The sequence below is a fragment of the Lolium perenne genome, chromosome 6, assembly GCF_019359855.2.
Source record: "Lolium perenne isolate Kyuss_39 chromosome 6, Kyuss_2.0, whole genome shotgun sequence".
In the NCBI taxonomy this organism is placed as follows: domain Eukaryota; kingdom Viridiplantae; phylum Streptophyta; class Magnoliopsida; order Poales; family Poaceae; genus Lolium; species Lolium perenne.
The window spans coordinates 95,212,741-95,284,829 of record NC_067249.2 but is presented as its reverse complement, the minus strand read 5'-3'; the positions used below and the strand labels follow the sequence as shown (position 1 = coordinate 95,284,829).

Genomic DNA, 72,089 nt, shown 5'->3' with positions numbered 1-72,089 from the left:
TATGTTATGTTGATTATCAATCTATGTGTTGTTTATGATCTTGCATGCTCTCCGTTACTAGTAGAGGCTTTGGCCAAGTTGATGCTTGTAACTCCAAGAGGGAGTATTTATGCTCGATAGTGTGTTCATGTCTCCATTGAATCTGGGGGAGTGACAGAAACCCCTAAGGTTGTGGATGTGCTGTTGCCACTAGGGATAAAACATTGATGCTATGTCCGAGGATGTAGTTATTGATTACATTACGCACCATACTTAATGCAATTGTCTGTTGTTTTCAACTTAATACTGGAAGGGGTTCGGATGATAACCTGAAGGTGGACTTTTTAGGCATAGATGCATGCTGGATAGCGGTCTATGTACTTTGTCGTAATGCCCAATTAAATCTCACTATACTCATCATATCATGTATGTGCATTGTCATGCCCTCTCTATTTGTCAATTGCCCAACTGTAGTTTGTTCACCCAACATGCTATTTATCTTATGGGAGAGACACCTCTAGTGAACTGTGGACCCCGGTCCATTCTTTTACATCGAATACAAATCTGCTGCAATACTCGTTCTACTGTTTTCTGCAAACAATCATCATCCACACTATACATCTAATCCTTTGTTACAGCAAGCCGGTGAGATTGACAACCTCACTGTTTCGTTGGGGCAAAGTACTTTGGTTGTGTTGTGCAGGTTCCACGTTGGCGCCGGAATCCCTGGTGTTGCGCCGCCCTACATCTCGCTGCCATCAACCTTCAACGTGCTTCTTGACTCCTACTGGTTCGATAAACCTTGGTTTCTAACTGAGGGAAACTTACTGCTGTACGCATCACACCTTCCACTTGGGGTTCCCAACGGTCGCGTGCTGTACGCGTGTCAGTGCTCGAATCATGGTGGAAATTGCGATATAATTTTTTAAATGCGTAATATATAGGAAAATAGCTAGATCTCTAAATCGATGCATATGAAGCTACATATATATTCTTGGTCATAATCCCCTTATCTAAAGGGGATGGATGCATGGCTTCACGTCGTCGTCGCTTTCATCGTCAGTATCTTCGTCGTCCGAGTAGTAGTACTTCCTGCACATTGTTCCGTCGAACACCTTCACTGTGAGCACATCATCGCCTTCATATTTGAAGTGTACGAAGCAGCCGAAATCCACACCGTGCGCGATGGCGAAATTCTCCCAACCCTTGTCGAGGTACATCCGGCCTTGACCGTCAAATAGGACCTCCACGGTCCAGAGACGGGACCACAGTCAGCTGCTCGCAGATACACCTTAGCTGGCTCCTGGCCGTCAAGATAGTCCGCAAACTTTTTGGGAGTGCCTGCAAAGAGATCGAGCGATGATCCGTTTGAAATTAAAGGTTTTTTAGAACATGCCCATAATTAATCACATGCATCATATATGTGGGAACGCGGACGTACCTTCTTGACCAAAGGGTCTTCATAGACGACGATGAAGAACTCCTCTATGATCAATGGCAGTGTTGATGGTGGTGGTGGCAATGATGATGATCCACCACCCCGGCCGCCCCTTCCCCTTCCCCTTCCGGTCCGCGTCTGAGACGTGGAAGCCATGGCAATGGATCAAGTGTTTGTGAACGAAGAAGAGAGAGGCAGAACCTATTGACACAAGGGATGGCCGTTATGGGTGTTTATAAGGGAGAGATGACCGTTGTAGGGGTTTACACAATAAATTAAGGAGGAGGTGACCGTTGTGAGGGTTTACAATAAATTAAGGAGGACATGATCGTTGTGGGGGTAGTCATCTAGGTTTTGTGTTTAGTCAAACTTCCCTTTAAACTTTGACCACATATATAGGAAAAAGTAGTAGCATTTATGACACTAATTTAGTATCCCGAGATTCGTTTTGAAATGTAGTTTCAAATTATACCAAAATCTCATCATATATTTGACTTAGTACAAAAGCTAAAAGTACACTTATTTGTGGACGGAGGGAGTATATCTCAACAAAAAAGTAATGCGGACTATCTTGACGGAAATGGAACATCGTGATATAGTTTATCATTTTACCGTGAAAAGTAATGCCTAAAAGAAATGGTAATTCATGATAGTTTATCATTTTACCGTAATGGCTACAAGAAATCGGTGATTGTTCATCATTTTTTGTGTGGAAAGTAATGGCTACAAGAAATGGGTGATGGTGTATCATTTTTTGCGTGGAAAGTAATGGCTACAACAAATTGGTGATGGTGTATCATTTTTTGCGTGAAAAGTAATGGCTACAACAAATGGGTGATGGTGTATCATTTTTTGCGTGAAAAGTACAAATCGGTGATGGTTTATCATTTTTTGCGTGAAAAATAATACCTAAAAGAGTTTATAATTTAGCTCGTGAAAAATAATACAGAAAACCAAACTTTAGCGTACTGGGTAACCGCCCTTTAGCATACATAGAGGGTGGAAGCTAACCGCCGACAGAGAGAGAGAGGGTGGTGGCCCCGACCAGAGAGAGATAGGGGTTATCCTGCCCGTTAAATCATACGATCAACGGTCGGCGGGCACGATCCGCGTGACATGGGCTAGACCAATTAGGGCAATGTTGGGCGTCTGTGAGAATTTGTGAAGGGAGAGGGCAAAACTGAGTAGTATCAAGAAACCAAGGGCAAGTGAGTAGTAAACAGACTAAGGGATTCAAATATGAGATTTAAAAAATGAAAAATGCGTGTTTTGTACAATGAAACCCATCTTGGCCTACCTCAAACTATTTGCACTACAAATATACATGAGTGTGAAAATTATGGCCTCATTCAGACAAAGTATGTTTTGGGGAAAGCTGTTTTGGGTAGGGCTTATTGTGGAAAACCATGCACCTTCATAGCTACTAGGTGATTTGAGAAGTGGAAATTTGTGTTAAAACTTGATTTATCTATGATTTATCTATGATTTGAGAAGTGGCAACTTGTGGTAAACACTCCATGAGTAAGTGCCACTCTTTTTCGGAATTTTTTGCACATTAAATAACTCATTTAACTGGTTAATCCCATTTGTTGACTCTCTGTTGACCAGCCACTTGAGGGTAAAACTGAGTATATTGCACTAGCAGTATTAGCACCCAAGGGGAAAACTGAGCACACAAAAAATGCTAGTATATGACTCGAGGGTATACCTGAGTATATCTAAATTTCCAAGGTTAGACTCGAGGACGCGTGTTGCGGTGCAGAAGTGGAAGACGTGCCATTGTTGACGCGTGTCGCGGTGCAAACGTGCACTAGTGGACGCGTAGGACGCGGGTCGCATTTAGGACGCGTAAGCCCCTCTCTCCCTCCCTCTGCACACAGTACGTCTCATTCTCGCTCACGCACGAAACCACGCCTCTCACGTCCCATCAACTTCTCCAAATCGAAGGAAAAACCCCAACCGCCGTACGAGCCCTGCCGGCGATGGAGAAGAAGAATGCGCCGGTGGCCATCGCCCCCGAGCCCGTCGCCTCCGAGCCCGTCGCATCCAAGCCCGTCGCATCCGAGCCCGTCGCCGCCGAGCCCGTCGTCTCTGAGCCCGTCGCCTCCGAGCCCATCGCCTCCAAGCCCATCGCCGCCGAGCCCGGTGCCTGAGAGCCCGTCGCCGCCGAGCCCGTCGCCTCCGAGGGCGGCGCATCCAAGCGCGGCGCCTTGATACGTCTCTAACGTATCTATAATTTCTGATGTTCCATGCTTATTTTATGACAATACCTACATGTTTTGTTCACACTTTATATCGTTTTGATGCGTTTTCCGGAACTAACCTATTGACGAGATGCCGAAGTGCCAGTTCATGTTTTCTGCTGTTTTTGGTTTCAGAAATCCTAGTAAGTAAATATTCTCGGAATTGGATGAAATCAATGTCCAGCATCTTATAATTTCACGAAGCTTCAAGAACACCCGAGAGGGACCAGAGGAGAGCCACAGGCCCACCACACATGTGGCCGGCGCGGCCCAAGGAGGGGCGCGCCCCCCTATTGTGTGGCGCCCCCGTAACCCTTCCGACTCCGCCTCTCCGCCTATAAGAAGCCCCCTGACCTAAATCTTCGATACGAAAAAAGCCACGGTACGAGAAACCTTCCAGAGCCGCCGCCATCGCGAAGCCAAGATCTGGGGGATAGGAGTCTCTGTTCCGGCACGCCACCGGGACGGGGAAGTGCCCCCGGAAGGCATCTCCATCGACACCACCGCCATCTTCATCACCGCTGCTGCTCTCCATGATGAGGAGGGAGTAGTTCTCCCTCGAGGCTAAGGGCTGTACTGGTAGCTATGTGGTTTATCTCTCTCCCATGTACTTCAATACAATGATCTCATGAGCTGCCTTACATGATTGAGATTCATATGATGAGCTTTGTATCACTATTAATCTATGTGCTACTCTAGTGATGTTATTAAAGTACTCTATTCCTCCTCCATGATCGATGTAATGGTGACAGTGTGTGCATCATGTAGTACTTGGCGTAGTTTATGATTGTGATCTCTTGTAGATTATGAAGTTAACTATTACTATGATGGTATTGATGTGATCTATTCCTCCTTTCATAGTCTGTCGGTGACAGTGTGCATGCTATGTTAGTACTTGGTATAATTGCGTTGGTCTATCATGCACTCTAAGGTTATTTAAATATGAACATCGAATATTGTGGAGCTTGTTAACTCCGGCATTGAGGTGCTCTTGTAGCCCTACACAATTAGTGGTGTTCATCATCCACCAAGAGAGTGTAGAGTGGTTTTATTATGTGATCAATGTTGAGAGTGTCCACTAGTGAAAGTATGATCCCTAGGCCTTGTCTCCGAATAGAAAAGCTACACCACAAAGATTCCTATCTCCCACGTCAACTGCACGCCAGCAAGCATTTTCTGGCGCCGTTGTCACTGTTTGTTTACTGTTCCACTGCATGTTTATTCGCTGCCATATTTTATTCAGATTGCTATTACCACTCATATACATCCATATTACTTGCATTTTACTATCTCTTCGTGGAACTAGTGCACATATACATCTGACAAGTGTATTAGGTGTGTTGGGGACACAAGAGACTTCTTGTATCGTGATTGCAGGGTTGCTTGAGAGGGATATATGTGACCTCTTCCTCCCTGAGTTCGACAAACCTTGGGTGATCCACTTAAGGGAAAACTTGCTGCTGTTCTACAAACCTCTGCTCTTGGAGGCCCAACATTGTCTACAGGAAAAGAAGCGTGAGTGACATCAAGCTATTTTCTGGCGCCGTTGCTGGGGAGGAAAGGTAAAAGGCACTCACACTCCGGTCCCAGGTAACTAAGTTATTTTCTGGCGTCGTTGTAAGTTCTCGAAGCTATTTCCTTTAGATCCTGCAATTGCATCTTTTTGTTTCTTGTTTTTATTTCACTAGTTAGGCATAATGGAAAGTAACAGTGAGCTTTTTAAGCTATTTCCTGAGTTAAGACATGGATTGTTTAATGCGAAAATTAAAAAAACCTATGGAACCTTATTTGCATGCTAGTAGTAATGATATTAGTATGAACGCTTTGAACACCATTGTTGCTAATGATATGGAAAATTCTAAGCTTGGGGAAGTGGGTTTTGATGAGCATGATATTTTTAGTCCCCCAAGCATGGAGGAGAAAATTTTCTTTGATGATACTTTGCCTCCTATTTATGATGATTATAATGATAGTGGTCTTTTGGTGCCACCTACTATGGAGAGTAAATCTAATTATGATTACAATATGCCTCCTATATTTGATGATGAGAATAATAATGATAGCTACTTTGTTGAATTTGCTCCCACTACAATTAATAAGAATGACTATGCTTATGTTGGGAGTAGTAATATTTTATGCATGAGACTCATGATAAGAATGTTTCATTTGATAGTTATATTGTTGAGTTTGTTCATGATGCTACTGAAAATCTTTATGAGAGAGGAAAATATGGTTGTAGAAATTTTCATGTTACTAAAACACCTCTCTATATGCTGAAATTTTTGAAGTTACACTTGTTTTATCTTCCTATGCTTGTCACTCTGCTCTTCATGAACTTGTTTATTTACAAGATTCCTTTTCATAGGAAGTGGGTTAGGCTTAAATGTGTTTTGAATTTGCTTTTTGATGCTCTCTTTTGCTTCAACTCTTATTTCTTGCGAGTGCATCATTGAAATTACTGAGCCCATCTTAATGGCTATAAAGAAAGCACTTCTTGGGAGATAACCCATGTGTTTATTTTACTTATGCACTTTTGATTTATATTTGAGTCTAGGAAGTTGTTACTACTGTAGAAACCTCTCCTTATCTTTATTTTATTGCATTGTTGTGCCAAGTGAAGTCTCTAATAGAAGGTTGATACTAGATTTGGATTTCTGCGCAGAAACAGATTTCTTGCTGTCACGAATTTGGGCAGTGTTCTCTGTAGGTAACTCAGAAAAATCTGCCAGTTTTTGTGAGTGATCCTCAGATATGTACGCAACTTTCATTCAAATTGAGCATTTTCATCTGAGCAAGTCTGGTGCCTCTAAAAAATTCGTCTTTACGGACTGTTCTGTTTTGACAGATTCTGCCTTTTATTTCGCATTGCTTCTTTTGCTATGTTGGATGGATTTCTTTGTTCCATTGACTTCCAGTAGCTTTGTGCAATGTCCAGAAGTGTTAAGAATGATTATGTCACCTCTGAACATGTGAATTTTTGATTATGCACTAACCCTCTAATGAGTTTGTTTTGAGTTTGGTGTGGAGGAAGTTTTCAAGGATCAAGAGAGGAGGATGATACAATATGATCGAGGAGAGTGAAAACTCTAAGCTTGGGGATGCCCCCGTGGTTCATCCCTGCATATTTCAAGAAGACTCAAGCATCTAAGCTTGGGGATGCCCAAGGCATCCCCTTCTTCATCGACAACTTATCAGGTCACCTCTAGTGAAACTATATTTTTATTCTGTCACATCTTATGTACTTTACTTGGAGCGTCTGTGTGCTTTTATTTTCGTTATGTTATTTTCATTCTCTGAATAAATGCTTGTGTGGGAGAGAGACACGCTCCACTGGTTCATATGAACACATGTGTTCTTAGCTTTTAATGTTCATGGCGAAGGTTGAAACTGCTTCGTTAATTGTTATATGGTTGGAAACAGAAAATGCTACATGTGGTAATTGGTATAATGTCTTGAATAATTTGATACTTGGCAATTGTTGTGCTCATATGGATCATGTTTAAGCTCTTGCATCATATACTTTGCACCTATTAGTGAAGAAATACATAGAGCTTGCTGAAATTTGGTTTGCATGATTGGTCTCTCTAAGGTCTAGATATTTTCTAGTAAGAGTTTGAGCAACAAGGAAGACAGTGTAGAGTCTTACAATGCTTGCAATATGTTCTTATGTAAGTTTTGCTGTACTGGTTCATACTTGTGTTTGCTTCAAATAACCTTGCTAGCCTAAGCCTTGTATTGAGAGGGATTACTTCTCATGCATCCAAAATCCTTGAGCCAAAAACTATGCCATTTGTGTCCACCATACCTACCTACTACATGGTATTTCTCTGCCATTCCAAAGTAAATTACTTGAGTGCTACCTTTAAAATTCCATTCCTTTGTCTTTGCAATATATAGCTCATGGGAAAAATAGCTTAAAAACTATTGTGGTATTGAATATGTACTTATGTATCTTATTTCTTATTAAGTTGCTTGTTGTGCGATAACCATGTTCCTGGGGACGCCATCAACTATCCTTTGTTGAATATCATGTGAGTTGCTATGCATGTTCGTCTTGTCTGAAGTAAGGGTGATTTATCATGAGTTGAATGGTTTGAGTATGCATATTGTTAGAGAAGAACATTGGGCCGCTAACTAAAGCCATGATCCATGGTGGAAGTTTCAGTTTTGGACAACAATCCTCAATCTCTTATGAGAATATTTTTGTTGTTGAATGCTTATGAATTGAAGAGGAGTCCATTATCTATTGTCTATGTTGTCCCGGTATGGATGTCTAAGTTGAGAATAATCAAAAGCGAGAAATCCAATGCGAGCTTTCTCCTTAGACCTTTGTACAGGCAACATAGAGGTACCCCTTTGTGATACTTGGTTAAAACATATGTATTGCGATGATAATCCATGTAAATCCGAGCTAATTAGGACAAGGTGCGGGCACTATTGGTAATCTATGCATGAGGTTTGCAACTTGTAGGATATCTTATACATAACACATATGCTTTATTACTACCGTTGACAAAATTGTTTCTTGTTTTCAAAATAAAAGCTCTAGCACAAATATAGCAATCCATGCTTCCCTCTTCGAAGGGCCATTCTTCTACTTTTATGTTGAGTCAGTTTACCCACTTCTTTCTATCTTAGAAGCAAACACTTGTGTTAACTGTGCATTGATTCTTACATACTTGCATATTTGCATTCATCATATTACTTTGCATTGACAATTATCCATGATATATACATGTTACAAGTTGAAAGCAACCGCTGAAACTTAATCTTCCTTTGTGTTGCTTCAATGCCTTTATTTAGAATCTATTGCTTTATGAGTTAACTCTTATGCAAGACTTATTGATGCTTGTCTTGAAAGTACTATTCATGAAAAGTCTTTTCTATATGATTCAGTTATTTAATCATTATCTTTATCATTGCTTTGAATCACTTCATTCATCTCATATGCTTTACAATAGTATGATTAAGATCATGTTGGTAGCATGTCACTTCAGAAATTATCTTTGTTATCGTTTACCTACTCGAGGACGAGTAGGAACTAAGCTTGGGGATGCTGATACGTCTCCAACGTATCTATAATTTCTGATGTTCCATGCTTGTTTTATGACAATATCTACATGTTTTGTTCACACTTTATATCGTTTTGATGCGTTTTCCGGAACTAACCTATTGACGAGATGCCGAAGTGCCAGTTCCTGTTTTCTGCTGTTTTTGGTTTCAGAAATCCTAGTAAGGAAATATTCTCGGAATTGGATGAAATCAACGTCCAGCATCTTATAATTCCACGAAGCTTCCAGAACACCCGAGAGGGACCAGAGGAGAGCCACAGGCCCACCACACATGTGGCCGGCGCGGCCCAAGGGGGGGCGCGCCCCCTATTGTGTGGCGCCCCCGTAACCCTTCCGACTCCGCCTCTCCGCCTATAAGAAGCCCCCTGACCTAAATCTTCGATACGAAAAAAGCCACGGTAGGAGAAACCTTCCAGAGCCGCCGCCATCGCGAAGCCAAGATCTGGGGGACAGGAGTCTCTGTTCCGGCACGCCACCGGGACGGGGAAGTGCCCCCGGAAGGCATCTCCATCGACACCACCGCCATCTTCATCACCGCTGCTGCTCTCCATGATGAGGAGGGAGTAGTTCTCCCTCGAGGATAAGGGCTGTACCGGTAGCTATGTGGTTCATCTCTCTCCCATGTACTTCAATACAATGATCTCATGAGCTGCCTTACATGATTGAGATTCATATGATGAGCTTTGTATCACTATTAATCTATGTGCTACTCTAGTGATGTTATTAAAGTACTCTATTCCTCCTCCATGATGTAATGGTGACAGTGTGTGCATCATGTAGTACTTGGCGTAGTTTATGATTGTGATCTCTTGTAGATTATGAAGTTAACTATTACTATGATGGTATTGATGTGATCTATTCCTCCTTTCATAGTCTGTCGGTGACAGTGTGCATGCTATGTTAGTACTTGGTATAATTGCGTTGGTCTATCATGCACTCTAAGGTTATTTAAATATGAACATCGAATGTTGTGGAGCTTGTTAACTCCGGCATTGAGGTGCTCTTGTAGCCCTACACAATTAGTGGTGTTCATCATCCAACAAGAGAGTGTAGAGTGGTTTTATTATGTGATCAATGTTGAGAGTGTCCACTAGTGAAAGTATGATCCCTAGGCCTTGTCTCCGAATAGAAAAGCTACACCACAAAGATTCCTATCTCCCACGTCAACTGCACGCCAGCAAGCATTTTCTGGCTCCGTTGTCACTGTTTGTTTACTGTTCCACTTCATGTTTACTCGCTGCCATATTTTATTCAGATTGCTATTACCACTCATATACATCCATATTACTTGGATTTTACTATCTCTTCGCCGAACTAGTGCACCTATACATCTGACAAGTGTATTAGGTGTGTTGGGGACACAAGAGACTTCTTGTATCGTGATTGCAGGGTTGCTTGAGAGGGATATCTGTGACCTCTTCCTCCCTGAGTTCGATAAACCTTGGGTGATCCACTTAAGGGAAAACTTGCTGCTGTTCTACAAACCTCTGCTCTTGGAGGCCCAACACTGTCTACAGGAAAAGAAGCGTGAGTAGACATCACGCCTCCGTGAGCTGGGCCTCTCTCATGGGTGATGGACCACTTCACAAGATCGGCGAATGCTTACTGGCGAATGAGGAGTACGTGGACGCCTACTCTGCTATAAGGCAAGTCTGTAGAAATTAGCGCTCAGGTTTACCTGAGCCCGACGTGCACCTGCACGAATGGATCATGGTAGACCACGCCCTTCCACGCGCCGCTGAGTTCACCTTCCTCCAACTCGGCACATCCCGCTACGTCACCATAGATCTATCGGAAGTTCGTGCAAGGTTCAAATTCCTTCAAATTCCTCCATATCTATAGGGTTAATCTATTCTTATTTTCAATCTTAGTGCTGAATGTTATCTTCATCAATATATTTTAGATACTACTTCATCGGCTTTTGCCGTGGTGTCATCGTGCTTGCCCAGAAGAACCCGCCGCACAAGATACGGCTTCTGAACCCACTCACAAAAGCATCGAACACTATGTTTGAGGCGCAGATGCCATCTGTTTTTCTGAATTCAGTCGCTGTAATCAAATCCCCGACTATGGTCTTCGTTTGCTCACATTACCCGAACGAAATTAGTTGGGTCGATGAGAGCACTCCAACTAAGGATATATATGAAGATTGGGGAGATGGTAGTTTTTCGATGGAGAACCATGGTTTACGTTGCATTACCCCGTTCAATGGTGAACTGTATGCAATAGCTGTGGATAATTTTGAGTCCGGAAGAATAGTGTGCACCAATGTACAGTTGCAGCAGCGTGCGAGCACTATCAAGATGGAGACACTAATTTCATTTCCACAACTTGGAAATGACAAGTTCTATCTTGTGAAGTCGGATGGTGATCTGCTGCTTGTGTTGTTGGACAACATGCTTTTGGAGGACCAACCATTGGTGTATCGTGTGGACACTCAGAGCCGCTCTCTCCATCCGGTCAGTAACATTGGCAGTCATGCCTTCTTCGTGCATTATATCCGGTGTATCTCCATCGACACCAGAGTGCACCCGACACTTCTACCTGGCTGCATCTACTACGCCGATTTGGGTTATATCAGAGAGTACATTCATGATACAAAGGCCTGGGATGAGTGGCCACGATATGTGGATAGAATGGGAAACTACGGTCTGAGAAATGAACACAGGCCATACCGTCTGGAGGATGTATTGGCCGCACACTGCAGATGGAAGGATTTCAATGAATATTTCCTTGGGATAATGCACGAATGGGGCGACGAAGAAATATATGAGCAATGAGGAATCTTCTAGCTGGCCATACATTGCGTGCGTCTTGTATTTTTTTCATCTTAGTTTGTCGTGACCATTAACAATGTTATTGGCTGCTTTTGGCTGCTGTATGCAGTTTATGTATTATACTTAGTTTTCTGATTATGCTGCTGTGAATTTATCATATACTAGCTTCTAGATTTGCTGCCATATTGGGCAAAAAATGAGGGTCAAAAGGCAGAAATAGAAGCTTCTCTAGATTTGATACTAATTTGGTGAAAAAGACAGAGAGAGAAAGAGGGGAAAAGGTGCTCTTAAAAGGGAAAATGCCAATTTGGGCCGAGAGAGACAAAACTCAGCTCCTGCTCACGTGCAACCAAACGCTATCCCGTCCTGTCCCACGCGGTCCCTTTCTACCAGCTCCACGCGACGAGGACCCACACGACACGGCCCCACACGTCAGCATGGAACGGTCAACTGAACGGGAATCCTGCCGTCTGAGCTGCTTCTGCGGGTTTCAAACAAGGACTTGGGGAAAACTGAGGAAAAACTAAGGAGCTGGGGAAAACTGAGCACAACTAAGGAACCGAGGGTACGAAAATAGAAATCCCAATATTAAATATCAATTTCCTCTCAAGAAAGGTATGGAACACTTCACTAGAAAGAGAATTAAGTTACCTTTTGATTCTATTATTAGAACAAATTATGATGTCGATGCTTCATCTCTTGATAACACTTAATTCACACTTTCTGCGCCTAGCTGAAAGGCGTTCAAGAAAAGCGCTTATGGGAGACAACCCATGATTTTACTTCTGCACTTTTGTTTTATATTTGAGTCTTGGAAGTTGTTACTACTGTAGCAACCTCTCCTTATCTTTATTTTATTGCATTGTTGTGCCAAGTAAAGTCTTTGATAGTAAGGTTCATACTAGATTTGGATTACTGCGCAGAAACAGATTTCTTTCTGTCATGAATTTGAGCAGTAGACTCTGTAGGTAACTCAGAAAAATCTGCCAATTTACGTGAGTGATTCTCAGATATGTACGCAACTTTCATTCAATTTGAGCATTTTCATTTGAGCAAGTATGGTGCACCTAAAAAATTCGTCTTTATGGACTGTTCTGTTTTGACAGATTCTACCTTTTATTTCGCATTGCCTGTTTTGCTATGCTTGATGGATTTCTTTATTCCATTAACTTTCAGTAGCTTTGTGCAATGTCCAGAAGTGTTAAGAATGATTATGTCACCTCTGAACATGTGAATTTTGATTATGCACTAACCCTCTAATGAGTTGTTTTGAGTTTGGTGTGGAGGAAGTTTTCAAGGATCAAGAGAGGAGGATGATACAATATGATCAAGGAGAGTGAAAGCTCTAAGCTTGGGGATGCCCCGGTGGTTCATCCCTGCATATTTCAAGAATACTCAAGCATCTAAGCTTGGGGATGCCTTCTTCATCTACAACATTATCAGGTTCCTCTAGTGAAACTATATTTTTATTCCGTCACATCTTATGTGCTTTACTTGAAGCGTCTGTATGTTTTTGTTTTGTTTTGTTTGAATAAAGCTGGATCCTAGCATTCATTGTGTTGGAGAGAGACACGCTCTGCTGTTGCATATGGACAAATATGTCCTTAGCTTTACTCATAATGTTCATGGCGAAGGTTGAAACTGCTTCGTTAATTGTTATATGGTTGGAAACGGGAAATGCTACATGTAGTAATTGGTAGAATGTCTTGCATAATTTGATACTTGGCAATTGTTGTGCTCATATAGATCATGTTTAAGCTCTTGCATCATATACTTTGCACCTATTAGAGAAGAAATACATAGAGCTTGCTAAAATTTGGTTTGCATGATTGGTCTCTCTAAGGTGTAGATATTTTCTAGTAAGGGTTTGAATAACAAGGAAGATAGTGTAGAGTCTTATAATGCTTGCAATATGTTCTTATGTGAGTTTTGCTGTACCGGTTCATACTTGTATTTGCTTCAAATAACCTTGCTAGCCTAAGCCTTGTATTGAGAGGGAATACTTCTCGTGCATCCAAATCCTTGAGCCAATAACTATGCCACTTGTGTCCACCATACCTACCTACTACATGGTATTTCTCTGCCATTCCAAAGTAAATTGCTTGAGTGCTACCTTTAAAATTCTATTATTTATCTTTGCAATATATAGCTCATGGGACAAATAGTCTAAAAACTATTGTGGTATTGAATATGTACTTATGTATCTTATTTCTTATTAAGTTGCTTGTTGTGCGATAACCATGTTCCTGGGGACGCCATCAACTATCCTTTGTTGAATATCATGTGAGTTGCTATGCATGTTCGTCTTGTCTGAAGTAAGGGTGATTTATCATGAGTTGAATGGTTTGAGCATGCATATTGTTAGAGAAGAACATTGGGCCGCTAACTAAAGCCATGATCCATGGTGGAAGTTTCAGTTTTGGACAACAATCCTCAATCTCTTATGAGAATATTATCTGTTGTTGAATGCTTATGCATTAAAGAGGAGTCCATTATCTGTTGTCTATGTTGTCCCGGTATGGATGTCTAAGTTGAGAATAATCAAAAGCGAGAAATCCAATGCGAGCTTTCTCCTTAGACCTTTGTACAGGCGGCATAGAGGTACCCTTTGTGATACTTGGTTAAGACATATGTATTGCGATGATAATCCATGTAAATCCGAGCTAATTAGGACAAGGTGCGGGCACTATTGGTATACTATGCATGAGGCTTGCAACTTGTAGGATATCTTATACATAATACATATGCTTTATTACTACCGTTGACAAAATTGTTTCTTGTTTTCAAAATAAAAGCTCTAGCACAAATATAGCAATCAATGCTCCCCTCTTCGAAGGGCCATTCTTCTACTTTTATGTTGAGTCAGTTTACCTACTTCCTTCTATCTTAGAGGCAAACACTTGTGTTAACTGTGCATTGATTCTTACATACTTGCATATTTGCATTCATCATATTACTTTGCATTGACAACTATCCTTGAGATATACATGTTACAAGTTGAAAGCAACCGCTGAAACTTAATCTTCCTTTGTGTTGCTTCAATGCCTTTACTATGAATTTATTGCTTTATGAGTTAACTCTTATGCAAGACTTATTGATGCTTGTCTTGAAAGTACTATTCATAAAAAGTCTTTGCTATATGATTCAATTGTTTAACCATTGTCTTTACCATTGCTTCGAATCGCTGCATTCATTACATGTGCTTACAATAGTATTGATCAAGATTATGATGGCATGTCACTTCAGAAATTATCTTTGTTATCGTTTACCTACTCGGGACGAGTAGGAACTAAGCTTGGGGATGCTGATACGTCTCCAACGTATCGATAATTTCTTATGTTCCATGCTACTTTATTGATGATACTCACATGTTTTATACACACTTTATGTCATATTTATGCATTTTCCGGCACTAACCTATTAACAAGATGCCGAAGAGCCAGTTGTTGTTTTCTGCTGTTTTTGGTTTCAGAAATCCTAGTAAGGAAATATTCTCGGAATTGGACGAAATCAACGCCGAGAGGCTTATTTTTCCACGAAGCTTCCAGAACACCGAAAGGGAAACGAAGTGGGGCGACGAGGCACCGCCACACTAGGGCGGCGCGGCCCAAGGGGGGGCCCGCGCGGCCCTAGCGTGTGGGCCCCTCGTCAGCCCTCCGACTCCACCCTTCCGCCTACTTAAAGTCTTCGTCGCGAATACCCCAGTACCGAGAGCCACGATACGGAAAACCTTCCAGAGACGCCGCCACCGCTAATCCCATCTTGGGGGATTCAGGAGATTGCCTCCGGCACCCTGCCGGAGAGGGGAATCATCTCCCGGAGGACTCTTCACCGCCATGGTCGCCTCCGGAGTGATGTGTGAGTAGTTCACCCCTGGACTATGGGTCCATAGCAGTAGCTAAATGGTCGTCTTCTCCTAATTGTGCTATCATTGTCGGATCTTGTGAGCTGCCTAACATGATCAAGATCATCTATTTGTAATGCTACATGTTGCGTTTGTTGGGATCCGATGAATATTGAATGCTATGTTATGTTGATTATCAATCTATCATCCATGTGTTGTTTATGATCTTGCATGCTCTCCGTTATTAGTAGAGGCTCTGGCCAAGTCATTACTTGTAACTCCAAGAGGGAGTATTTATGCTCGATAGTGGGTTCATGCCTCCATTAAATCTGGGACAGTGACAGAAAGTTCTAAGGTTGTGGATGTGTTGTTGCCACTAGGGATAAAACATCAATGCTATGTCTATGGATGTATTTGTTGATTACATTACGCACCATACTTAATGCAATTGTCTGTTGTTTGCAACTTAATACTGTAAGGGGTTCGGATGATAACCTGAAGGTGGACTTTTTAGGCATAGATGCATGCTGGATAGCGGTCTATGCACTTTGTCGTAATGCCCAATTGAATTTCACACTACTCATCATAACATGTATGTGCATTGTCATGCCATCTTTATTTGTCAATTGCCCAACTGTAATTTGTTCACCCAACATGCTATTTCTTATGGGAGAGACACCACTAGTGAACTGTGGACCCCGATCCATTCTTTTACATCAAATACAATCTACTGCAATACTCGTTCTACTGTTTTCTGCAAACATCATCATCCACACTATACATCTAATCCTTTGTTACAGCAAGCCGGTGAGATTGACAACCTCACTGTTAAGTTGGGGCAAAGTATTTTGGTTGTGTTGTGCAGGTTCCACGTTGGCGCCGGAATCCCTGGTGTTGCGCCGCACTACACTCCGCCGCCATCAACCTTCAACGTGCTTCTTGGCTCCTACTGGTTCGATAACCTTGGTTTCTTACTGAGGGAAAAACTTGCCGCTATACGCATCACACCTTCCTCTTGGGGTTCCCAACGGGCGTGTGATTGACGCGTCATCACGTAGCGCTGTTGGTAAGTGGTTTGGTACGGAAGCTTTTACTGTTTTTTCTATTTACTATTTATCTCATCATGGGTATTTCAAGCCGTGATGAGATGCGCTTATCTTTATATGAATATGTTCGATCTGTTAAAGAGAATATTGAGAAACCCCCTGAACCTAAGGCGGCATATCAAATTCCTATTGGTATTGCCAAGACAGCTATGAAACTAACTTTTGTAGGGGATAAAAGTCAAACTGCTATACATTTACATGCTATTTAAGATCTATGCCCTTTATTTGAATTAGCTGGTATTCATCATGATGAAGTGAAGAGGAAATTACTATATCTATCTCTTTCTAGTGGTGCTCGCATATGGTTTAGATCTCTGAATGAAAATTGTCATCTTGATTGGGAATGTTTGAGGAAAGCCTTCTATCTTAAATACTATACTCCTAAAGAAGCTTATGATGATCGTTGTCATATTTATAATTTTTTGCCTCATGTTGGAGAAAGTATTGCTCAAGCTTGGGGGAGGCTTAATGATCTCATCCGTAATAATCCTTGTCATGGTATTCCTGATAGTCTTATTGAAAGAGCAAAGTCTATACTCCGTGTTTTGTCTGTTTGATAACAACACTTGAATGAATTTCACCGTGTGCAAAGATTGTCTTTGATAGATTTGCAAGTGCACGGTGACCTCGCTGAACACGTCATGATCAGAGGACTGAAGCGTAGCTTATAGGTTTTCTGGTTTTGTTTGTGTATCGCGAGGTAACATGGCTGGAGAGGAAAAGAGGAGAAAGCGGTCACTGCACGACCGGTACTACCGGTACCAGGAGCGGTAGTACCGCTACCCATACTGGCACCGCCCTACAGTACCGCTCTGGAAGAACTGCACTGAAAAGTCCCACAGAGAGGGTTACGGTACCTCTACGGTACCATGGGCAGTAGTACTGCTTGTAAGCGGTAGTACCGCTTTGGTACCGCTTAGGTACCGTAACTCAAGCCAGAAACTTACAGAGGTCGTTACGGTACCTCTACGGTACCATGGGCGGTAGTACCGCTTGTAAGCAGTAGTACCGCTTTGGTGCCGCTTAGGTACCGTAACTCAAGCCAGAAACTTACAGAGGCCGTTGCGGTACCAAAGTGGTACCGCAAGCGGTACTACCGCTGTGAGTCCACGTGGCTAAGTCTGTGGGGGGTTTCGAATCCAGAGCGGTACTACTGCTTGCCAAAGCGGTAGTACCGGTCGTGCAGAGATAGCACATAATGGTTGGATTTGAGTGGGGCCTATATAAAGGCCCCTTCTTCCCTAGCTCGTTTTTATCTCTTCTCTCTCTCTTCTCCATTGTTGTTGAGCTTAAACCTTGAGGATCTCCCCACCCACCAAACCAATCTTGCTCAAACTTTGAGGAGTGGCGGAGGAGGCCCCGATCAATAGTTCTACCAAGAGAGATTTCGCCAATACTTGTTAGTCCTTAGTGGATCTTGGAGTTAGGGTTCCTATGGTGGGATCTTGGAGGATGTGCTCCTATGAAGGCTAGCTTGGAGTTCTGCCAGCCCCATAGGGTGTTGGGAGCCAACGGTGTTGTGGAGCTCGCCCCAACCTTGTGAAGGAACCACCGCCTCGACCGGTGCCTTAGTGGAGAAGGGGAGCCCCTTTGTGGAGCTCTATCGAGGAAGAAGGTGAGGCCTTCCTTCGTGGTGTGGCTGCCTAGCCTCTTGTGTGAGGCTAGCACCTCCTCAACGCAGACGTACTCCCTTTTGTGGGAGGAACTGCGGGAAACAAACCTCGCCTCGTCTCCGCGCCCCCTGGTTGTCTCGCTCCCTAACCTTATTATCATGATTGGTTCCTTTTCTTGTTGCACTAGCCTAGGATCATACTAGGAACACCTCTACCACTAAAGCTATATATCACCTTTACCTTCCACATCACATAAAAAACTGAAAAATACATAAAATTTGTGTAGCGTCCATTCACCCCCCCTCTTGTTCACTACGATCCGTTCACTTATATCGATAAACTTGTATGTGAGGCTACCCCAACATCATAGGGACTTTCTGAATAATTCATCTGAAGGGATTTTTACTAATAGAAATCAACAAGAAGCAAGGGATTCGTTGGATACTATTGCTAATAATAATGTTGCATGGGATCTTGATAAAGGTAACCAACCTCGTTTTGAATATGAATATGCATGTGTATAGAATTTCTCTACTACTTTATTGTTTGAAGAATTAAAGAATATGTTTTGCCTTGATCCTCATATATTAGTAGAAGTTATTAAATCTTTTGCTGACCATTTGAATGTTCCTAAGAAGGGATTTAAAGTTTATGTTGAACCTCTTAAGAATTTTCCATACATTGCTAAAGTTGAGAAACAAGTTAAGTAAGTATCATCTGTCATTATAGAAGAATATGTGGAATCTCCTCCATATCCAAATAGAGTGAAGAAAAATTTACTCACTACTGTTGCAAATAAGAGTGCTAGAAGATGCCATGAACCATATGAACAAATTAACATGAAGCATCAAATTTCAGACATCAAAGAATTAAATGAAGAAACTCCTTGTGATGTTTATTTATGTGAAGATTCCACTAAGATAATTCAAGGTAATACAACTAAAGTTGGTAAACCTATTATATCTTGTGCTATTGGAACTTCGTGCTATCATGGTCTATGTGATATTAGAGCAAGTATAAGTGTGATACCATATATTATCTATATCTTGAAATCAAGCCTGACATTAATCCCATACACATGGAAGAAACATGTATAACTATTCAACTTGCTAACAAAGAGTATATTGTCCTCTTGGTATGGTAAAGATGTTGAGGTATTAGTAGGAAATATTAAGTACCCTGCTGATTTTATTGTACTTGGTTGCTCCCAAGATGTATTTTGTCCTATTACATTTGGTAGACATTTCTTACATATTGTGGGTGCTGAAATTAGTTTACCAAAAGAGAAAGTGTTCATTAAATGTGCTGGTGAAAGGTTAGAATTTAGTTTTTCAAAATTTACTAATAAGCATTTAGGAAGTTTACTGATAAGTATGGACATGCACGCGGAAACAAATCACGGTTGTGGTGCTATTTGTTGTCTCCAGTGTTGGAAACATGCACTAGAGAAAATAACAAAGTATTATTCAATATTTTTAGTTTCATGATTAATTTTATATTTTTATGCTATAATTGTGTTGGTTTTGAATATCATGATTTGATTTTAAAAAGTAATTACACATGTGGAATAATAAACACCAATAGAGTTTCCTAATCTCGCCTCTAAGACTAGTTAGACCGGCCTTCAGGGTCATACTCTGCTAGGACTAGATCCAAAATTGTGGTGATGTGGTGGAATTCATTTTCCTTAGATTTGTTCGCTAATAAGTCTTCATTTTTTTTTTGAAAGATGTATACGCATTTCATTAGATCAAAGACAAGTACATAACACGTACACACCGAACGGAACGGTCCAGAAGGACACGCAGACCCGTACACTTTGCAGAAAGAACCCCAAAAAACTGAGAAATTACAAATAAGTGCTTGGGGCATCCTGCACCAGATCCCATCCGCCGCTCAACACCGGCGACGCCATGGCGAACACCGAGAAGAAGAGGGACAGAGGCCATCACACCTGAGGTCGACGCAGCTCCATTGCCGCTCAACGGCTTTGTGAACCTCAATTGCGGAGCACAGAACGTGCTCACCTTGTCGCTGGGGCTCGTCGGTCGGGGCCTCGCCCCGAGCTCATCGTCGATCTCCAGATACGGCGCACCCTGTCGACCACGCCGAGGGTCAACGCCGGATCTGCCTGCCGCGGGCCACAAACTCCGCACGGATCTCGGCACCTTCAAGACCAGCACCAGCCACACCTGGCCGGCGGCCAAATCTCCTGTACAACTCCAGTCTTCCCGACGGCGCTGGAGGAAACGCCGTCGCGACGCGGACGAAGACGGAGACCAAAATCCGCCAACGAGATCCCCGCCGCCGCCACGGTGATCTCGCTCAGGAACTCTAACTCCACCATCCGAACCGAACAGCGGAGAAACTAATCCGCGGCTCCTCGATTCAGCACAACTGCGCCATCGAGGCGGTGGCCCGGAAGACTTTATTCGCGGCGGCGGCGACGGCACCGACCATACACCGCCCGCAAACCCTAACCTACACCTATCTACACGCCGGCCGAAGATCAGCGAGTCTTTTCCCCCATCCCCCGGTCGCCGTAGCGACGCGAGGAGGGGGAGGAAGACCCCGCCTTCAGCGGCGGCGGATGGAAGGAAACGAGTCGCCCTCCTTTTCGCCTCTCTCAGTACTGTAGAGGAAAGGATAAGGGAGGGGAAGACACATGGGCAGTTAGGCACGGAGTAATAAGTCTTCATTTGTGTTCTATTAGGGCATGCCAAAGTGATTCCATGCCGGAATGAGTCCATGCCTTTTTTTTGAAGGGCGAGTCCATATCTTGAAGATAGGGCCACACTGGATTTGACCTCTCTACGGGTTTTTCAAGTTTACTCAACGAGGTTGTGTCATGTTATCCAATAGGAAGAGATTCAATTTGTGGTGCTCTGCCCCATGTCGTTGCCTTCTTTTCTTTCGAGTGAATTGCCTCCCTCTTTTTGTGTGAGTTGCTAGTGTCTCACCTTTTCGATGGAGAAGATAGTTCGTGTGATGATCTCTAGGTGCGATAGGTGCATACCCAAACACTAAGGAGGGTCCCACTCAATGTTTAAATTTTAGCGTGATTCATTCATACTTTAAGGAAAAATCTCAGAGTCTTTGAATTAGATGCCACCAGATTATAGGAGGGAAATGCAATGTGAATTGAGAGCTGGTTTGTTGGTGGTCTTGCATGTTGCACCTTGTTAAATTTGTGTCCGCTCTAGCACGTCAATGGATTTGGCTTGAATGGACCGACGATTCAAAAGCCCTCTTTGTCACGACAACCATTGTCAAACTTGGAGTTGGCGAAAAGGCTAAATTTGAGATATCTCTTAGGTCGGTTCCGACATGAGGATATAGCTCCAAAATCTTTGAGCTCGCAAAGAAAAAGAATAGTTGGGTTAGGAAAGTTATTGAGAACAACTGTTTTTTTTTTTACAGAAATCGGCACTTCATTGATCACATAATATCAATACAAAGAGTTTTCTGGATAGAAACCGGAGCAGAAGTTGAAATAAAACCTAGGCCAGTTACATCGCATGATCTAGCCAATATATGTGCCGCTTCATTTAAAGAATGTTTAACATGACAAAAAGAGACTGAAGAAAAACTCCTTCTCTTCAGCCTTATATAAGATACCACCACTCCCACCAGTGAGCGATTAGGTTTGGGCGATATGATCCATTGGATGAGAGACAAACAGTCAGAGACGAAAATCACCTTGTCGTAATCCCACTCACCAGCGACGATCACCGCTCGCTGCAACGCCAGAGCCTTAGCAATCTCCGGACAAGTAAAGCCTCGGAGAGGTTCACTAACAGCCAAAACACACTCTCCCGCATGATCTCTGAACACCACACCCATGGCCATCCGCTGCAGCCCTGGAAACAGAGCCGCATCAACATTAACCAGAACCTCACCAGCCGGTAGCGGTGTCCATCTCTGCAACCTACTGGACTCACACCTGAAACCTGGGTTGGTATTGAAGCAATATTCAACAATCATGTCAACATAAGAAGTAATCCTCAGACTCGAGCGCTTCAGGTCGAGGATCTGCTTGTCATTTCGAGTGTCATTCCTTGCCTCCCATATGTACTAGCAAGTGACCGCCAAAACCGTAGCCTCCAGCTCAGATGCTCGTTCCAGAAAACTAAATAACCAAAACTTTGGTGACATAAAATCACGACGAGTGAGCTGAACACTGAAAGCATTTTTAACGAGACGACACACTTCCTTCACGAACTGGCATTGCAGAAAAGAATGCTCAACATCCTCCACTCTTCCGCAGAAGACACAAACGTCATTCGTAGGAATATGGCGCCGAACCATTTGAACACCACTAGGCAAGCAGTCATGTGCAAATCTCCACAAGTGGATTTTCATTTTGCCCGGTGCCTTAATTTTCCAAACCATCTTCCACTGTTTCTCTTCGTTTGCAGCCAAGGATGAGGAGCCTCCACCCCGTCTGCTGCGTGAAACAAAGAAGTTATCTGACCTGGCAAAGTTGACAGCTGACTTAACTGAATATATACCATTCTTCGTATGAGGTTCAGCGTACAAAATCTTCTCCTTCCTTACTAATCTGTAATTGCATGATCTGGTCAGCTGTCTCTTGGTCAAAGAAAGCGTAGACAGTCTCGGCGATCCAAGACTTTGGTTGATCATCGATCATGCAATGAATAGTAGCAACATCAGGAATCTCTTTAACTAGACATAGCATGTATGTTGGCCGGCCCGGGATCCAGTAGTTCGAGGTGATCTTCACCGACTTGTCGTCTCCAATACCCCACTGAATACCTTGTTGAAGGAGCTCACGTCTGAACAAGATACTCGCCAAGTATAGGAGGCCGACCGAGATTTAGGAGCATGCCAGAAGGTCCATATGTGGATTGTACCGCCCCATCAAAACTCTTGCGCACAACGATGAAGGATCAGTGAGCAGCCTCCAGCCTTATTTACCAAGCATGGCCTGGTTGAAGAGGACCATGTCTCGAAATCCCAAACCTCCAAGGGGTTTAGAGGCAGAGAGCCACTCCCAGGATCTTCAATGAAGTTTCTGCTTTCCATCCTCAATGCCCCACCACTGAGTGGCGACTGTAGAACTCATCTTATCACATGTTGAAATCGGAATTTGGAAACAGCTCATAACGTATGTAGGGATAGACTGGATCACGGCTTTGAGAAATGTTTCTTTTCCAGCTCTTGACAAAGGCCGATCCGTCACCCCATTAATACGCTTCCATATCATCTCATAGAGGAAATTAAAAGTAGCCGTGGGGGAGCGTCCAGAAGTGGGCATGCCCAAATATTTATCGTTAAGAATCTCACTCTGAACACCCAAGCTATTCTTCACTCTATTCTTGATAGCATCATCACAGTGGTTACCAAAGAAGACAGATGATTTGTCCAGATTAACCTTTTGACATGTCTTCAAAGTATCCTTAAGGGTCTCCACACTCCTATTATCACTCCTGGCAAAGAATATGATGTCGTCTGCAAATAGTAAATGTGAGATAGGGGGACCAAGTCGACCATTTTTTATTCCATAGAGCTCACCACGGTCCTCCTTTTTTTTGCAGTAAACACGACAAACCTTCAGTGCATAAGAGAAATAAATAGGGGCTAATGGGGTTCCCTTGTCGAATGCCCCTGAAGGGCACCACAGGTTCGGTAAGCTCACCATTCACCCGAACCGCATAGCGAACACAGGTTACGCATCTCGACTGACTGAATCCAAGATGGGTCAAAATCCAGCTTATTGAGACAACCATGTAAATAGTTCCACTCAACTTGGTCATATGCTTTCCTCATATCAATCTTGAGAGCGAAAAAAGGGCGCTTACTGTCTTGTTGCCGGATAGTATGCAAGCATTTAAAAGCAATAAGCCCATTGTCCGTAATCAGTCTTCCTGGGACAAAAGGACTTTGATGTTCCGAAATAATAAAAGGAATGTTGGGCAATCAAATCAACAAGCATGAAGGCTTCAATATTGAGCACATCCAACAATATGCCATCCTTCGTGAATTGATCTCAATGCACATGTCTCTATTTGGATGGCCCATACTATTTCTCTGCACTTCGTTGGACGCCTCGGTTTGGAAGATTTGGGCCTCACCGAAATGTAAGATGTTCGCATGGTTGGTCTTGCAAAATATAACTTTGATGGCGGACTGCTTACAAAATAGAAGATGGCCAAATTGTCGGAATTGCCCCTTCTGCAACCAAATTTAAGAATCTGTTTGCATCTTCTCCATAAGTGCCGCTTCATCATCTAAACTTGAACTCACTATTCTCCCTTTGGATGGGACAACATCAAACAAACATGATACTTTGGGCAAATGAAACTTCAGTAAAAAAGAAAGTGGCGTTGAAAAATGGAAATGCTAGGAAAACTATGGCCTCAATGCTTGATTGGTTCTCTGGAAGTCTGGAAAGAGCACAATGTTATGTTATTCTGCATCTTCCCCTTTATCATCGTGAAGATCAAGGATGAGGCTAGGACTTATGTGTCTGTCGTTGGCGGCAGGCCTGCAGAGGCTTTGATGCCGCTTGTTGTACCATTTGTTCTTATATTCAAGGATAGCTTCGGTCGACAGCGGTGCCGGCCCTTGTGGCTGACTTCCCGGTCTAGTTAAGCCTTTTGTTGGCTGGTGTAATATATGCTGTAAGCTTCACTTCTTCTGATAAAAGAATTTAGCAGCGCTTCTGTTTAAATTTAAAAATCACCTAACTCCTTGGTTCCTTGGAGCACCGGAGGTAGTACTATGGCTGCGTATTTGGAAGATGAACTTGACGTTCGTCTGAATCATATAACCTAGCTGGGGCAAAGAGAACCATGTTACTGTACCTGAAACGCTTGCTGTGATGCTAACGAGCTACACTGAAAACACAGAGTTCAAGTGAAGGATAAGGAGTAACCACCACAAGAGAAGACGGCAGTCAAAATCCCCTAAAATCTCAGGTAGGCATGTGGTCTACGGATTAGGAAGCTCAGCTAGCAGACATCCAGTAGATAAATTCTAAGCAACAAAACGACCAACATCTTAATACTAAGGCAGTATAACGTCAACTATTCCATAGACATCGTCTGTCATTGTCAACTTATACTGCACGGTCAACTAATATTGCACCTCCTCTTTGATTGTCTCTTCTTCAGCACAATGCAATCAAGTTGCAAGACTCATGGTTGTTTGTACAGAACGGATGAAGTAAAGTCCACTCCCACAGGTAGCAGCAACACGGTACAGTTCAGAGAGTGGGACCTGTATCGTTACAGCAAATTGTTGGCATTCAACTGCGTCTCAGCCTCTACGACCACCAGCAGCTGCACACCACCTCACAAACATAATCCTCCATTCCTCCACTGGCAACAGTACAGTACACCCACCTGAAGACCAAAAAGAGAGCATTATGTCTATATAAGAAGCCTCATAGTTGTGCTTATTAAAAATGAAACAAACTAAATCACAACTAACAGGTAAAGGATAAAAAGATGGATGAACTAAACCAAATCAAAATAAACAGATCCAGATTAAGTACAAACTAATAGCTTCAGAAAGTGCAAACTATCAATAACATAGATGGTTCCAGATTAAGTTCTAGTGAGATATTCCTTTCAATATCAATCCAAAAAAGGTACAACTTCAAATCTGCACCCAAAAACTCAGCGCCTTCTCTGGTATTTAAGTTTACTCTCCACCAGTTCTATGGGCTGCCATGGCCCCTTCATGTAGTTCTCACAACAGAAAACTGTGTGAACATAAAACATGAAGGCAACTACCACCAGCGTTCTAAGCCTTCTGTCCATAGGCAACCGAAATTTGTTAATACAATTAGAGAAAACGTCAAAATTGTTCCAGAAAAACAATTTCCACAATAACCACATGGCGCTAAGTAACCAGTAGCTGCCTTATATCATGGCTTAGATTTAAAAAAAAATAGTTGCATATCTGGGGAAGTCCAACAACAGGTTTTGAGATCTGCAAACCATTGTAAGCTGCAATGTGGAAATAGACCCATAAAGATAGTTAGTAAATAAAAATACACAAAACAAAAAAAATACAAAATGTAGTCCACAAGACAAGAATATGAAATATGTAAGTTGGGAATTATGATGTTCAGAGAAATTAAAATGAAATGTCAGAAGCAATCTTGCTATCACGTACACACACAAGCAGCTAATATTCTATAACTACAATAGTGATTCTGTACCTTCTCAAGAAAATTTCACCATCTCCGATACCGAACCATTTAGTGATATGTTTGCAGATCAAATAACAGAGTACTTTCCGGTTTGAGCAGAACCAGGAAGATTCAGTGCATGGTTGGCACAATCCTCAAGGACGCGCTTCAGTTCTGTTTTTGCCTTCTTGACGGAAGACTCATTGGGGCCTTCGATGAACAGGTACAGCTTGCGCTCGTTAGCACCAACAACTTTGCCTTGAGGAATAAAGGTACCCCTTGTAGTAATCGCAGCTCCAGTCCATTCCTGAATGGGACCTAATGTCTCTTTGTGCGTGATCTTCCAGCGAGCATTTTGTGGGAAATCATTAATCTCAAGCTCAGCTTCATAGTGTTCTGGAACTGCATGAGCCTGTATCCTTGCCAGACTTTGCTGCACGTTAAATGCAGCCTGAAGTGCACGTAATGTAGCATCATTGTTTTGTTGGTTAGGTGCAACCGGCAGAGGAAGCAAGGGGTTTGCCACTGTGGCTGGTACTTGCTGCCTGGCGGCAGCCAAAGTAGCCGCAGCTTGAGCAGCAGCAATAGCCTGTGCTGCAACGTCACCTCCTTTTTTACGTACACCTCCTTCCTCATCAGAATCTGAATCTGACTTTTCGTCCTCATATCCATATTCCCGTGCCTGAGCCTTTTTCGCGGATTTCCGTGCTTCCTCCTCTTCTTCGTTGAACTTGAAACCACTTCCACCATAGCCTGTTCCATGGGCCTGCTCAGTTCCCTGCTTAACCTTTGACATAAATCGATCCGCTAAGGCTTTCAGGTCTTGTGGAACAGCCTGTTCAGATAGCTCCAAAGCCTTGACAAGGTCTGGTGCGTAGCGTTCCTCTTCCTCAGATATAAAAGTCACCGCACAGCCCTTCCTACCAGCCCGACCCGTTCGCCCAACACGATGAACATAGTCCTCATAATGATTAGTGACATCATAATTGACAACCAGCTCAAGATCTTTCACATCTAAACCCCTTGCAGCAACACTAGTAGCAATCAGCAGACTGCATACATTACTCTTGAAATCCGCAAGAGTTGATTCACGATCGTTTTGATCCTTTCCACCATGTAGAGATAAACATGGGTACCCATGCTGGAACAGCTCTTTAAGTAGAGAATCACATTTATCTTGTGAGTGTACAAACACAAGAATTTTTCCCTTCGCAATCCACTCCCCAAGCAACTCCAACAGCCTAAAGAACCTCTCACTTTCTGGTCGCACCTCAACCAGTTGTGTGATATCTTTGTTCACGACACTCCTCCCACCCATCTGAATCTCAATGGGCTTTGTCAGCACCTTACGTGCGAGTATCTCAACCTGCCGTGGAAAAGTAGCAGAGAAAAGGACAGTCTGCCTATCTGGACGGGTGTTCTGAACTATTCGAGTAATTTGAGGCTCAAAACCCATATCAAACATCCTATCAGCTTCATCCAGCACTAAGAATGTAACTCTTCGAAGGTTAGTAATCTTTCCACTGCTAGTGCAAAGGATATCAATCATCCTGCCTGGAGTACAAACAACAATTTCAGCACCCCGCTTCAGTTCACTGATCTGCTGGGCAACCCCAGAACCTCCGTATATAGGAACACAGTTGATGCCAAGTGCCTTAGAGAACTTTTTTATGTCTGAATATATCTGCACCACGAGCTCTCTTGTAGGAGCCATAATGAGACCAATAGGGCCATCCCCAGGCACAACAGGTGGTTGATCTTTGACATGCCTCAGCATCGGCAAGACAAACGCTAGAGTCTTACCAGATCCAGTCTTTGCAACACCGATACAATCGCGTCCACTCATTATGATTGGCAACGCCTGTGCCTGTATAGGCATCGGTTTCTCGAAACCAAGCTTCTTGATGGTGTCAAGTAGCTTACTTGTCAGACCACTCTGTATCCACGTCTTGATTGGCTTGGGGACATCTTTCCCGTGCACCTTGATTTCCAACAGCTTCCGGTAGGCAGCCGCTTCATCGGCTGGCATCCTTGTGATATCCTTCACCTCAATATAGAAATTCTTACGGAATGGCTGGTAATCAATCTTGGAATGGTCAACAATAACCAACTTCTCTGCCTTCGTCTTCTTGACACGTTTTATGAACTCCGTGTCATCCTCATCATCCGAACCAGCCTCATCACTATCAGCGTCATCATAATCTGAGTCTGAGTCATCCCCTTGCATAATTCTTCCCATCGCCTTGATTGGTCTTTTCTTATCCCCGTTACTCGTGGCAGACTTCACACTCTTGTCATTCTTGTCACCTGCATTGGCAGCAGGGACGCTTGCCATTGCTGTTGGGGCACTCTCAAGCTTTGCAACCTCCGGTAACACCATGGAGTTCATAAACGCATCAAGGGGATCAATCTCATCCTCCTCCATAGCAGGTCCGCTATTCCCATGAATACTCCTGGAAGGCAAGTCAACATCCATGGCACCAGCGTCAGTGCCAGCATTCTCCTCCGACTTCTTGGAGTCCTCCTCATCCGACTTCTTGGCATCCTCCTCATCCGACTCCTCGCCATCCAAGGTCCACTTCTTCCCAGACTTGCTTCCACCGTCAGTCTCCATGGAGGTGGCAACACCACTGGCACCATCATCCTGCTGCTGCAGCTGCTGCTCGAGGCGCTTCTTCTCCTGCCACTCCTTTACGCGGCGGCGACGACGCTCCATCTCGTCGTCGAGCCGCTGCTGTTCAGCCTCCATGTCTTCCTCCTTCTTCTTCTGCCGCCGCCTCTGCGCCTCCTCGCCATCCTCCTCCTCCTCCCTAGTCGGTGGCGTCGCCTCAGGCTCCGCAACACGGCGGTGGTGATGGTGGTGCGAGGACCGGCGGCGATGCTTGCGGTCATGGTCCCCGTTCTCCTCGTCGTCAACCGCATCCCGCCTCCTGGACTTCTCCTTCTCCCTGTCGCGTTCCTCTCGACGCCGCGCCCTCTCTCTCTCCTTCTCCTTCTCCTTCTCCCTCTCCCTCTCCCTTTCCCTTTCCATTTCCATCTCCTCCCTCTCCCTCTCCCTCTCCCTCTCCCTCTCCCTTTCCTTCTTCTCCTCCTTCTCGCGCTCCTTCTCCGCCCGCTCCCTCGCCTTCCGCTCCTCGCGATCCCTCTCCTTGTCCCTGTGCTTGCGGTCGCGATCTCGGTCCCGCTCGCCGTCCCTGTCATCGCGGTGGTGGCGAGAGGAGGAGCGGCTCTCACGGTGGCGGCGGGAGGAGGAGTGCTCACGGTTCTTCTCCTTGTCCCGGTGGTGGTGCTTGGAGGCGGTCCCGCGCTCGTCTTCGCTGGAAGACATGGCGACGGCGGCGGTCACCGGCGGCGGTCGACGGCGGCGAACCAGATGCTCCGGGAAGCGGAAACCCTAACCCGGTTGTGTGGTGCGGTGGGGACTAGAGAACTACGAGTTTTTTTCACTTTTTTTTTTTTTGTTTTCTCGGCCTGATATCACGAACAGGCTATCTGGGACCTTCTAGATGCACGCCGACGAGTTGGCCAAGCCGCCGAGTACTGACTGATTTGCGTGCGTGTCTCGCCCACCGAAAAAATATTCATAACGATTTCTGGATTTTTTTTTTCCTTAAGGGTCCCATTTAAGTAGGGCTTAAACGGATAGAATAATTTTCATCCCGAAACCGACGTTAAATCCATTTTAAAGTATGCATATTAAATTTTAAAAGATCCAGTGAATAAGGATATTTGATTTTAAAGTGGTCCTCCAGATACGATATAAGATATGCTATAGCAAATAGCATGAGAATATGGATTAGAATAATTCGAAGGTTTTAAACCACATTATCCAATTTTTCGATCAAAAGTTAAGACCGTCAGTTGGTATTGAGTTGCCAAGTTCATTTGGCGCACATGTTTAGCTATAAATTTCTATCTATGTTTCAGTTTAGCATATTGTGTCTTTATTTTCTTAACTACATAAGACTAAAAGTTTAAATCTCTTTTAAAATTTGCAAGAACTATAACTATCTAACAATGAAAGCATATATCTGACTTTTTATTTGTTTCGAATCCGCCCAATTTTCGATTTGAATCCAAAGTCCGGTATATCCGCTTTCGATTCTAAAACCGATCAATATCTACTCCGATCTGAATCCAAGAAAAATATATTGTAAAGGATATAGTATGAGCAAAATTCGATCCGTTTACACCCTACACTTAAACGTTCCCCATTTTACATGCCCTTGTGTGCTCTCGAAGTCTCGATGAAAATATCAGCGCAAATAAGGATCCTTCATGTGAAAATGGGGAACATGTATAGTACATAGAAATTTGATCGGATTTCCATAATGACCACGCACCGGCCAATTTATCATGTTGATGCTCGAAAGTGACCCGAAAACAAGTTAGGAAGAAGCACAAAGTATGACTTGAGCTTATCGAAGTATAGTTGCCACCGGATAGCTCTCTTCACGAATGATCGACATCCGAGCTTGGACGGGAGAGTTTCGACAAAATTTGAGGAATTTCTCGCACCAAAATGGTTCTCACAATTATCTAAGATCAAAATGTATTTCAAATGAAAGTTGAGAGCCTCGTTGGGACGAATAGCTTTGCTCTTTGGATCAATTCAATCTATTATCTATTATGGATGCGATCTCTATAGCTACAATACAAGAAATATTTTTCTATTTAGTATGAGGGCATATCCAATGGTCCGACGTATTTTGCAAATAAGTTGTGTCCGTTTGTGTTGGGCACGGACACGAAAAATGGTCACATGTCCGTATGCGTCAGCACCTTTTCCAGGTGTAAGGCCCTTTCTGATCCAAAGAACCTCTCGTGGGTATTAATTAGGAAGGAAAGAGAGAAAATATGCCTTTTACACATGGGCAGTGCATTACTTTAATAAAGAGAGATGGGCATAGTAGGCCTCCGCGCAGATGTATTCACGACACAAATTCGATCCCAGAATGCGCATGCGTGGACAGACCGGTCGCTATGTGTCTAGCCCCTGAATAGGGGTGCAAACGCATTTTTTTACCGTACATACGTAAATGGTCATTTTACGTCCGTTATCGTCAGGCTGCTAGAGATGCCTGACACAAGCAAATCATTTTATGCCTGAACAGTCCAGACTTTGTATGAGAACGTACCTTCTACTCCTTTCGGTCTCTTTTAATTGACCCGGATATAGTAGTCAATTAAAAAGAATCGGATGGAGTATTTAGTATGATTCACTCCGTACAAATCGAAGACTGCCTAGAGGTATCGAGTTTTGAACTCCCTTTTTTGGATTTCGACGTCTTTAGGGCTTTCTGTTGACGTGTACAAGTAGATTGTCTAGCCCTTTCCATTAGTTCGGACTTTTGGTTCAAGTGGCTAGTGCATGAAGCTTAACACTTTCAATGAGATTTTAAGCCCATTTCTTCTATAGAAAGACTAGTCGGAAGGGTTTTTGAGTCTATTTCTTATACGGGAAGTCTAACTACCTTGTATATGCATGAGAGGTGACGTCTGATTGATCAACATAAATTAAACAAATTAATTTACTAACTTTCCTTGTTCGTCTATTTGTTTGCCTCTCTCCAATCGTTATCTTTATTATCGTTATCCATGTTAGAGGGCAGCGAATTCACAAGGCTCTAGAGGCGGGCGGCTTCGTCGGGGAAGAAACTTTAAATGATCTTAATTTCGTGGTCTTATTTTTTATACGAAGATGGTGTCATCAAGAGACTGCAATCTACAACAACGACATGAATATCCAGTTCACTTATCTAAGTGCAAATAACTCTTATGTTGATGTTACTAGAACCTTTGGTGTGCATACTATATCGTACAGTCCTAGTCTTCCCAATTACATGCCAGAGTCGATGCAAAAATATCCATGATAACAACATGCAACATGTTTATTCAAAGTCTCATGCATAGGTAACCCCACAAATCTATATACTAGTGAACAACATGATGAGTTCGCTTACTCAATAAAACTTTAGAATTTTTTTGCATGAAAGAGAGTTTCTCATTGTTTCATCCATGGACAAACGAATTATACCTATCCCACCATCAAATAAGCCGATGGATAAGGGGGTTGACCATGCAACCATTACTTATTTGGATAATCATACTCAATCGTCCTTTGATATGCCTCAAATTACTAATTTTCCCCTAACGTATGCAACTAGTAATATTTCATATTCCGGCTCCGCACCTTCACAATCGGTATAGCCAAATAAGTGAAAATTCTACATGAGTTTATGTGCATTCCCCTAGTACTGTAGCTTATGGAACTTTTTCTACACAATTGTAAAGCTCAGGCAACAACCATATCTCTGTGCCAAGAGGAATTACAAGCATTGGGGCGTTGGGGAGGGGGGGGGGGGGAGGGGGGCGAGTAGTTACTCCTTTTGTTTGAGTGTCGTGCCTATTTGAATCGTATAGACATATGAGTTCTCTTTCATTGTACAAAAGAAAATTTTAATTAGGTATGACCTTTTGTTTCTTACAGAATTTGCACTACAAAATTCTTATGAGATATGTTCCTATGAATCAAACAACTACTGCAGGAACATTTTCATAGCATATAAATTCTACACAATCCTATGCAAATCCTATGAATCAAAGGAGGCATACATCTGTTGAGTCTATTGAACCAAAAGAGGGAAGCTTGATTGAGAAAGATACCGACAACCGTGCTTGATTTTTTTGGACCCAAGGGTCCATGTCATTATTTGTTGTCATTTTTTTAATTCGTATTTTTGTTTATCATGATTATTATTATTTTGCTTTAGCAATTTAATTCTCCCGAAGCTTTATAGATTGGGATATAGTCGCCTGGAAATCGAAAGTTGAGCCATCCTCTAAGGCATGTAGGGTTAGACAAATACAGAAAGTTGGGGGAAGAGTTGTATAGGATTGCTCCATTAGGTGAAATCATAGGATCAACTTACAAATTCCATTTGTATAAATTGCAAAAAAATCTGGAACTTATATACAACATACCTACAGGCTGTATCTACAACACCAAAAAGAAAATCAGCTCATAAGTCCATATATAGGTAGAGAAACAAAAAAGACGAACTATATTGTGAATAGTGTCAGTATAGGTGAACATGATTTTACACTATTATCCCCAAGATTTGTCTTTTTTTGTTCTCTAAGTGTATGTCGAATTTGAAGTTGCAATTTCTAGGGTTGAATATGTACCATAGATGTATGTTGTCAATTTTCTTTAGAATATTTGAACATATTTTGTCTGTTAAAAAAATTTGATATCACTGATCCTATACAAAGTGTGATCCTACCCAAGTTGCCCCCCAGAAAGTTGCACCCAACTCAAAGTATTTTGTCCAGATGTGCAAGCCGGATGTTGGCTCGAGTTCCAGGGGCAAAAGTTTGTGCTGGAGCAACAGATCCACTCCAAAGGTTGGATTAGGGGATGTCTCACACCAAAATAGTAACGTAATTTGGATGCGATATTTGTTTTGCACGCGCAATTTGATTTCACCTGTTCCTTTCACAAAAAAAGCTCTTATTAGTGCGGATTTCCTACAACTCAATTGACATAAAAAAACTGAAAACTCGTCCTTCACTCTTTTCGCTTTTGAGGGAGCGTCAACAATGTTGTGTCATTCATTGAATATACCTATAACATTTAAGCACAAGATTAGTTCAGTAATATATCATCATTAAACACCAAAATCTCTTTGTGAGGGAAATGTTTTTAAGGGAGAGACTTGTATATGATCTCTTTATTAGATGTGATCATAGGATCAACTCACAAAAAACATATTTTTAAAATGCGAAAATAATCTGAAAATAATATACAACATGCTTATGGGTTGTATCTACAACTCCAAGAAATTTCAGCTTAAAATTTGATCCACACTTGGAGAAACAAAAAAGACAAATCTGACTGTGAATAGTGTCAGATCTGGTTGAATAGTATTTCACACTATTCACACCCAAATTTATCATTTTTGGTTCTCTAAATGTATGTTGAATTTAAAGCTGCAAATTTTTGTCCTTGAATATGTAGCACATATCTGTGTTGTCATTTTTTCAGAATATTTGAACATGTTTTGTCTTTTCAAAAAAAAATTGTTCTTATAGATCCTACCTAAAAGCTCTACCCAAGTCTTCCCCATGGCTTTAACATCTCAATTTGGTACATGCGTTATAGACTGTGAAAAACATGAAAATAAATGCTAGCTAGTACCATCAATGATGGCCAAGTAGTGTCGACACCACAGTTTAGGTTGTTCAGTACACATATACACCATGACAACACATTTTTATTACTCCCTCCGGCCCTAATTAATCAACGCAGCTTAGGACATAGCATATGGTTGTGCCAATTAATTTGGGCAGGAGGGACTGGCATTGTTGACTCTGCGAAATCGGTAACGATGACGCTAGAAATTTGAGTCTGGGTGAGAAGACGTTACACCATCATATATTGTGATTTTTCTTCATATAACATACACCCTACCTTCCGAATTATAAAATGTTTTGGATATTTTAATATAGACTACATACGACCTGAAATGAGTGAATAGACAGACAAAAACACGTCTATACACATGCGGTAAGTTCTTATAATTCGGAACGGGGGAACAGCTTCACCGTCGAGATTGCACCTTATAGTTGAAAGAGCACATCAACCACAGAACTGTTAAACTCGCTGGTGCTACAGGATCATTGATCAGTCAGTCTACAGCCATTGCATCTGAAGCACCGCCACCACTACCTTCCTCCATGCTCATCTTTGGCTCCTCAGCGGCGGCTCTCAGCTCATCTGCTATGCTCCTTTGCTCATCTTCGATAGAGATTTGCAAATCCTCCACCTGTAAAAGGTACGACATTAGAGCAGGCATTCTGCTAAATAACTATTCTGGATCCAGCCACAATTTGATTGTAAAAATGAAGAAACCTAATTTAGTGCTGCAGTTCTGATGACAGGGTTACATTAACTTGGTATCATATAATTGAGATGAAATCGGCGCATCTACTACCCATAACCCAAACCTTGGTGAGCACTGATGTAAAATTCGGTAATGGCCATATATGATGACCATCCTCAGAATTGTGTTGCATTGTGGAAAACAGAGGCAGGGAAAGAGTATCACATTTTATTATTATCACACGGTGAAACTATTCATTTGATATCCTATTGGTCACTTTACGTAGGCGGAGGATAGACGTGAGTGTGGAAGTACATAAAAGATAACATCAACCATAAACTCACCACATGTAGGAGAAGAGCAAACTGCTTCTTCCGAAGCTCTAACGTCCTTGCACATGCTGCACTCTCAGCCTCCAAATTAGTTATCTCCTTCTCAAGTTCAGCAATGAGTTTCTTGGTTTCTGACCGTGGAGGCTGCCAATAAATCAGTTTTCTGATCGCTTCACACTCCTCCTTGTGCTGCCTCTCAATCTTGCTTTGTTCAAGTTGCTTCTTAAGATCCTCAATATCAGTCTGAGCTTGCAAGATTTGTCGCTGGATTTCGACCTGCAGCTCATTGAAGCTCTCCTTCTCCCTAAGGTTTGCATCAACCACAGCCTTGCTTTTCAGAAGAGGCAGCTCGAAAGTGTTAATTTCCTGTAGAAAGGCCTTGTACAGTCTCTCACAGTCCATTGTATTGTCTGCATCCTTCTCTGTCTCGGCAGCGAAGGACATGAACTTCTTTTGGAGCTTCTTTAGAGGTGGTTCACCCCTGGTAGTTGTGGTCCTGGTCAGAAGCCGGTGTTTAATAATCGCATCATCCTCATGTGGCCCAAATGCATAATGTGCAGACATTGCTTCACCCCTTCCAGCAACTCTCCTCCCTTTGGTAAGCATTTCACAATTTGAGGGGTCTAACACAACTGAAACCAGAACAGGACTATGAGCAAAAGGAACAGTATTACTTTTAAAAAACAATCAATCCAACTGATCTGAACTAATTTACCTTTATAAAAATGCACATAAGTACGCATATATCAGGAAACAACAGAAATCAACGTATTTTACTTCTGCAAGACTGCAAATTTGACTAACCTACATCAATGCATACATGCATGGACATGGCAACATGTGAGTAGAATCTAAGAGAAGGAAATGTTCACCGGTTGCCGAGTTGACTTGTGATACTTCATTAATCATCTAAATTAATGACGTGATCGAAAATTTCACTGCACATCTTTTTGTCGCCTCTGTGGCAAGGCACGGGTGTCTGACTAATTTATGATAAATTTTCAGTATTTAGTTTAAATTTGATTTAAGTTTAAAACACTACTGACAAATACTTCCTCTGTCCCAAAATGGACAGAATGCATATTGTCGGGGTTAGGGTTTAGTGCAGCGAGTTAAGGAGGTGAAACTGGACAAATGAAACCAACTGAGACGGGTTGTGCCGACATTGCCGCTTGCGCGGCGTGGCTGTGACCCGCAACACCTCCGGCACAAGCGTCTGCTACCCCAGGCTGGCGGGTTTTAAGATTTGGCCCAGCAACCCAGGCAGTCGTTTCCTGCAAGTCCATGTGTGATGCCTTGTTCAGTTGCTCGGCTAGCTGTTACATCACATGATATTTATCGCACAACTCATACGGCAATGCCAACATGTAAAATTGGTTGACATAGTAGGTTTCAAAGCGTCACGTCGAACTTAGGCCGTTTCTAGTTTCGGAACTCAGAATAAGGCAAAGCGCGTGTGCTACAGAGAAACAGACAACAGTCACCTTCGATCCCCATCTGGTTTATCGTAAGGAAGCAAGCATAGTGAAATGTAGGTGCACTCCACAAGCTATGTGAGTCTGTCTATGCCGCTCACCTCTATCCCATCTCTTGTGGTGTGGTGCGAGTGATGTGTGACCGAGTGCGTAAGCACACGGTACTGCTGTTGCTTTTGCGTTAGATATAGGGGTAGTAGAGTAGACACTGCAGAGGGGCTACTTGGTCCTGCAAAGCACAGTGCTCGGATGCTCTTTCTTGCATGTCCACCGAGAAACAAATATATGTATGTGACCGTCAAATAGATTGACGTAAAGGAACAAATAGACCAGGACCGGGACCAGTCTGTTTAACAGGCAGAACACCTGGCATCACGTCCGACAGGGAGCTAGTTACTGCATCTACCGATGGTCGTCGGAAGGATGTGGGCGTAGCGGCCAGCCGGTTGCAGCCAAACAAGCGCTCCTAGTCTTTTTTTTCATATACCAAGTCTGCCCGTGAGATCTTTTATACTCTGCCGTCATTGGGCATGAGCCTCAATTAACTCAACTAATCTCTGGTGTTTAATACGCATGTGCTATTTATGTATCAGCAGATGAATACGCCTCACGCATGGGCCTTTTGGATTGACACAATTTTATTACAACCTAAAATAGCATGAGCTATCCATAAAAGGAATTAACAACACAGGAACACGATATTGTCACCTTCAGCTACACCGGCAATAGAGAAGGCGTGATCTAAAAATATTTGTTTGTTCTCAATCCATTCATAAGAGAGGATTGGGAACAAACAAAATTTCCTTCCTGACTGAAACTATGATATATAATTCCCTTCCTTTCCTCACAAAGATTTCTAAAGGTGTGAACCAATAGCTAGAAGAGGCTGACACAATTATGCAAACCATTACTTAAATTTCCAAAATAAAGATATGACTAACTTGCTTCTAAAACTGAGCGCTTACCGTCAAAATGGTTCGTCAAGGGAGGCAATATGCAAAAGTTGTATCAGAGGGCAGCAGCTTCAACGATGGCTCTCGGAGATATGTAAATTCGAGCTAGGCTCCTGCCACATGCGACACACTATTATGGGAGAAACAAAATCAATAGTTGACATACTAGATTACAAGACATTGTACTGCAATTCAGTCATAAAGTTGTTAGGATTGATCTCCACCGCACCAGAGCCCAACGGCTCTGGCACGACCCCTTGACCTCGTCCGCGCCCTGATCGGGGGCGCCCAACCGTTCGCTGGTTGGTGGGCCCCTGTCGCCTGCACTATATAGAGTGGTGGGGGCCAGTGGCACAGATCACGAGGTTGCTCTGAGCTGCCACTCGCTCCACCAGACGACCCACCGATTAGGGTTAGTGCAGTGCCGACGGGAAGCTCCTCCGCCACCTCTCTCCCTCAACCTCACGCCGTCCTCGTCGCCATCGCCACCATGACGACTTCGACGGGTTCGTCCTACTCGCAGGGACAAGGTAAACCCACAGTACCAGTATTCGTTTACAGACATAGTAATACCCGGCATTAGATCTACACTAGATGATCTAGCAAAGTCAACATTGGTATCAGAGCAACTGTTAGAATGTATAGATCCTTTTTTGTTCAGGTAGAGAAGTAAGAACAGAAACTCTAAATCCTCCCTGATGCAAAAGAAAAGAAAAGTGCAACCGGCCGAGACCCATCTCGCCGGCACAGTTAGCGCCGCCGCAAGGCCGCGCCGCTCCTCTCGATCCCGATGCGCATCGGCATGCCGAGGCACCGGGAAGAAGAGCCACTCCACTTGCGCAAGCAACGCGGGGCAAAGAAAAGAAAAGCTCACCGGCTTACCGTGCTGCGTCACGTCGCCGGCAAAGAAAGGGCACCGCCTCTGCGCCGCTTGACGGTGACGCGCCCACCCTCGGGTGCACGCGCCGCCGCCAAGAGGTACAGGGGGGCGCCGCCGCCCGTTTTCTGCCTCCGTTCCTTGGCCGCCGCGCCGGGATCTGGTGGAGGAAGGAGAGAAAGAAAAAAAGGAGAGGAAGGGCAGCTCGACGCCGGTGCGTGCTCGCTCGAGCAGCTGCCGGGCGACGCCGCCGCTTCCTCACCGGCGCAGAGAACCGCGGGAGTCTCGCGGGAAGGCGCAGCCGTCGCCGGCAAGGCGGCAAGGCGGCAAGCCGCGCGCGCGGCGGGAGGTGAGCCTCCGCGCCGCCGGAGTCGACAGAGAGGGTCGGGGGAAATGGCCTTAGGGTTAGGGTTTGGGCCGTTGGCCACCCTTTTTATCCCGGCCGAAACAGAAGGGGAACCGTCGGATTCAATCCGACGGCCAGAAGGGGCTGCCGCGTGGGCACCGTGGCCGGCGCCGTGTGCGGGCCGCGTGCGGGCCGCTAGGCAAAGCCAGATCGCCGACGCTGGCCGGGTTACATGCTGCCGCGTCCGGCAGCGTGGGCGCCAGAGATCATGCGCGCGCAGCGCGTGGTGGGCCGCGTGGGCCGCGGACCGCGCGCCAGAACAGTTTTCTCTGTTATTTTCTGTTACAGAGCACAGTTTTGCTGATTTTTTAGCAAATTTCGCATAGTTTTTTCTATTCAAATTTGTCCAACGAAAATTTGTCTAGAAAATGCAAAAGTAATAGAAATACTTCTGAAAAGTTTAAAGTTTAAAGTTTGACTTCAAGTTTCCGCTGCAAATAGTTAAGATGCATTTTCAATTTGGGAAAATGCAAAAGTGATGATTAAAATTTAAAAGGTTGTTTAAAAGTGATTGTTGAAACAATTATGATCCTGTCATTTTATGACCAACGTTATTGATGGCATGATCATGTTTTGTTGCAATGACATGTGCATTTATCTCTATTTCTGCCCAACGGTGATATAGTTTTATTTGCATAAACAGTTGTATGTTCTAATTTTGACCAACGTTGGATTATTGCATGCAATTGTTGTTATGATCTCATTTCATTGTGGTTTAAAGGAGGGTACTACTTGATAAGTTGCATCAAGGATGTTCAACCCTCAAAGGTGACAACTACATTGAATGAAGAAAGAAGGTCAATTTGTGCTGAGGTGGACTGGGTCCCCACAGCCGATCAGACCAAAAGATCCAGTCAGAAATGACAAGAGAGATGATTCTGCATGGCAGAATAAAAGTGGCTAAGTGCCATTTATAAAGAATACAATTGAGAACTCTATTGTGGGCTCAATTGCAAAGTGTGCTTCCGTATGGGAGTATCTTGAAAGAATAAAGAGCCAGCTCACTGGTTCTTCAAAGATATGTGCGACCCAGCTGCTGTAGCAACTGGTGACAGAAAAGTACACATGGACAAGAAGGATATGGCAAGTGTGCCATATGGTGTAATAATGCTTATGTGAGTGTTGTCTGTGTGTAATGTGAATGAAAAATGTTGTCAGCGTTGGACAAAGAACAAAAGAAAAGAACTGATGAATCATCGAAATTATGGCATTATCGCTTATGCCATATTTCGAGGGGGAGAATAGAAAGACTTGTTAAAAATGATATTCTTCCTCCATTAGAATTCTCAGACATAGAACAGTGCATCGATTGCATTAAAGAAAAATTTGTAAAGCAAATTAAAAAGGGTGCAAATCGAAGCACATCAACACTAGAAATAATTCACACCGATATATGTGGACCATTTTCTGTGAAAAGTGTGGATGGCTATGATTCGTTCATAACATGCACGGATGATTACTCCTGATATGGTTATATTTATCCAATAAAAGAAAGAATAGAAGAAGCGTTGGATAAATATTCAAAGCTGAAGTTGAAAATCAGCATGATAAAAGAATAAAGATAGCCAGGTCTGATCGTGGAGGGGAGTACTACGGTCGACATACTCCATATGGCCAAGTCCCTGGACTTTTTGCAAGGTTCCTACAGGAGACTGGAATAGTCGCCCAGTACTCTATGCCAGGCGAACCTCAGCAGAATGGGGTAGCTGAAAGGCGCAACCGTACCCTTATGGATTTGGTGCGCAGTATGATGAGCTATTCCACCCTACCATTGGGATTGTGGATCGAGGCGTTAAAAACCGCTATTCACATTCTAAACAGAGTACCAAGCAAATCGGTGCCCAAAACGCCGTATGAGCTATGGAGAGTGCCTTCTCTAAACCACCTGAAAGTGTGGGGGAGCCCTGCTGAGGCCAAAGTATTCAATCCAAATATCGCAAAGTTAGATACCAAAACAGTCAGCTGCCATTTTATTGGCTATCCTGAAAAGTCAAAAGGTTATCGTTCCTACTGTACAGAGAAATACACAAAGTTTGTGGAAACGAGACATGTTGTCTTCTTAGAGGACGAAATGATGAGGGGGAGCATGGTAACTCGGAAAATTGATCTTGAGGAGAAGAGGGTGCGTGCACCTAATCCGATGACTCAGGAGCCATTTTTTTGCGCTACCATGTGCACCTGTACCGACGATCCCTGCGATTGTGGTGCAAGCGTCTGTTGTAACTCCACCCATGACAACGATGAGTGAAAATTCGGAACCTGTCCGTCAGGAGCCGAATGAACCATTTGTTGAGCATGAAAGGGAGCAACAACAGCCACCTCTAGTGGCAAAAGAATTTACACAAAGAGAAGGGGTAGATTACAATGAGACATTTTCTCCGGTCTCATGTAAGGTCAGAATCATCATGGCACTAGTTGCACATTTTGGTTTAGAGTTGCATCAAATGGATGTAAAGACGGCATTTCTAAACGGGGTTTTAGAAGAAAATGTCTACATGAAACAACCCAAGGGTTTTATCATGGAAGGCAAGGAAGAAATGGGATGCCGCCTAAAGAAATCCATTTATGGATTAAAGCAAGCCTCCAGACAGTGGTATCTAAAGTTTAATGAAACAATTAAGAGATTTGGATTTAAAGAAAATATTGAGGACAATTGCGTTTATGCAAAGTTTAAAAGTGGGAAATATATTTTCCTAATCTTGTATGTGGATGATATTCTGCTTGCTAGCAGTGATGTTAGTCTACTGCAAGAGACAAAGAAGTTCTTGTCCTCAAATTTTGATATGAAAGATCTTGGTGAAGCGTCATATGTTTTGGGCATAGAAATTCACCGAGATAGAAACAATGGAGTATTAGGACTATCGCAAAAGGCTTATTTAGAAAAGATTCTAAGTAAGTATAATATGCATAAGTGCAGTGCCACACCTGCCCCTATAGTCAAGGGCGACAGTTTTGGGAAACATCAAAGTCCCCAAAATCAATACGAGCTCGATCAAATGAAAGCGGTTCCATATGCTTCGGCTATTGGAAGCCTACAGTATGCACAAGTGTGCACTCGCCCTGACTTAGCATTTATCACCGGAGTACTCGGTTGATATCAAGAAAATCCTGGTTATGAACACTGGAAAATGGTAAAGAAGGCATTGCGTTATGTGAAAGGCACAAAGAACTACATGCTAACATACTGATTCCCTAGAGATACGAGGGTATTCAGATGCAGATTTTGCGGGGGATAAAGATGGTAGAAAAGATGGTAGAAAATCCACATCTGGATATGTATTCACCCTCGCAGGGGGAGCTATTTCGTGGAGAAGCTCCAAACAGACCATAGTTGCATCATCCACGATGTATGCATAATTTATAGCATGTTATGAAGCCATGGGGCAGGCATTATGGTTAAAGAAATTCAAACCCGACTTGAAAGTGGTAGATTGTATTGACAAACCACTAAAGATGTACTGCGACAATGATCTCGCAGTATTTTATGCTCACAACAACAAGTCGAGTACAGCTACGAAACCAATTGAGGTTAAGTATTATGTTGTGAAACACAAGGTCCAGGATCAAACTATAAGTCTCGAGCATATAAGGACAAAAGATATGCTTGCGGATCCGCTAACGAAAGGCTTACCACCCAGCGTGTTCAAGGAGCACGTAGCCGGCATGGGTTTAAGGGAAAGTCTTACCTATCCTGGATCATAAGAGGCCCAAAAGTAAAAGAATTTGTTTCAAAACAGAGAAGTGTATTGTGGCTGTCTGATTCTATCGGCAATAGAGCTGTGACGATGAAACATGCCCTATGGACTGATCCAAAATGAAACGAATAAAGTGAAAGTATAAAGTTAAAAGAAAAGTTGAGATCAAGGGGGAGAATGTTAGGATTGATCTCCACCGCACCAGAGCCCAACGGCTCTGGCACGACCCCTTGACCTCGTCCGCGCCCTGATCGGGGGCGCCCAACCGTTCGCTGGTTGGTGGGCCCCTGTCGCCTGCACTATATAGAGTGGTGGGGGCCAGTGGCACAGATCACGAGGTTGCTCTGAGCTGCCACTCGCTCCACCAGACGACCCACCGATTAGGGTTAGTGCAGTGCCGACGGGAAGCTCCTCCGCCACCTCTCTCCCTCAACCTCACGCCGTCCTCGTCGCCATCGCCACCATGACGACTTCGACGGGTTCGTCCTACTCGCAGGGACAAGGTAAACCCACAGTACCAGTATTCGTTTACAGACATAGTAATACCCGGCATTAGATCTACACTAGATGATCTAGCAAAGTCAACAAAAGTCAGTAATCAAATGTGCATAACAACTATGGACAAAAGAACCAGGCCTCGGCTACACCTATGCTATATTATCCTGAAAACACGTAGCTAGCAATGGTAGATATTATTACATTATTACATAGACATGAACTGCTTCAGTTTTTCAATTAAATTAACAAAGAGAGTGCTGACATTAGCACCTAAAGCATTGAGCTACGAGCGAGAAAGGGCTAGTTCTTGAACACGGAAACTGAATAAAGCAATAAACTACAAGCAAGTGCAAAATGCCATCATTTTCTGACCATACGGCTAATGTTTTCACTGGTGAGCCAAGAAAAAAGGATGGGATATCGCTGCTGTTCCAAGGCCTAAGATTCTACCTAAATTATGTGAACAACGAAATCCAGTAAATAATCCTTATTTCTTTGTTTTGGATAAGCAATGGTCGAAGACTTACCACAACTAAATGGAGGGGAGAAGGCGGCTGGTGTCAGGTCAGAGGCAGAGGAAGCCGCGGCCTGCACGATGGTGCGACGGAGGATATTTCCCAGGAGCTGGCCGGGATGTGGAGGAGAGAGCACGAGATGCCGGGGTGCATAGAGAGGGAGGAGGGACGCGGCGGCGGTGAGAAAGAAAGAAGGACGAACGGACGGATTGGGGAGGTGGAGAGGACGTGGGCCGGGTGGCGGCCAATGGGCCGCGTTCCGTGGGCTGCATCCATTATTGTGAGAAGCTGAGCGCAGACACGACTGACCTGAGGGTGCCCCAGTAGAGTAACTTTTTTTTTTTTTTTTTTTTTTTTTTTGCACGAAGGAACCAGTAGAGTAACTTTAATCCGTTGGATCTATCAAGGCAGATGCTCCGGTGAGTACAGGAGCACTCCTCATCAATCAAACGACCATTCAACGGTCGTAGCATCATCTCCTATTCTCCTACTGCTGTCTCTCGGCGGCAGGTGCGACGAAGTAATGCAGACAACGCCGGGAGGCGGGAAGGTCCACGGTGGCAGAGTGTTCGTAGGGAGGAGGGGCGCCGTCCATGAGAGAGAATCAAGCAGCAAATTTCCGGCGAGTGCGTCGGTGGAGGAAGAGGCGGCGAGAGGGAGTATCCGTCGGGGACAGCGTTCCACGAACAAAACGGTACGAGTAATATCAGGTAAAGCAAGCCAAAACACATAGCTTTCCATTGATCTTTCTTCCATCAGTTCAGGCAGGTTTGGTTACATATATGATATAGCATCTAGTAATCTAGGTAGGCAGAACAAGTGAACAACAGCAATCAGCAAAAGCATGACACACTCCACACAGCTTAGCTACAGGGGGAGAACCAGACAGTTCTATGAAAATGATTCTGCAGAATCCAAAACGTGGGCTATCTCCAGGCCGCAGTTCTTGCGCGGCGACGAACCCTCTTCCTCAGTGGATGATCCTTGGGGGGCGCATACCGAAACCGCGCTTCATTTTCTCCACGCTGTTCATGGAAACCAATTGTTAGTACAGCTCCAGGTATCAAACGAACAGTGAATTCACTTCAGCCAAATCAATACCTCAATGATAGGAACTTATCATTGACAAGGGTATGTTCCCATAATTCTATACCCATGTAAATTCTTATAGCATCTACTTCGACCTTTCCCAAGTATACAAAAGACCTATAATCTATCTGCATAGGGGACTTGATCCTATCATTTGTTATTGTCATAACTTCTTGACCATATATACGGATTGCCTTCAACTACTACTGAATTTTCAGAAATGTATTTGCATGGTAAAAAATATAGCAGCGCTTTCCATAATCAATCAAGCTTCATTACCACATTTTGCAGGACGAACAACATAAAACACATAGTACTAAAGTATCATCAATCAAACTAACAGAACAAAGATTTTCCTGACAGCAGCAGTAAGATGATCACAGTAGCAAGTTTCAAGTGCTTATACGAATTAAAAAAACCATAGCTAAAACAAGCTTACTAAAAGGAGTATGAGCACGCCACATAAAACTAGAATAGAGCAAGAAGGTTGCAGCATTGCACTTGAGAACTTATAACTGTAAAGCGAAATGGAAAGATTTGATAGTTGCTTACGTTGGAGCAAGTTTGCCAAGACAATAAAGTTCTTCGCCAGAGACTTCATCATAGACTTTACCACACATCTCGACCTTATATGATCTGTCAGGAGATTCCGAGAGACCTCGACCCACGAGCAGATCGAAATCTTTCTGATGAAGTTCTCTCCCGTTGATGAATACACCAGTATTCCCACCAGCGCAATTCTTGGGCATAGGATAGTTAAGTTCTGGAATGTACGGCTGCAACAAGTAAATCCAGTTATGAGTTTTGATCAAGATATGACAGGGTAAGGCAAAGATTTTGTAAAGAACTCTTACAGGTATCATGCCAAGACAGGACTGCCCCATTACACCCCAGAAGCCAGCACGGTAGTCATACCTAAGCAATAAGATATAAGAACAAAATGTCAAATGACAATGATGCTGAAGGTTATATTTTGCACCACAATTAGAATCCATAAAAAATTAGTTAGATGCAGATAGAAGGTGCAATTTACCAGTATTCACCAGGATAGATTGGTCCAGCAATCTTCTCTGCCTTCCTAACAGCACGATCGGAGATGGGATAGCCATTAATGAAAACCTTTGACCTGCCATTGCCTTTGAAACTTTTCTTTATGAGATTGGTGAAGAATGAATCACCCGACTTTGAGACTGTAGGGCGATCTACGTGCTGTGTCCCATTGCCCGGATTTTGACTATAGTCAGGATCCTCGTACTCATCATCTGACAAGTCCATTACACTCACTACACGTACATCTTTTATAGTGTTGTGTTTGAAACTTTCAGTTAATACAGTCTTCTCATGTTCAGACCGGGTACTTCTACTTCCTTTTCCCGATCCATCGATCACCCTCTCAGATGGTGAATATCCAAAATGATCCCGAAGAGGTAAACTCGGAACACGTCTAATGACTTGGGCTTCGACAGGTAGATTCCTAGACCCAGGTGTGCCTCTCTGTGAATTAGATCTTGCAGGGCTGTTCTCATCTTCAAAAATGCTAGATGACGAAGATACACCTTGATTTTTCTCTGCGTCACTTGAGTTTGAGTGTAGATCTCTTTCTTGAGAGCCATGACTCCCTGCAGAAAAACTGTAAAGTGGAAACATTCTCTCACCGATAGCAGTATTTGCAATGCTTGCTTGGACATCACTGGAATTAACTTTACTACCACTGGAGATGTGTGAAACTGGCGAAGGTGCTGAAGCATCAAGCCTGCTTCCATCAAGCTTGACCACAATTGCATGCGAGCATGACCCACAACGTAGCTTGTACTCATCCTTCCCTGGCAAGGGAGACTTCTTGGGAAGTTGCAGCACTTCATAACAGTTGTAGCATATTGTAAATGGGGCACCGCAGGCAATTGGCTCACATTTTTGTGCAGGTTTCTTGCTCAGGTTGGCCCTCATGTTACTGCGCTGCATCGAAGCATTGATGCCTCTTAAGTTGTTATTCTGCATGCCAAACATCACAGAACTGTCAACCGGGTACGCCCCAGGATTGTTCATCAGATATGGCGCCCTGCGATGGTTGAAACCCATTGAAGCCCCCTGAACAGTTAAGAACTCACGGTGGTAACAATGAAGGCAAGAGCAGGCAGGCTGGTGGTAGAAGCCATCGTGGTGGTAAGAGACGAGAGGGTCATGATTATACTGCCCAAAGAAATAGTTGTCGCAGTTTCTCCATGGATATTGGCCAGCAGGATAGCAAGGAGCCCCCATGTGTGCGACGGGCTCTCTGTATCCATGGAGATCTTGCTGTGAGGGCACTGAAGCATAAGCATGCGGAATGCCAGGAGTTTGCCCATTCAAGGATGGTGAGTGCTGAGAACTGTTCCGCTGTAACTGAGGTGAGGCATGCCGCAACTGATTCAACCGTTCATGAGGACCGCACGAACTTGAGACATCTGCCACCCTATTTGTGGAAGCACTTCCACTTGGCTTCTCGGTGATCTCGCAAGATCTCTGCACCTGATCCCTCAACTCATCAAGCACCCGTAAAAGCTCAGTACGGTCTTTCTTAAGTCCACTGACACTGTGAGGGCCATCCATATTCCTCCTGTCTGCATGCTCAGCACCATTTGCATCTCTAAATCTTGACTTCATATGGTATTCGGACGCGTGTTCACCAGGATAAGCATTAGGAGGAAGGCTGTTGACTACAGACCTCGGGGATCTGTCTCTTAGTCTCACTGGCTGCTTTACTTCTCCTTTCTCCTCATTACGTATGCGCCGGTACTTGGCTTCCCGGATTTCCCTGCTGTCATCTCTAAGTGTGGCCTCAAACTTCAAGGTGCTTGTCTCTCTTGGAATTTGGTTACCATCAGAATTGCATCTGAACTCTCTCTGCTCAGACACCATTCTGTGTGGTACTGATCTCTCTTGTGCAGTAGCTTCGACAGTTTCAGAGTTTTCTTCTCGGACAGGTCCTTCTTCTCTCTTCTCTGGCAAACTCTCCAGCACTTCAAGGTACTTCACATGCACAACATCAGATTTCTCCAAAGAAGTCTCAGATGCTGAGTTCTTCGTTGCTGTCAAATTGTCCAGCGAAGAAAAAAAAAGTTATTTCTGTACTTTCTTACCGCGCAATTTGACAGAAACAATAGAGAAATTAAAATTCCCATAGGTATAAATCTTGTTATTACATTTCAATGCCACCTCTTCTCAGAGTTTTCTTATGACACTGACTACAAACATGGCAACATACAAGTGTGATTCACATTCCCTAATAATAGGCAAAGATACATGGATTTTAAGTGGAAAACGGTGGAACCGACATAGGTTAGGGCAGCCACAGTGTATGCCAAGGGGTTCCAAATCTTGTATTTGGCTTTTGGCATTGGTTCCCACCATTGTAGAAGACATTGACATAGCGAAACATTAGGGCGTGGCTAGTCTCTCTCTTTGTTGTGGGCCATGAAAGAGAACATTGATTCTTTTGGCAATCTACACACTGTGGTAAATCTAGCTATTTGCCATGAAAGCCATTTTCATTACGTGGCATATTTGGCTTTTAGTAACACTGTGGATGCTCTTAGTACTCCACCTATTCGATTATTTTCAAGACGTGAGTCAAGCAAGCATGAGACGTTTCTGCAGCACTTGAGACAACAATTTCCCTACCGCAGGAAACATGCAACAAAAGAAATAACATTTCGGGAACCTATAAAATTCAACCGGCAGCAGCTTTTACAATACGGGTAGGAAAAAGGTGATAATTATTACAAAAATGACAACCCAATCCAAATTTTCAGACGAGTCATAATTTCCAGCCTGTCAAAAGCAAATCTATGAACATTTCTCATTTAGAAACACAGGAAAATGTTACTAACACATTCCCCACAAGTTCTGAACCTTGTGGCGCTGGTTGAGATTTTAAAATGCAAACTTGGGCGATAGGCTAAGAATCAAAGCTCGCGCAACTTTGTTTCATGAAAAAATCAGAATAATTTCACAGGAAACGATAGTGGCGAGGGGAAACAAAGAGGGCAGTATAAACCTTGAAGAGGTGGGGATGAAATTTGCCCAGATACTCTGAACATTTTCAGGAAAAAATGGGATCAGTTTCACAGGGGGGTAATGGAGACCAGTGGAGACAAGAATGAAAGCAAAAGAATACCTTTTTGCGTAGTTCAAGAAAAAAAAAAAAGAGGAACATAATCTTTTAAGAGGATGGGATAAAAATTGCCCTACTAAACGAAGCTGCAGAAATGAGATCTTTACAGCTAGAAAGCTAAACTGACTAGAGTTAAACAAGCACAATGTAGGAGTCAGAGGTGATTAAAATTAACCCAGAGCTGAGACAGCGAAAGAATTCGTGAACGCTAATGCAACAGAGTATTATATAAATAAATAATAAAAAAAATAAAACCATCCTGATAAGAACAGACAGATACAGAACACAGTTCAGAGCAGCAAGGGTAAATGCAAAACAAAAGAGGAGAGGGGGCGAAAGAAAGAAGAGTGGGGACCTTGGAGAGTGGTGCCGCATCCGCCGCAGACGTAGACGGAGTAGTTGGGGAGCTCCGGCAGGAACTTCTCGCACTTGGGGCAGCGCACCACCCGCACCTGCTGCCGCTTCTGCTGCGGCTGCTGCTGATGTGCGGCCGCCGCCGCCGAACACGAAGCGCCCTCGCCCTCCTCTCCCTCCATCGACGACGCGCGCGGTGGTCCCTCCTTCACCACTGCTCACCGGGGAGCGCCAATGCCGGGACCGAGGAAGAAGAAGCCGAGAAATTAGCTGGCGAACAATGGGTGGAGCGCCAAGAAGGGCAGGGGCAAACGCAAGGCGCCAAGAGGCAAGAGCCCAAGCGCAGAGCAGAGCAGCGGCAAGAACGACGACTGACCGGGGAAGAAGCGAGGGGGAGAGAGAGTGAAGTGGAAAAGGCGGGGCGTGGTCTGGTCCGAGGCAGGGAACAAGCGGAAGAGGTCGAGGTCCAGGCAATCATATGCGTCGCTCCCTCTCTCTCTTGCGTCGGTCTCGCTTCAGCTAGCCGGTGAGCTGAAGCTGAAGCTGAGCAAAGCCGCGCCTCGCCTCGCCTTTGCGTGCCTTGGGCCTTGGCTGCTTTCGCTGGCTGTGCCTTTTGTTCTCTCTCTATGACTCTATCTCTCGCCGTCTGTTTCTCTTCTTCAAGGTTCGTGGTCACCGAGGAGAACAAAGCTGGCTGTGATGTGAGAATTAAAGCGATGGTCGAGGGGATGGGTATGCGATTTTGTGGAAAAAGATGAACGGCACCTCTCCAACCTCACGTCCTCACGGAACTTGGTTCTACCACTAGTCTTTTGTTTTGCCCACATTTACCGTACAAATCAATCAAAGCCTAATGTCCAAAACCCGAGGGCACCAAATCTCCTGGCTTAATTAACTGAACCTTGCTCGGATTGTTGTTCTGGACATACTACTAGGGCTCGTGCCCCTACCCGCTCCATCACGTGTCCAAACTGAACATTTCGGAACTCTGCCTCTCTTGTTGAAGGTTGGTGCAACGGTGGTTCGGCCAAATTAAGACCTGCTGCATTTAAGAAGGAGGCGCGCGAGAAAGTCTTTGGCATCATGGACGGGTGGCACTGAGCGTCGTACTGCTACTGCCGCTGGCTTGCAGATTTGCAAATACAAAGTGCGGCAACGCTCCTCCCAGCTGGACGGACTCATGTACAAAGTTGCATCAAACTAAAAGCACCTCCATCAAATGATATATTATGTATATAAATATTTCCATACGAAAGTATGTACGATACTTTATCCATTTGAGTGTGTTCTACACTATATCTAAAATACTTCAAACTAAGTTTTGTGGAAAAAAAATACATGTGAACATGTAGTTTGCATTATATATTCAAAATATATGCATAATCATACGAAATAATGAGTACACTAAAAAAATACATAGTACGTACAAAGTAGTATATACACTACCAAATTAGTCTATTATACTTCATACTACATGTACATATAGATACTGCCTACATTGAGTGAAACACATGTGGGTGTAACTACACCCGGATGTAGCAATTATACATCATCTGTTTATGCAGTAATTTAGAGTTAGCATTATCTGATTTTCTTTCTCATAACTCACATGATGTAAAATACATTCTAACTCTGCTTCAGCAGATGATGTATTTTACATCACAACCCTAGGTGATGTATATTTCACAATTGCAAATATACAGATGAAACTGGTATCTTCATGATGTCAAAACATAAAGAAATTTCAAATAATACAAAATATCACATCACACAAATATTTTTGTCAATATTACACGAATAGATCATCATTACGTTGCACATAGATCAACTCACAAACACGCATAGTTCGTCAGAAACACTCAAAGTTCATCGATAAACACATAGTTTATCACACAATTCAACGACGACCACCACTCCTTTGTTACCGAATAATTGTTAGGAAAAAGAGCAAAATTTTACCATTGCCAAAGTGGCAAACACACACTATTCAACGCGGAGCTCCGGCGGACGGCGGTAGCCTCATATGTGTCGACGCGCGATGGGCGAGGCAGGGCCGGTGGGCGACGCTAGGACACATGGTTGTTGTGAGACGAAGCCGGTCAATGACCCGTTGACTCTGGCCGGACTCGGCCACACGGGAGCTCGCAGACGACATATCAAAGCTCCTCCGATGTTCTGTGGCCTCACAGACGGCCACAGTGAGCCCTCGGGCAGGCGGATAGTGGATTTTCACGGTGATGGCGTGGCGTTTCCGGCAACCTCAAGATGCGGGACAAGTCGGGTGAGACGGGGCTAGAGCCAGCGGGTGCGGGAGCCACGACGGGTCGATTCCCGTGGCGGCGGGCCAGATTCAGCCGGAGTTCGGTCGATGACAGCGGAGGAGCACGCGCGCTAGAGGAGGAGGAAGTGTCCAACGTAGCGGCGGCTAGAGCTCGCGCTTGACCGTTTGTATGTGATTTATATCTAACATGGCCTGTTGTAAAATTTGCACCACGATGTAAAATTTTGGGCCTTTTTTTACATCTATATCACCTGTTGAAGATGTGTTTTGGGGCCAATGTGATGTATAATGACAATTATTTTACATCGTCATCATCTGCTGGAGATGCTCTAATGTTGCAAAAAAATACTGCTCGTACTTGAGAGAGGGTAGGCGAGTAGAGTTTCCCAGCGTCCCGTCGGCGCCATCGCCGATCTGCCTTGCCTCCTATGATCTTATTAAGGGCGATGGATCCCGGTTCTTGTCGGCGGAAGGGTTTCACTTTTTGTTGTTTTTTTCAGCATGTCTATGGTTTGTATCCTACTCATGAAGGCGTGGTGATGGTTCGCTCGAGCACTCTTTGAGGTTTGTCTCTGACGGATCCCGATGGATTTGGTCTATTTTCCTTTTGATCTACGTTTCTCTTCATCGGTGATGGATGATGCTCTTGTACGTTAGTCCTTCGGGGCCTTAGCATGATGATTTATCGTATATCTATTTCAACAAGATCTAGTAGGACAAGCATTTAACATTTGACCCACTTCGCGAAAAAAGAGTTCCTTAAAAGTAGTGGACGTACGACTCTTATGAATATTTATTGTCTCCTCTAGATGACAAGGATTTCTAAAAGAATACGCGACTTCCCTAACATTGTACATGGCCTTAGAGATGCAAGTGGATCCACACTAGGTGACAAGGAATCGACTTGTCAATGTCTACAAGTTGTAGACTAGGGTTTCACGGAAAGTAGAGTGCAAGTAGATCTCGAAGGTTTCAGCCGAAAAAGTACTCGACTGTAAAAAGCTAGGATTATGTTGAGAATGAATCGATCCTTTTTCTCTCCCTCGACTCCCCCTTATATAGGAGGCGGAGCCGAGGGTTTCGTGATGTACAAGTTACAAACAGCGGGAGACTCTTTGAGTTCGTCCCGTATAATTACAAGTCTCTATTCCTAATATATCTGTAACTTCCATATCGACGCCTTATTGGGCTTCTGGGCTTTGTAATCTTCGGGTCGTGGGCCTTCGGTAAACCCCGGGTACCTTCTTTGACAGGCCCATTGGGGATGCCTATGTCAGTAGCCCCCGAGATTTTGCTTATATCGTAGAATCGAGTAAAATCTCCATCATTATAAGTAACACACCACTTCTTCGAGTTACTAGACATTCTTCATAAAATAGTTATATATTGTACAAGGATAATAGTACATGGGGCTGGTTCATCTAACGGATCAGGTACCAGTTAACTGCTCTCGTGGCAATCCCGCAAGAACCTACTTCAAGGTCAAGTCCCTGGACTTGACCTCGGTATACTGGTGTAATTCGACATATGTGCCGCTTAAGGTCTTACCATATGCCGAACTCCAGTCATATTTTATCGGGTACCTAACGCGTCCATTAGGATTTTTCTTCGCATCTGCTGATACGGAAAAAAGTAGCAGAGCGCATTCATGTGCGATACCACGCCACACAGGACGGACCCCGGGGTCTTACCTTCGTAAAGTATTACGACATTCAGAGATTTATTCGCGACGGACGCACTCTGAGAATATATTGTCGAGTGCTTTTTTCGGCTGCTGGAATGGCATATTTACTCAAGTCATATGATGACTTGTTATCTTTACCTCCCGATGGGAGTATATGAAGAGTTATGTTTTAACTCGAATATACTCAATATGACTCTTTATATTTCATCGGGTACGCGACCAGCGTTCCCGATGGGAGTAGCCCCCGAGGCTACAGCCAAGTGCTTGTACTTGGTTGTAGGCTCACCTTTTTGCTGTCTTGTCACTATATTATCAGCTTCCCATCTTTTTCATTTTTATTGGGTGCGCGACCAGCGCTCCCGATGGGAGTAGCCCCCGAGTCTACAGTCGAGTATTTATACTTGGTTGTAGTCTCAACTATTGTCTTTTTGAATCAACTCCATATACTTGTTCTTCACATTATCCTCTTATCAAACGCAAAAATAAAACTTCTGATAAGAGTAGCCCCCGAGCATTTGGACAAATACTTGTATTTGATCAAAGGCTCCCGAATTTATTTTATTTGGATCATCGATATTTTCCCTGTCGTTCTCTTGAAAGAAAACCAGTCACTATTTTATCGTGGCAACGTCAATGCTGACGATGGCCACGACCTTCACATTGGAAAGGCGTGAATCATGTCACTTCTCTGATCTGTGGGTTCAAAATCCTGCGCCGTTGACACGTTGCGCAAGTGGGGGACACACGTCCTCCGTAATTTCTGGCACGCGCGCTGTAACGCATGTCCAGTAACTTCGCAGTGAAAATACGATTATACCTCTATCGACACGTGTAGAGCGTCAGATTCATTTCCTTTTTATCCAACGGTGCGATGGATCGATTACTTGGTATAAATCTTCTCCTTCATCCTCATTCTTCCCCTTCGCTGCGCCGCTCATCTTTTCCTTCTCTCTCCAAAATCGCCATTGCTGTCCCCCACGCTCCTCACGCTTCCGCTCATCTCCATTCTCCCCCAACGCTTGCCTAAATGCCACCGCGCACAAAGCTCACCAAGCACACCGCTCCAGGGACCAACATGCCGGTAGAGGAGATGGAGATCTCTGGATGGGAGAGATCCAAGATCTTGAACCAAGATCAAAGCACTCTCAAGAAGCTCGGGCTGATGAAGAAGAAGGACGCGCTGATCTTCCCTGGCGACGAAAGTTTCTCGACGCCGCGGATCGGATACCGGGTAACTTTCATCGACCACCTCATTCGCGGCCTTTCCACCCCCATCCATGAGTTCCTTCGTGGACTTCTTTTTGTCTATGTGATTCAGCTACATCAGCTGACCCCTAACTCCATCCTCGACATCTCGATTTTCATCACCTTGTGTGAGTGCTTCCTCGGGACCCATCCTCATTGGGGCCTGTGGAAGCGCATTTTCTATCTTCGCCGCAACAGCTCCCGCAATGTCGCCTACAATGTGGGCGGCGTTGTTATCTGCGTCCGTCCCGAAGTTGACTACTTCGACGTCAAATTCCCCGACTCCATCCAAGGGTGGCATCAATTAAAGATGTGATCCTTCTCTCCCGACGCAGAAGTGGAAGCTCCCGAACTTCATCTCCATTGGCTCTTCCAGATAGGCATATGCATCCAAACGGGCGGGAGGGTGAGGAACAAAATCAACGAGACCAGTTTTGATTTGTTTACCTCCGTCCATCGCGTTGCTTGCCACCGAAGATGTCGACGATGTTGAGCGTGCCATCGAGATCAGCTCCTTGTCGCCTCTAATTCCCACAGACGGCGCCTAGTTGACAAGGTATATACTTGTCAATGCCTACAAGTTGTAGACTAGGGTTTCGCGGAAAGTAGAGGGCAACTAGATCTCGAAGGTTTCAGCCGAAAAAGTACTCGACTGCTAAAAGCTAGGGTTATGTCGACAATGAATAAATCCTTTCTCTCTCCCTCGACTCCCCCTTATATAGGAGGCGGAGCGGAGGGTTTCGTGATGTATAAGTTACAAACAGCGGGAGACTCTTTGAGTTCGTCCCGTATAATTACAAGTCTCTATTCCTAATATATCTCTAACTTCCATATCGACGCCTTATTGGGCTTCTGGACTTCGTAATCTTCGGGTCGTGGGCCTTCAGTAAACCTCGGGTACCTTCTTCGGCAGACCCATTGGGGATGCCTATGTCACTAGGGTACCCTCTACCCTCTTTAGTGTAAAAAAACTAACTTTAGCGAAAAATGATGATGTCATCACAAAAATTAGTTCATTTTGTTGAAATCAAGATGATGAAGGGTACACTAATATTGGTCCACTTGCAACTAACTAGGTATCAAGAAATTGCAGATAAATGTCTACTCGCTCGCTGGCATCAGTTTAGGATTCGCAAGACCAAGTCAGATATATAGGACACGTTTGGTAGCGTGAGCCGGTTTTGGGGCTCAGTGGGTGCAGGCTCAAAATTCCATTGTGCGTTCGGAACGAGCCACGGGCCAGAATTGGCCATCTGTTTGGTTGCTCGCAAAGGTTTTTTTTGGCCCATCGGAGACTTCGTTAGAGGTTATTTGGTAGCCTGATTTGAAGGTCATGGAGCAGCCCAATACCACAAGCTCGTTGTTTGCTCGCCACCAAAAATGTGAGTTTGGTTACCTCTTCTCATCTTACCTCTTCTCTGATGTGGTGAGGTTACTAATCATAGTTGAATAGCACGAGGAAAGAATATTACAGTTCAGGCAAGATACAGGCATAACCACTACGATCATAGTTCATCGACACAAAGGAACAAGTTTTGGACACAACTACACCGACGATAGTTCAATGACACACAAGTTTCGGACACAACTTAAACGACCTTAGTTTATCGGCACAAGCGAGACATAGCAAGAGAACTTCGAACTCCTTCATCCATGATGACCAACCTAGTGGTATCTCTGTGTTCCGAACACCTGGTCAGGACCTTAGTGCATGTGAAGTTGAATGTGACGACTCTATCGATGCCCAGGGCTTGCTTGTGAAATGTTAGGAACTATCCAACCAACATTTTATGGGAGATGGAAAAGGTTGTCCACCCCTGATCGATGATCGCCCTATTTTCATGGAACTTGGTGGTCATCCTCCAGTTGCACCTAGTGTTGGTTACAACGGTGATCTTCCCGGGAATGGGTCCAAACCATTCCACAAACTTCGTAGGAATTGGGAGCATGCCCATGGTCCGCTTGAAGATGATGTGGAGGAATCTCGCAGGACCCATGTGGTCGTGCAAGTTGTCGACGTTGATATTCCTTCCTCGCGGCCTCTTGCTAGGACCATCGCCGGGAACCTCCGCTAGTGCGCCAAGGTCGATCTGAGCCTTCAGAAGAAACAAAAATGTATCATACACCTATGGTGCGATCAACATCGTCAACAATTAGCATCGACATGCATCATAGGCTCACATCAAGAATAAACACAAAAATGCCTCTTATATAGGGTCACACGGAAGGCAAAGGGATTGCCCTCAAACCAATTCTAGTCTACATGCATTATGCTTGCACATAGGACTAGGTTTAAGGAGAATCACTTGCCTTGCATTGTGCCATATTGTAATCATTGACCAGTGAACACATAACAAAGAACGCCTAATAGAAGTAAAGATGTAAGTCCTCATAACACAAACCATAGTGAACACCACAATTGATGTTATTCAACCAAGCACAATACAGAAGGAGGAGGTCTTGTGCATTGTGCTAGGTTGGATATCACCACCGTGGTGTTAGTAGGTTCCCAGGCTCAATCACTGACCATGTAGGAGAAATCACAATCAAGCAATGTGCATGATACTAACCACCTAGCGACACGAATGATTCTTTCTGACCAAGTGTTGTGCATAGTCATGTGTATATGTACAGTGCTCAAGGTCAGAAATATCATTTTGCCACCAAAATATGTGGCCATATTATAATCATTAGCTCATCACAACAATTGAATAATAGTTACAGCCGCATATAGTCATTGAACACACAAATCTTAGGGCTGGGTCAGCGAACCAAGTGCAGTGTATGATTCAGCTACCATTGAAACAATGCTCAAGGCCTATGAGATAATCGAACATTCAAGATGCAAATGCCATCTACAACCCTGATTGAGAGCAGTTGTTCAATGTGCAACTACCCTAGTGATCTACAAATTGTCATTGTTATAATCATCGACAAAAGCATCCATTAGCATGCGTGTAAGAGCACGCATCAGAGATCTGACCAAGGCGGCGTGGTGCAAAAACCATGTCCCATGTTTGTGTCTACAGTAAAAACACTGTAGGATGTATGTTCATCCGATCTGCAAACAATTTACCGTTCATGCGGACAAGAAGTTTCAGATCCAATCAAATCAATACCGAGAATCTGAAAACAACTACGCCCTAGTCCTAAATGGAGATGATCATTATGAAAACATCTAGTGGAAGCAAACCCTCATGGTAACCCTAATAGATCCCGGGAGATGGCGGTGCGTTCAGTGTCGTTCTCCCTCAAGGGGCATCATTCTTGGAGCAACTTCTGGATGACAAGGCCGCACGGTCATCGGTGCATTTTGGACCATCCTCCTTAGGTTGGGATAGGTGTGTCTCTTCCTCAATTACACTGGAGGTGATATCATCTAGGCATGGCCACTCTGGCTGAGAAAATATTAGTTGTCTTCGAAGGTTGAACTCCTGATTTAAACCATCAAAGAAGAGTTTTGATACAAAGGACTTGAACCACTTGTGATGAATAGCCAAATCATTCTTGTCAAGCGGCTGAAACGGGTGATAATAGTGTAGGTCTGTATAAAGCCTTTTTACTTCCTAATACATTGCAAATGTATCTATAATTTTTATGCTCCATGCTTGTTTTACACCAATTTCTATATGTTTTCTTACACTTCGTTGCATTTTTATGCATTTTCTGGAAATAACCTATTAACAAGATGCTATAGTGCCAGTTCTTGTTTTCTGCTATTTTTGTATTTCAGAAAAGTTGTATAGGAAATATTCTCGGAATTGGACAAAACAAAAGCCAAAGTTCCATTTTTCATCGCCCGAAGACGGAGTCCAAAGAAGAGACGGAGGAGAGTGCCGAGACGGCCACACCATACCTGGGCGCGCCCCCCTCCCTGGCCGCGCCTAGGGGTGGTGTGGGCCCCTAAGGCACCCACTGACTCTCCCTTCAGCCTATAAGTTGCCTCCCGACGCGAAAACCCTAAATTAACCAGCCTCCGTCCATGAAAAGTTCTGTAGATCCGCCGCCATCGAAGATAGGTTTCGGGGGACATAAGTCTATGTTCCGGCACCCTGTCGAGACAGGGAATTTCCCCCGGAGACATCTCCATTGACTCCACCGTCATCTCCATCGCTGTTGCTGACTCCCATGATGAGGAGGGAGTAGTTCTCCCCCGAGGCTGAGGGCTTTACCGGTAGCTATGTGGTCTCTCTGTCTCTCCCATGGTATGATCTTTATGTGATCGTGAGCTTTGTAATCTAGTTGAATAAGTAGATGTTATTCTTCATCTATTATGCTACTAGTGAAAGTAAGATCCCTAGGCCTTGTTTCTAAGCATTGAAACACCATTTACAACCAGTTCTGCTACATGTTTGCTTGCTGCTATTTTTATTTCAGAGTGCAATTACCACTCATAATCCTCCATATTACTTGTATTTCACTATCTCTTCGCCGAACTAGTGCACCTATACACCTGATGTCAACAACCGGATTTTTAAGTCCAGATGCCTATTATGCCATACATCGCAATCCCAAGAAGTCTAGGGATTCGTAGCATAGAAAACAAAAAAATTCCTACCGCGAGAACGCAATCCAAGCCAAGATGAAATCTAGAAGACGGAAGCAACGAGGGTATGAACGAGACTAACCCTTGAAGATTTCCAAAGCCTACAAGAGGAGGCTCTCGTTGCTGCGGTCGACGATCACTTGCCGCTTTCAAAAGCGCGTAGAAGATCTTGACGGTGCCACAATCGGGCAGCACCTCCGTACTCGGTCACACGTTCGGTGTTGATGAAGATGACGTCCTTCTCCCTGTTCCAGCGGGCAGCGGAAGTAGTAGCTCCTCCTTGAATCCCGGCATCACGACGACGTGGTGGCGGTGTCGATGGAGATCTCCGGCGGAGCTTCGCTAAGCGTTTGTGGGAGAGGTGGAGGAGGTGGGGCGGCTAGGGTTTGGGGAGAGGGGGTGGCCGGCCACTAAGGGGTGCGGCCAAGGTGGTGGCTTTGGTGTTGCCGGCCCCCTCCCCTTGCTCCTCATTATATAGGTGGAACCCCCAAGTGTTGGACTACAAGTCTTCGAATAAGACCCCAACCTAAAACCTTCCATGTGTAGGGAAACCTACCCAAGGTGGGATTCCCACTTGAGGTGGGACTCCCACCCTTCCATGAGGGGGGTGGCCGGCCACCCTTGGTGGAGTCCACCTGGGACTCCACCCCCTAGGGTTGGCCGGCCATGCTAGGTGGAGTCCCTCCGGGACTCCGCCTTCCATAGTGATTTCTTCCGGACTTTTCTAGAACCTTCTAGAACCTTCCATAAATGCACCGGATCATTTTCAAACTTATAAAATGACTTCCTATATATGAATCTTTTTCTCCGGACCATTCCGGAACTCCTCGTGATGTCCTGGCTCCCATCCGAGACTCCGAACAAAACTTCGAACTCCATTCCATATTCAATATCTACTAATACGACATCAAACCTTAAGTGTGTCACCCTACGGTTCGCGAACTATGTGGACATGGTTGAGAACTCTCTCCGACCAATAACCAATAGCGGGATCTGGAGATCCATAATGGCTCCCACATATTCAACGATGACTTAGTGATCGAATGAACCATTCACATACGATACCAATTCCCTTTGTCACGTGATATTTTACTTGTCCGAGGTTTGATCATCGGTATCTCTATACCTTGTTCAACCTCGTCTCCTGACAAGTACTCTTTACTCGTACCGTGGTATGTGGTCTCTTATGAACCATTCATATGCTTGCAAGCTATTTAGACGACATTCCACCGAGAGGGCCCAGAGTATATCTATCCGTCATCGGGATGGACAAATCCCACTGTTTATCCATATGCCTCAACTCATACTTTCTGGATACTTAATCCCACCTTTATAACCACCCATTTACGCAGTGGTGTTTGATGTAATCAAAGTACCTTTCCGGTATAAGTGATTTACATGATCTCATGGTCGAAAGGACTAGGTAACTATGTATCGAAAGCTTATAGCAAATAACTTAATGACGTGATCTTATGCTACGCTTAATTGGGTGTGTCCATTACATCATTCATATAATGACATAACCTTGTTATTAATAACATCCAATGTTCATGATCATGAAACTATGATCATCTATTAATCAACAAGCTAGTTAAGAGGCTTACTAGGGACTCATTGTTGTTTACATAACACACATGTATCAATGTTTCGGTCAATACAATTATAGCATGGTATATAAACATTTATCATAAACACAAAGATATATAATAACCACTTTTATTATTGCCTCTTGGGCATATCTCCAACAGTCTCCCACTTGCACTAGAGTCAATAATCTAGATTACATTGTAAGGTACCTAACACTCATGGCATTCTGGTGTTGGTCATGCTTTGCCCTAGGGAGAGCTTTAGTCAACGGATCTGCTACATTCAGATCAGTGTGTACTTTGCAAATCTTTACTTCTCCATCTTTGATGTACTCGCAAATCGAATGATAATGCAGCTTGATATGCTTCAGCCTCTTGTGTGACCTTGGTTCTTGTGCATTGGCGATGGCACCCATGTTATCACAGTAGATGACTAGTGGGTCCAATGCACTAGGAACCACACCGAGCTCTACAATGAACCTCTTCATCCATACCGCTTCTGATGAAGCCTCTGAAGCCGCTATGTACTCCAATTCTGTTGAAGACTTCGCCACCGTGCACTGCTTCGAGCTTGCCCAGCTTATCGCGGACCATTCAATATAAACACGTACCCAGATCGAGACTTAGAGTCATCGTGGATCGTTGTTCCAACTTGCATCGGTGTAACTGGTTACAACGAGCTCTTGGTCACCTCCATAACAAAGAAACATATCCTTAGTTCTTTTCAAGTACTTCAGGATATTCTTGACCGTTGTCCAGTGTTCCATTCCTGGATCACTTTGATATCTGCTAGTCAAACTAACAGCATGTGCTATATCCGGTCTAGTACATAACATGGCATACATGATAGAGCCTACTGCCGAGGCATAGGGGATCTGACTCATCCTTTCTCTTTCTTCTGCCGTAGCCGGACCTTGAGTCTTACTCAAGACCTTACCTGGTAACATAGGTAAGAACCCTTTCTTACTTTCAACCATTCTAAATTTCTTTAGAATCTTATCCAGGTATGTACTCTGTGAAAGCCCTATTAGGCGTCTTGATCTATCTCTATAAATCTTGATGCCTAATATGTACGATGCTTCACCAAGGTCTTTCATTGAAAAACTACTATTCAAATAACCTTTTACACTGCTTAATAGTTCTATATCATTCCCAATCAATAATATGTCATCTACATATAATATCAGGAACGCTACAGAGCTCCCAATCACTTTCTTGTAAATACAGGCCTCTCCATGACACTGTATAAACCCGAAGTCTTTGATCACCTTATCAAAACGTCGGTTCCAACTTCTGGATGCTTGCTTCAGTCCATAAATTGAGCGCTGAAGTTTGCACACCTTGTCAGCATTTTTAGGATCGACAAAACCTTTGGGTTGTACCATATACAACTCTTCCTCAATGTCTCCATTAAGGAACGACGTTTTGACATCCATCTGCCAAATCTCATAATCGAAAAATGCAGCTATTGCTAACAAAATCCTCAAAGATTTTAGCTTTGCTACAGGTGAGAAAGTCTCATCGTAGTCAACACCTTGAATTTGTCGGAAACCCTTTGCGACAAGTCGAGCTTTATAGACAGTAATATTACCATTAGCATCTGTTTTTCTTTTGAAGATCCATTTATTCTCGACAGCCTTGCGGCTATCAAGTAAGTCTACCAAAGTCCACACTTTGTTATCATACATGGATCCCATTTCGGATTTCATGGCTTCTTGCCATTTGTTGGAATCTGGGCTTATCATCGCTTCTTCATACGTCACAGGGTCTTCATCATTGTTGTCCACAATCATGGCATTTAGACAAGGATCATACCAATCAGGAGTGGCACGTTCCCTTGTCGATCTGCGAGGTTCAGTAGCTATCTCATTCGAAGTTTCATGATCATTATCATTAGCTTCCTCTGTTACCGGTGCAGGCGGCACAAGAACAACTTTTGGCACTGCGCTACTCTGATCAACGAGAGAAGATTCAGTAATCTCGTCGAGTTCTACTTTTCTTCCAGTCACTTCTTTAGTGAGAAATTCTTTCTCAAGAAAGGTTCCATTCTTAGCAACAAAGATTTTGCCTTCGGATCTGTGATAGAAAGTGTACCCTATAGTTTCCTTAGGGTATCCTATGAAGACGCATTTCTCCGCTTTGGGTTCTAGCTTGTCCGGTTGTAACTTTTTTACATAGGCTTCGCAACCCCAAACTTTAAGGAACGACATCTTAGGTTTCTTATTAAACCTTAATTCATACGGTGTCGTTTCAACGGATTTAGATGGTGCCCTATTTAAAGTGAATGCGGCTGTCTCTAATGCATAACTCCAAAATGATAACGGCAAATCAGTAAGAGACATCATAGAACGAACCATATCTAAGAGAGTTCGATTACGACGTTCGGACACACCGTTTCGTTGTGGTGTTCCCGGCGGTGTCAATTGTGAAAGTATTCCGCATTTCTTTAAATGCATGCTAAACTCATAACTCAGATATTCACCTCCGCGATCAGATCGTAGAAATTTAATCTTCTTGTTACGTTGATTTTCTACTTCACTTTGGAATTCCTTAAACTTCTCGAAAGTTTCGGATTTATGTTTCATGAAATAGATATACCCATATCTACTCAGATCACCTGTGAAGGTTAGAACATAACGATATCCACCGCGCGAGGCTACACTCATTGGTCCGCACACATCGGTATGTATGATTTTCAATAAGTCTGTAGCTCGCTCCATAATACCAGAGAATGGAGTCTTAGTCATTTTTCCCATTAGACATGCTTCGCATTTATCAAGTGACTCAAAGTCAAGTAGAGGGAGTGTGCCGACAGCGATCACATCGACTTTGGATCCATTTCCAACGCGCATCGTCACTTCATCCTTCAATAGTCTTCGTTTATTCTTTAGTTCCTGTTTCGAGTTACAAATATGAGCAACCGAACCAGTATCAAATACCCATATACTAGTACGAGAACCAGTAAGATAAACATCTATAAAATGTATATCAGATATACCTTCTTTCTTTTTCTTGACAAGGCCGCTCTTCAGATCAGCCAAATACTTGGAGCAATTACGCTTCCAGTGTCCCTTCTCCTTGCAGTAATAGCACTCAGCATCAGGCTTAGGGCCATTCTTAGGTTTCACAGGAGGCATGGCAGCTTTCTTGCCACCCTTCTTGAATTTACCTTTAGACTTGCCCTGTTTCTTGAAACTGGTGGTCTTGTTGACCATCAACACTTGGTGCTCTTTCTTGATCTCAATCTCAGCAGATTTCAGCATGGCGAATAGTTCAGGTAACTCTTTGTTCATGTTCTGCATATTGTAGTTCATCACAAAGTTCTTGTAACTAGGTGGCAGTGATTGAAGGACACGATTAATCCCTAGTCTGTTAGGAATCACTATTCCCAAGTCACTGAGTTTCTTCGCATGCCCGGTCATGGCAAGCATGTGCTCACTAACGGAGCTGCCTTCTTCCATCATGCAGCTGAAGAAGTGTTTCGATGCTTCATAGCATTCCACGGCCGCATGAGTTTCAAAGATAGCTTTCAGCTCATTGACCAACTCATGAGGATCGTGGTGCTCAAAACGTTTTTGAAGATCGGCTTCCAGACTGCATAGGATGGCACACTGAACTTGAGAGTATCGAGTTTTCCGAGTTGCGTAAACATTCTTTACTTCATCGGTTTCAGTTTCTGCAGGAGGGTCACCTAGCGGTGCATCAAGCACATATTGCAGGTTTCCACCAGCGAGGAAAATCCTCACATGACGGAACCAATTGGTAAAGTTGCTAGAATTGCTCTTAAGCTTTTCTTTCTCTAGGAACTGGTTAAAATTGATTGGGGACGCCATATCTACAACATATATTTGCAATAGTTTAGACTAAGTTTATGACAAATTGAGTTCAAATTTTAATTCAACAAAATTAAAAACTAGGTGAACTCCCACTCAAAACAATATCCCTCGAATTGTCTTAGTGATCACACGAACCAAATCCACCACACCAAGTCCGACCATCACGAGACAAGATGTAACTTCAATGGCGAACACTCAAAGTGTTCATCATATAAATCATATGATTCATGCTCTACCTTTCGGTATCACGTGTTCCGAGACCATGTCTGTACATGCTAGGCTCGTCAAGGCTACCTTAGTATCCGCATGTGCAAAACTGGCTTGCACCCATTGTATGCACTTGTTGAATCTATCACACCCGATCATGACGAGGTGCTTCGAAACGACAAGTCTTGGCAACGGTGCTACTAAGGATGAACACTTTATTATCTTGATATTTTAGTGAGAGGGATCATCTTATAATGCTACCGTCGCGATCTAAGCAAAATAAGATGCATAAAAAGGATTAACATCACATGCAGTTCATATGTGATATGATATGGCCCCTTTGTCTTTGCGCCTTTGATCTTCATCTCCAAAGCACGGACATGATCTCCATCATCAACGGGCATGATCTCCATCATCGTCGGCGTAGCGTCAAGGTCAATGGCGCCGTCTTCATGATTGTTCTCCCATGTAGCAACTATTACAACTTCTTTGAAATACTACTCAACATGAAATTTAAAGACAACCATAAGGCTCCTGCCGGTTGCCACAATACAATAATGATCATCTCATACATATTCATCATCACATTATGGCCATATCACATCACCAAACACTACAAGAAAAGTTCTGATAGGCAACGTCCCAAAATCGTCCGCTAAGGGGTATTTTTCGTCGCCTATGGGCCTAACCCGACGATATGGGTTCTGTTGTCGAAACTGCGTCAGGCAAAGTCCTACCATGTTTTTTTCGGTCCGTCGCGCTTGGGCGCCCTTCCGCCACGGAAAATCGGATCATTGCGTAAGTGTTTCCGGAGCCCGTTATCGCCGACGTCATGCAACCGACGCGTGGCGACGTTAATCGCCAACGGCGTTAACCGGCTAAACCCCGTGGTAGATGGTAGGCCCACACGAGGCCTGCCACGTCTTAAGCGGGCCGGCCCATTAAGTTTGCGGGCCGGGCCAGGTGACTTAGTTTGACCGGTCAACTATATAGCTGGGCTGGTCCATTAGTTACGTAGGCCGGGCCTAACCTCTCAGGTTGACTGGTCAAAACTGTAATGGGCCGGCCCATTTAAAAAGTGGGGTCCACCTTGAAGCAAGTGGGCCGGCCCAAGAAGTTATTGGGCCGGCCCAATTAGCATGTGGGTCCTACTTTCCTGCTATCGGGCCGGCCCATTTAGTACGTGGGGTCCACCGTATAAGTGGGCCGGCCCAACAAGATAGTGGGCCGGGACAAAAACACAGGTGGGTCCCACTTTCCTGTTAAAGGGCCTGCCCATTTAGTATGTGGGGTCCACCGTATAGCAAGTGGGCCGGCCCAACAAAATGGTGGGCGGGCCAAAAACGCAGGTGGGTCCCACTAACCTGTTAAAGGGCCGGCCCATTTAGTGTGTGGGGTCCACCACAAAAGATTTTGGGCTGGCCCAACAAGTTAGTGGGCCGGCCCAATTAGTATGTGGGGTCCACGGTAAATCAGGTGGGCTGGCCCGATGAGTTAGCGGGCCGGCCCAATAAGCTTGTGGGGCCCACTTTTCTGTTACTGGGCCGGCCCAGTAGTGGGTGGGGTCCACCTTAAAGCAAGTGGGCTGGCCCAATATGTACGTGGGCCAGCCCGTTTAGTTAGTGATTATATGCCGGCATAATAGGCGCTTTAGGATTTTGCGCGCCGGCACATGTGTGATTTCGCTTAATTGGGCCGTTTAAGTGATGGGAATATGTGATTTACTGAGAATATTTACGCAGCACATGATTTCTGTCGGATAGCCTCACTTACCACAAGCACCAAAGAAAAAATGCGCGAAAGAACTATAAAAACTAACTAAATATTACATCAGCTGCAAGGCTTTGAAAAAATATTACAGAACCCAGAGAAATTGAATGGTAATTAAACCTAGCAATACAATGAAGCGATCCAGCAATCTTTTAAGTTGTCCATGCAGCACCTATATCTGAAACAAAGACATTACAAGTTAAGACAGCAACAATGGAAAGGTCAAAGACACTACAATATTGTTTGCCAAAGAATTTGGAACTAATCATTTCGTTGTTATAACAAGATCATTGTAATGCGCACAATAAGCAAACAAAGAGTGCATGCCGCATACCAATAGCCAATATAACAGAGCATGTTAGAATGAAACAACAGACTTACTAATGTCGAGTCCCATGCAAACCAACATGTTCAGGGAGTACAAGATTGGCATGAACAACATAGTAGCAGGCTATAAATTTTGTAACAACGACTGAGCAAGATGAAGTTATGATGGCTACATCTACAGAGCAGGGAATGTAAACCAAAAATAGAAGTTACGATGGCAAAAGCTAAAGAGGAGGGAATGTGAACCAACATGTGCCAAGTGAAATTACTTCATTTTGGCCGTGAACTAAATAATACTCCTGAACTTATAGTGAAGGGGATGCAAATCAAGATGTTTCGGGATATAAACTTGTAATGAGCAACACATAGAGGATAGTTAATGCTGGAGCTTAGGATGGACCAGATACAGAATATAGTGGGATCACCTGTGAACTTGTATAAGAGGGAATGCAAACCAATATGTTCAGCATTCCATATGTGAGTGTCATGCCAAGTCAGAGAAACAAGTCAATAATGCAGCTTTTGAAGAACAAGATGGCACGCAAAATTATTATCTAGTGGTATGACAAGTTTATTTATACTACAGGCTAGATAGCAGAGTGATAGCATGCCAAACTAAGTCCTTACTTTGTTAGCTTACAATGAACTAGATACAAAACAATGGCATCACCTATAGTACAGGGAATGCAAGCCAACATGTTCATGGAGTAAAAAATGGCACAAACAACATAGTAGCAGGCCATAATTTTTGTAACAACGACTGAGCAAGATAAAGTTATGATGGCTAGATCTACAGAGCAGGGAATGTAAACCAAATATAGAAGTTACGATTCCGAAAGCTATAGAGCAGGGAATGCGAACCAACATGTGCAATTACTTAAAATTGGCCATGAACTAAATAATAGCAGGATGTTACTATAATAGCTAGGAATAAAACATATAGGAGTTATAATGGCATCACTCATAAACTTGTAGATGAGGGAAACAAATTAGTTTGTTTTGGGATATAAAGTTGTAATGAGCAACACATATAGGATAGTTAATGCTACGGCTTGGGATGGACCAGAAACGGAATATAGTGGGATCACCTGTGAACTTGTAGAAGAGGGAATGCACACCAATATGTTCACCATTCTATATGTGAGCGCCATGCCAATTAAGAGAAACAAGTTAATATTGCAGCTTTTTAAGAATCGGATATGAGACAAAATTATGATGGAAGTAGTCACGTGATGAGTTCAAATAAATTTGTACCGCAGATGGCAGAGCGATAGCATGCAAGAACTAATAGCAGCGATTACTTTGTTAGCTTACTTACCGAAGTAGATAGAAATAACAATGGCATCACCTGTAGTACAGGGAATGCAAACCAACATGTTCAGGGAGAACAAGATTGGCATGAACAAAATAGTAGCAGCCTATAATTTTTGTAACAACGACTGAGCAAGATAGAAGTTATGATGGCTACATCTACAGAGAAGGGAATGCAAACCAAAATGTTCAATCGCTTAAAGTTAGCAATGAACTAGAAAATAGCAAGGTGTTACGGTCATAGCTAGGAATGAACTAAAAGAGCTTCAGACAAACAAGCATCTGAACGCAGAACATGGCGCTAAAACAAGGGACTTACATTAGGAGAAGCACTCTGTGGGAGTCACAGCAGATCTTCCTGGGGTTGACAGATCCGATGATGAAGTACGCTACATGTGCTACTTGGGGTTGGAGAGACGGCCATTACAATTCATGGTTACTCATCTCATCTGCAAAAAACGTAACGGCGCGTCGTTAGCACAAACAGGTTCCCCCAAGATTAAACAAGAACTTGCAGGCAAGCAATAGAAAAGCGACAGTAGAAGAGTTTAGATCATGCACGGCGCCGGTGAAGCAGATCCGGTTCATGCACAACGGTGTCGGTGAGCAAGATCCGATGCGGTGGACGACGGCTCCGGTGGGGTGGACGATACCGCAGCTGAAGCGACTGCGGTAGACTGCTGGATGAGCATATGGTTTCGAGGTTCGGCGGGGATGATTCTTTAGAACATTTTCTGTCAAAGTTTGCCTATTTTTCAATTCATGTATCTCTTGGCATGTGTTGGCAATTATTTCATCAGCATCTTTGTTTTCCCGCCCAAATATATCAACTGCCTCTTGGAGTGCATCCCCCAAATCTCTTTGTGCCGGATTAAGTTGAGCAATAGATACCATGGGCCTATGCGAGCAATATGCAATCTCACTGCTGCTTTGTGAAACATCAATACTTGAGGCATTGGCCCTTGCTTCTGGCTTTGTAGCTTTATTTGAAGCCTGAAATTTAGATAAAACAAGTTACAACATCATATGATGCAATAAAAGACCTCCAATTTCAAGAGCATCATTGAGATGATATAACATAGCAAGCAATCAAAAATAGAGCCTCGTACATCTATTTCTTCTGGAACGGTTGGTGTACTGGACTTAGTGGACCAATGAGAGCACGTGCCACTGTCACTGTTGCTCTGTGAAATGACCGCAACACTTGATAAATGGGTTATCCCTACTGACATTACAGCTTTGTTTGCAGGCTGAAACTAAGACAAAACAAGTTAAAATGCAATACAATACACGGCAAACAAACATCACTGTTGACATAATTTTGAAAGAACCATGGGCAGATATAACAAAGAAACCAGTTAAGCCACATGCCTCTTAGAACAAACCAAACTAGATCATGGCGATGATGTATACAATGAACCAAGCAACTAGACATCATGTGCCCAATAACGAAGCCGTGTCACCGCATTTAAGAAATCTAGCAAATAGCCAACATACGGTCAAAACATGTGCATGTTGGATTGGATACAATTAGGAAAATAATGTATGATTGATTTAAGCATGACTCAGATAGTGCCTTCGACAACGTAGAAGGTCAATGCAACAATTAATTGTATGGCTTGTATGAAGTGCCATAACATTTAAATTAAGCATAACGAGGCATTGCTTAATCTGAGAACTGAGTGCTAGCTCAGTGGCAAGGCTTGCGAGTGCGCAGCCAGCCCACCCGGGTTCGAGTACCAACGGGACCGAATTAAACACGAATGAAGCAAGATTTCAGTACAAGTAGTGGCAATGAAATGCAAAATCCATAACAGGGCCAATGACAACATTCACTTGCCAACAAAATCTAAGGCTTTAGCTTTCATATACCCTCAAAATTTAAAATAGTGTAATCCCCCGAAAGGGTATCATGGTATCATTTAATCTCAGCCATCTCGCCCCTAATACCAAACATGTATCATTTAATCTCAGCCGTTCTTTTGTTTTACTCAAGAAAACATTTTTGTTTTGGGAGTTTATAGAAGCACAAGCCATCGTCTACATTGGCACTGTGTTATGAAAAATATCATCTTCATCGTACATGGTTATGTGAAGATATTGATATATAATTCTGTGCTAGGAAAACAAATAGCAATTACTATGTTACAAGAACCATCTTCAAGCTCGAAGATACTAAGTTCATTGGTCCACCAACCAAGGCTGATAAAATATTATATATTAATTTAGTACTAATATTTCGTATTTACTCATATTAAGGTCTAACTTTTTTCCCCATGACAACCAGTTTTGATATAAAATCTAACGGTGGCCATGTGTGGGTCACATAAAAAGTATTGAGGTAGTAAATTTATACATAGATATTGGATAATGTATTTTAAATTTCAAAAATATGGTAGAAATATATAAATTAGATAGTCTTGCCGTGCAATATGCATGCCGCAAAAGGTAAGATAGATCCTTAAAAATTCTCGACTCTAATCACAAAAATATATTTAATCCTAATGGGGTGTCCATGAAAAAGTTGTGTCACTTTCGTATTAGGGTATACTTCCATTTCATACTGACTAAAAAACTTAATTGTAGTGAACTCACATATTACTCCTTCCATTACTTCTTTTAGGGTGTATTAGTTTTTCAAAAGCCAAACTTTAGGCTTTGTGACTAATTTTAGCAAAAAATAATAATTATCAACATCAAATAAAATATGGAAATATATTTTAAAATTATATATGTCGTGACGTGCAAAGCACGTGCTACTTACTAATAGATTACTAGAAAATGAATGAAGCAATTGAACATGGAGCGTATTATATAAACAGCTAGATCATTTGAATATGGATATACCACATCATGTCAATGGGACTCAGAAAAACAAAGCTAGACATTTAAACAAGTAATATAACTATTTTTTCACAATGTTTCAAGTAGAATAGGAAGCTAGGTTAGGAATAAAGCAATCATGTTTCAAGTAGAATAGGAAGCTAGGTTAGGAATAAAGCAATCATGTTTCAAGTAGAATAGGAAGCTAGGTTAGGAATAAAGCAATCATGTTTCAAGTAGAATAGGAAGCTAGGTAAGGAATAAAGCAATAAAAAAACACGAAGTGCATCATTTCAGCTAGGATCATATCTATCAAACTTCATGCACTAGCCATGGAACAACAGGCAAACTCAATGAAGCAACAGGCAAAAAATTAACATAATAGAATTTCAGGACTTGTTTAAGATAGCCAAATCATGTAACTTATACCCAGGCATGCCGGATGCCAGATGGGTCAAAGGCAGTGTGCAATGTTCCATATGGTCATTGTTTATATTTTATTAGATTCCATTAGGCACCTTAGGTAGTGCAACATACAGAAAATGATGCAATTGAACTACGCACAGGAGGTAAATTAACATTCCAAAAAAAACAGGGAACTTACGTGAGCTTTTTTTTTGAGTCACACGGACCTCATCGGGTACTTGGATAGAAGAACCTGGTGCCTCACTGTTTCTCCTCTGCTTGAAGGAGAGGCCAATTGTAAACAGAAACAGGATCCAAGATATAGAAGTTTGCATAAAGCAATATACAAAAAACAGCAGGTACTTACATGATTATATGTGAGCTTTACTCTACGTTTCTGAGTGTAAGATGTGCCTGCTGCAAGTGTAATAACAACAAACAGTTACGAGTCAAGGATTTGCTATAATTAAATTGACACCAAACAGTAGTAGAACCATTATGATGTGCATAAACATGTAATACAGGATCGCAGAAAGATATCAAACATGATGTAACTAGACAGTAGCCTACGGCCAAATAGTGAGAAATTGTAATCGTGTCAAT

The 72,089-nt window shown here is 43.5% G+C and overlaps 3 protein-coding genes across 5 annotated transcripts; all 3 read right to left on the bottom strand.

Annotated features, from left to right (window-relative positions):
* Positions 1-24,989: 24,989 nt before the first annotated feature.
* LOC127344959 (DEAD-box ATP-dependent RNA helicase 45) lies at positions 24,990-29,708 on the bottom strand. Of its 2 annotated transcripts, none has more exons than XM_051371342.2 (2): positions 26,264-29,708; positions 24,990-25,439 (listed from the first exon to the last, which is right to left on the bottom strand). In XM_051371342.2, exon 1 carries the CDS (start codon positions 29,559-29,561, stop codon positions 26,322-26,324), a length of 3,240 nt encoding a protein of 1,079 aa, XP_051227302.1. In that variant the 5' UTR covers positions 29,562-29,708; the 3' UTR covers positions 24,990-25,439; positions 26,264-26,321. The 2 variants fall into 2 exon arrangements, with proteins under 2 accessions (XP_051227302.1, XP_051227303.1); XM_051371343.2 differs by lacking the exon at positions 24,990-25,439 and adding an exon at positions 25,612-26,048.
* A 4,928-nt stretch (positions 29,709-34,636) lies between these two features.
* Positions 34,637-44,100, bottom strand: LOC127344958 (THO complex subunit 7A). Of its 2 annotated transcripts, none has more exons than XM_051371341.2 (4): positions 43,882-44,100; positions 37,891-38,008; positions 35,463-36,082; positions 34,637-35,061 (listed from the first exon to the last, which is right to left on the bottom strand). In XM_051371341.2, the coding sequence occupies exons 3-4, from the start codon at positions 36,054-36,056 to the stop codon at positions 34,924-34,926; spliced, it is 732 nt and encodes a 243-aa protein (XP_051227301.1). In that variant the 5' UTR covers positions 36,057-36,082; positions 37,891-38,008; positions 43,882-44,100; the 3' UTR covers positions 34,637-34,923. The 2 variants fall into 2 exon arrangements, with proteins under 2 accessions (XP_051227301.1, XP_051227300.1); XM_051371340.2 differs by having other exon boundaries at positions 37,891-37,991.
* Positions 44,101-44,580: 480 nt separating this feature from the next.
* LOC127344957 (uncharacterized) lies at positions 44,581-50,168 on the bottom strand. The gene is made up of 5 exons (XM_051371339.2): positions 49,467-50,168; positions 45,992-48,026; positions 45,813-45,873; positions 45,511-45,734; positions 44,581-44,894 (listed from the first exon to the last, which is right to left on the bottom strand). Exons 1-5 carry the CDS (start codon positions 49,645-49,647, stop codon positions 44,840-44,842), a joined length of 2,556 nt encoding a protein of 851 aa, XP_051227299.1. The 5' UTR covers positions 49,648-50,168; the 3' UTR covers positions 44,581-44,839.
* Positions 50,169-72,089: the final 21,921 nt, after the last annotated feature.

What these genes read in the sequence shown, in the direction of transcription:
- LOC127344958 (XM_051371341.2), bottom strand. Translation starts at nt 36,056, where the DNA reads ATGCTTACCAAAGGGAGGAGAGTTGCTGGAAGGGGTGAAGCAATGTCT. An exon ending in TTGCTCTTCTCCTACATGTG is followed by an intron (nt 35,062 to 35,462) that starts GTGAGTTTATGG and finishes TACCTTTTACAG; the next exon opens with GTGGAGGATTTGCAAATCTC.
- LOC127344959 (XM_051371342.2), bottom strand. Translation starts at nt 29,561, where the DNA reads ATGTCTTCCAGCGAAGACGAGCGCGGGACCGCCTCCAAGCACCACCAC.
- LOC127344957 (XM_051371339.2), bottom strand. Translation starts at nt 49,647, where the DNA reads ATGGAGGGAGAGGAGGGCGAGGGCGCTTCGTGTTCGGCGGCGGCGGCC. An exon ending in ATGCGGCACCACTCTCCAAG is followed by an intron (nt 48,027 to 49,466) that starts GTCCCCACTCTT and finishes ACAATTTGACAG; the next exon opens with CAACGAAGAACTCAGCATCT. An exon ending in ATCTATCCTGGTGAATACTG is followed by an intron (nt 45,874 to 45,991) that starts GTAAATTGCACC and finishes CTTATTGCTTAG; the next exon opens with GTATGACTACCGTGCTGGCT.